Source organism: Coptis chinensis, chromosome 5 (genome assembly GCF_015680905.1).
Source record: "Coptis chinensis isolate HL-2020 chromosome 5, ASM1568090v1, whole genome shotgun sequence".
Taxonomy (NCBI): Eukaryota; Viridiplantae; Streptophyta; class Magnoliopsida; order Ranunculales; family Ranunculaceae; genus Coptis; species Coptis chinensis.
Genome location: NC_141460.1, coordinates 55,049,990 through 55,110,970, shown reverse-complemented (window position 1 = coordinate 55,110,970; position 60,981 = coordinate 55,049,990). Strand labels below are relative to the sequence as shown.

Here is a 60,981-nt window from a genome sequence, read left to right as displayed (position 1 = left end):
AACCAAGGAAACAAAATAGGAGATGGACGCCAAAAAAGAATACTCTCACAGGCCAGACAAGCTGCTTAAGGGATAAAAATGGAACATCTGTCACTAATGCTGGTCAGACTGAGGATACTCCAGTTATTATAACAGAAGAAGTTGGCCAAACACGAGAGAACTTACAGAGAAGTGACAAAGCCCTTGAAGCTACAGTTAGAGGTTCACAAGTCGTAGTTCATTTTGAGGTACAAGCTTCAAACAGATTTGCAGTACTCATGCCAGCAGAGGATGAAGGTGTGAAGGAATCTGAAACTGAGATTGAAAAGCAAAATAACATGGAAATAGTTCCATATGTAGCAGCCATTTCCAGAAATGAACAAGAACTGTTACAGGAGGACAAATTTGAGGAGGTCAGAACTGAATTTGAGCCATCAGAAGTGGTTCCTCTGAATACAGAAGGAGAAGAAGGAAATTCGGAAGATTCTGAAGAAAAGAAAGTTTACTCAATCAAGAGAGGAGAAATTCGGCAGGAGGATAGCTACTCGGTAAGTGAAGAGGAAATCGAGAAAGAATATTTTTCAGACCATCTTGATTATGAAGAAGATTCAGAGGTAGCTGGAATGTTAGAATCTCCACCAATAAATGGTATTAGTGTCAAAACTAAACAGCTATTAAAAACCACTGGCCTCTCTAGTCAGACAGGATGGCATAAGGCCAAGAGGAAGTCTAGAAACAAGGCCAAAGGGGCAGCCAAAGTCAGAAAAGATAATAATGAAGAAAAGGAAGAGAATGCAATAGGAGAGAGTATCAACGCCATTGCAAGTACACAACACATGAGTAAGAGCAACAGAGCTGGTGCAGAAAAAGGGACCAACCACAACTATTTTAATGGTTAATTTAGCATGTTGGAATATGAGAGGGTTTAACCAATCCTTCAGACACATTGAGGTAAGGGATTTGATATGCAAGTATGATATAAGTCTGATGGGGTTGATCGAAACAAGAGTGAAGAACAGCAAGATGGATGAAATAGTGAATAAATGTTGCTATCAGTGGCAGAGTGTGCATAACTATAATTTTAGTGAGCTGGGTAAGATATGGGTTTGCTGGGACCCCGAGAGGGCATCTGTGTCCAATGTGCAAGTAGATTGCCAGTGCATCACAATGGAGGTCATAACTACTACTGGAAAGGAGTTTTGCGTGACTATTATCTATGCGAGTACATAAAACATATCGAGAAGAACCTTATGGAGTAGAATCATTGATCTTTCTTGTACTATAACAAAGTCATGGATTCTTCTAGGTGACTATAATTCTATCTTGAACCCTCAGCAGAAAGTGGGAGGGGCAGATGTAAGGCCTATTCATTTTGTAGACCTACTAAACTGTGTTACTAGTGCAAGCCTGGTGGATATTAAGTATAGAGGAAATTTCATGACATGGTCTAACAGACAAGGGAATAGAATTTGCAGTAATTGGATCGAGTTATGGGGAACGATGAATGGATTAGGGAATTTAGTAACTATGAAGCTGAGTTTCTCAACCCAGGAGCAACCTCAGACCACTCTACCGTGATTGTATACTCAGTACAGCAGCGAAATCATAAGAGGAAGGGGTTCAAATTTTTTAACTACTGGGTAAAAGAAGTAGGGTTTATGGAAGTGGTGGAGAAAGCATGGGCAGATGATGTAGTAGGGAATCCAATGTACATTTTTATGAAGAAACTAAAGCATGTGAAAGCAGCACTGATAGAATGGAATAGAGAAAAGGTAGGCAATGTCACTACAAGGGTTGTGGAAACGAAGAGAGCACTAGATACATTGCAGACGAATCTACAAGCAGATCCTTTGAATGCTAGCCTTATTAGAACTGAATGAGTGGCACTTGCACAATATGTTAAAGCTTCGAAGTCTGAAGAGGAGTTTCAAAGGCAGAAGTCAAGGGACCAGACAATTGTGCTTGGGGATAATAACACGAGCTATTTCTTTAAAACAGTGCAAGCAAGAAGAGTTATGAACATGATAACTTGTGTAAAAGACATGAATGGGAGGTTGCCGGATGATGTAACTGAAATTGGTAGTGCATGTGAAGACTATTATAAAGAACTATATGGGCCAAACCAATTGCCAACTCTGGATTTCTCTGCCTTCAATGACTTACCACCAAAGCCACACATTTCTGAAGCCATGAAGATGAGTCTTGTTGCTGATATAACTAGGAATGAAATCACACAAGCTTTATCAGATATATGCAGCGACAAAGCCCCGGGTAGCGATGGATTTTCCTCATTCTTCTTCAAGGCCACATGGAGAATTATTAGTGAGGATTTCATTAAAGCAATTAAAAATTTCTTTGTATCTAGTCGAATGCTTCAAGAAGTTAACGCTACACGTATCACCCTAGTTCCAAAGAATGTGAGTCCTACATCCTTAAGCAACTATAGGCCCATTGCTTGCTGTGGAGTTATTTATAAATGCATTACAAAGATACTAATGAGCAGGATGAAAGACTTCATTTCTATGGTAGTAGCAGATGATCAATCTGCGTTTATTCTGTGAAGAAGCATCCAGGACAATATTTTGCTATCACATGAGCTTCTACATAATTATCATCGAAGGGGAGGACCCCGAAGATGTGCGGCAAAAATTGATCTCAGGAAGGCTTACGATTCTATTAGATGGGAAGCTGTTAGTTTCTCTCTGCAAATAATTGGAGTTCCAGCTAAATTTATTGATTGGATCAAGGTATGCATTGCCACTCCAGTGTTCTCTATAATGCTTAATGGTGCACCTTATGGCTATTTTAAGAGCAAAAGAGGTATCAGGCAGGGGGACCCCATGTCACCATACTTGTTTGTACTAGTTATGGATTTATTTCATGAACTTATGCTGCAAACAGTTCGAGTGGGAGAGTTTAAACTTCATTACAGATGCAAAGACCCTATTATCACTCATTTATCCTTTGTGGATGATCTTATAGCCTTCATGCAATGGAGATATTGGAACTGCAAATTCTTTGAGAAGTACACTGGCCATCTTTAAGAAGTGTACGGGGCTGGAAGTCAATATAGAAAAGAGTGCACTCTTCTTTGCAGGGCTGGAAGATAACCTATGTGATGATATACAAAACGTCATACAGTTTCAGAAAGGAAGTCTGCCTGTGAAGTATCTGGGGTTGCTACCACTAATCACAACAAGACTCACTGTGACTGATTGTGCTCCCTTGATATCTAGGGTGGCAAACAGAATTCAATCATGGAAAGGAAGGTCCTTATCTTATGTGGGAAGGTTACAACTAGTGAAGGCTGTATTGAATAACATTAGTATGTATTGGGCGTCATGTTTTATGCTCCCAAAGAGTACTATTAAGGACATCAATAGACTATGCAGAAATTTCCTCTGGACTGGACCGGATTGTGCAACATCTTATGCATTGGTGTTATGGGCAAATGTGTGTTACCCTTATGAGGAAGGGGGATTGGGAGTGCGAGATATTGCAGCAGTGAACATGGCGGCTAATCTGAAACATCTCTGGAATCTGGTGAGTAATAAGAAAACATTATGGGTGCAATGGATGAAGCTGAAACTTGTAAAGCAAAAGGACTTCTGGCATATGGCAATCCATAATGATTGCTCCTGGAGTTGGAGAGGTATACTGAAGAATAGAAAGGAAGGAAATGATATTGTGCTGCATCAAATAGTGAATGGGGTGAATACAAGGTTCTGGCTTGATCCTTGGCACCCAGCTGGGATTCTTAAAGCATTCTTTCCTCAAGCCTTATTGCATAGATCTACATGCAATATGAACTCTCCTGTTTCACAAGTCATAGAGAATGGTGAGTGGCAGCTGCCACATTACGTCAAAGTGCAACTTTCTAACATTATTCTACAAATGGAGACAGTCGTGGCTATCACAGGGGGGGAAGACAACATATTATGGTCGGTCTCAGCACGAGGGGACTATAATATGAAGGACACATATCAGCATGTCCAGAATGCAAAATCGAGGACCCAGTGGAGTCAACTTGTATGGTATGCTAATCGAATACCCAGGCATTCTTTTATCAGTTGGATGGCGTTACAAGGTGCACTTAAAACACTTAGCAAGCTTTGGGAGTGGAAGAAGGTAACATCAAATATTTGTATTCTTTGTTGGCATGATGTGGAGGATGAGGAGCACCTGTTTTTTGGATGCAGTTACGGTCAATTTGTTTGGGCTTCACTGTTTCAGAGAGCTGGGTATAACAAAGGTAGAGAAGCTACGTGGGAAGCTGAATTGGAATGGGTCAATCATAAAACAAAAGGGAAGGGGATAAAGCAAGATGCACTAAAGCTTGTATGGAATGGAATGATCTATTGGGTTTGGCGAGAACGAAATCAGAGGATTTTTGAAAACAGGCAAATAATAGCGCCAAAGTTAACTGATCTGATTTTCAATGATGCGAGAACCAAATTGATTTCATTGCGAGCCAAGATGGATCCAGGAAGTGAGTTACAAGCAATGAACAGTATTTGGAGAGTCAATATAGAAGAAAGAGTGTCGATTCCACAGAAATGTAGATGGGAACAAGCTGATACAGAGTGGTGGGTTTTGAATACGGATGGCACCTTACAAGGGGATTTTGGAGGATGGGCTGCGGTAATTCGAACTGATAAGGGGGAGGTTTTGGCGGCAAGGAAAGGTAAGACTGAGTATGGAGAGATCGCGATGATAGAGTTACAAGGGCTGGAAAAAGGGCTGGAAATTACTTTAGAGCAGGGCATCAGACGAATTGAAGCAAGAACAGACTCAACAACTATGGTGTCCTATTTGAAGGGTAAGGGGCAGTACCCGTGGCAGGCAAGAAAACTTGTTAGAAATATTGAAAGTCTGGTAGGGCAGCTCGAAAAATTTAAACTTCTTCATGTGTACCGAGAACCAAACAAATTGGCGGATGCTTTAGCTAAAAATGTACCAAATGTAAGGAAGGCTGATATAATTCCTAGTTCTTTTTCAGAGGATATTAGGAAAATTGTATATGAGGATGTTATAGGCATGGAATATGTGAGATTGTAACAAGCTATCATTACTTTTATTTTAATGGAATGGGGTAGGGGACCTCGTTAAAAACCCCGCTTACCTACCAAAAAAAAAAAACTCGTTAACCTATATTTTTTTTGTAAGGATCGGATATGTTAAAGAAGTCATGTATCTCTTTGGACTCCCAATATTTTTCAGATGGAAATACAAACCAAGGTTCTGATCCAAGAACAGGTGGAAGAAAACGTCTTTGTGTTCAACCAAGTATTTTTTCAAAGATTCAGTTGCACACCACCAAATATGCTCTAAAATTGTTTAAGAACAGCAGAAGGCTGTTGAAAAAAAGGTTGCAGTCTTTAATAGTGGATCGCACCCCAGGGGGACAACACCAAAGAGCAGCTAATTCTTACAATGGGGTTTGTTTAAATATGGATTTGTGAGGAATTGTGTCATTTTACTTTATATTGAACCTATTTAATGGATCATAGGTTGGTTTGAAACTGGATGTTTAAGGAAAGTTGTTTTAAATTGAACCTCTTTAATAGGTCATGGGATTTTTTTTTTCCTAAGTCATCAATGGTCATTGGATTTTAATTTTTTTTTCAAGTTTAGAATTGTGAGCAAATGGCACAACATGGTTTGTTTTTTCCTAAGTCATCAATGGTCATTGGATTTTAATTTTTTTTTCCAAGTTCAGAATTGTTAGCAAATGGCACAACATGGTTCCAAAACAAAACCCTGATTCTTCAATGGCCCCAAAAGTTTCAATCTTCAGTTGTTTAGGAAAGAAGTTTTGAAAGTTTAATGGGGAAAATATTATTAGAAAACCCCCACATTCTAAATGAAATACTTGTCCTTCACATCTGAGTCTCGACTATATAAGCGAATCAATTTGATTACATGTAACCTTAGAGCATCTTTAAGAGAGAAACCAATAAAACACCAAATATTTGAACCAAACCAAATACCAAACCAAAAAAACACCAACCAACTTCAAGATCGATATCAAATAGTTGACATCAAATGATGCAGTTTTGGATAAACCGCGCCGTATAGCCCACGCAGCTTTCGCAAAACTGCACCACAGAAGCCCAAGCCCACGCGGTTTTCCAGAAACCGTGTGCTATAATCTTTTAACCTGTGTTTTCTGCGTAGCTCTATTCATTTTTCATGTTCCCTCTAATCCTAAACTCATCTCCTTAGCAAAACAAAAAAAAACCTACCGAAACTCTTGATGATTTTTCTATTGATCATTCATCTTTTCTGATTCATTTTCTTCTTATTCATCGAGCTCGAGCTCTTCAAATGATAACACTGCAATTAAAACTCGTAAAAAATTAGTGACTATTGCTCTACCTTTGGTTCAACATTGTCTGGGTTTATTGCGTCAACAAGAAGTGGAGTCTTCTTATAAACCACATGGTGGTTCGAAGAAAGGAAGAAAATGCAAGAATCGTCAGTACAAGGCAACACTTGCTCATATAAATGCTAACTACTTCAGCGCAAATTCTATATTCATTGACCACGATTTTCAACGCCGATTTCGTATGGGTGAGTTGTTGTTTACTCGTATTTTCAATCATCTTAACCATAATGTACCATATTTTTAACAAAAAATTAATAATGCTGGTAAGTTTGTGATTCACCCAAAAATCAAAGTAATTGATACTATACGAATGCTTGCTTATGGGTTTCCAACTGATCTAGTAGATGACATGTTACATGTTACTGAGCCAACTGTTCGTGAATGCATGCGCTATTTCTATGATGGAATTATTATAATTTTTGGAAGTAAATACTTGCGCAAACCAAATAAATGCTGCAGATATTCAGCGTTTACTTGAAGAATCTGAGGAACGCAGATGGCCTGGAATGCTAGGAAGCATTGATTACATGCACTGGCAATAGAAGAATTGCCCATCCGCGTGGCAATGGTCTCACATTGGCCATGTGCATAAACTAACAGTGATTTTGGAGGCAGTTGCCTCTCGTGACACATGGATTTGGCATGCTTTTTTTAGAATGGTGAGTTCTCACAATAATCTTAATGTGCTTAACCGCTCACCAATGTTTGATGATATAGTCAATAATGAAGTTATTCATTGTAACTACACTGTGAATGGACAGATGTAAAACCCTTGTTTTTTTTTCTACATTATTATTTTTACAATATTTAATATTTTTGGATTTGATATTTAATGCATGGTCAATAGGCTAGAAAATTTGGTTTGACTTTTTGATAGAAAGAGAAAGGAGGGGAAAAAAAAGGGAAAATAGTTTGTTTGGTTTGAAAATGGTTTAATAGAAAAGTTTTTAAGTTTTAAAATAATGTGTAGAGATTTTATTAATAAGGAAATATGGAGAGAATAAGTTCATAATTTATGGAAGAAAATATGGAAAGACTTTGATGAGAAAAAAAAAAAATGTCTATAATTTGTGGAGAGAGTAAGGTTTTTATTTTAAAAGAAAATGTGTAGAGAATTTGTAAATATGAAAATGTTTTGAGTTTGTTTTAGATCTAAAAGAAAGAAGAAGAAGGGGAAAAAAAAAAAAAAAAAAAAAAAAAAAAAAAAAAAAAAAAAAAAAAAAAAAAAAAAAAAAAAAAAATTGAATACTTCTATGCTTGGTATTTTCTTGGAGTTTTTCGTTGTTTAGTATTTCTTGGGGTTTTCTTGGATCTACGTGGAGTGATGTTCTTTTTCTTATTGTTCTTTCACTAGAAGAAAAGGTGAGTTGACCTCACTAATTTGTTATTTTCAATTATTTAGTTGTTGATTCTAAATTGCGATTAATTAATTAAAAAAAAATATTGTGAGTATTTTATATTGGTACTTGGAACGTTAAAAATTAGTGTTTGCATCATAGTCATGAAACGGTTGCTTTATATATAGATTTGCATTTAATTACATGAATCTATTAAATATTGCATATTAGATATTAACGTTGAATAATGTAAAAGGGAGAAAATAATATGAATGAAATTGTATTAGTGAGTATCTATTATTTTTGTGTGGTAACATATATTAAATTGGTATTATAGAAAAAATGTTTTGTTTGTTGTTGTGCGTGAATGAGAACATGATTATATGATTGATTTTTTTTTAGTTAACGCATGCTATTATGTTTGCGAAACTTTTTAAATTAATCATATTGTTTTTATGAAATACTATATATGAATTTGCACTATAGTCTAACTTTTCTATGAATATGTACTATAGCTCGTACTGTAGCAATGAAAAAAAGTTAGGATATTGTTACTGTAACGCGTACTGTAGCATGGTGATAAATAATTAAAATACTATTACTGTAGCGTGTATTGTAGCAATAGTACATATACTGGTGTATTGTAGCACATATTGTATCAATAGTAAATATACTGTAGCATTTTTTATGATGTGTATTGTTACTGTAGCATTGTGATCATTAATGAGGTTACTATAGTTCTTCTAAGCCTTGATGGCATTGTTGTAAATATTAAAGTTTTGGTAATAAATGTTATATAGTGATATGCAATACTTTTTATGATTGTTCAATATATTTAAAATATGATATATTAATCAATTACCAATGTCATGATGTGTTATATTGCATTATGATATAATATCATTGTGATCTTAAGGTGTGCGTCCTCTATGTAACATTTTTGAGGAATGATTACGTAAATAAGGTTGGCGTTATATTTACGATTGAGTTGCTATGCAATAGCATGAAAATGTCTTTGGATAAATTTGAGATATGTTTAAATGGAAATATTTCGTTGGACTTTACATTGACAAGTTAAAGGATTCTTCTGGTCATGAGATGCATTGTGATAATTCTAAATCTTGTGGTTTGGTGTAATTATTTATTTGGCACGTGAAAGAATGAAATTTGTTATAAGATGCATGGAGATATTTCTAAATATTGTGGTTTAGTGAAATGATTTATTGACACGTGACGAGGTTGAAATTTTAAGAGATAGACATAAATTTGAATAAATTACGTAACGAAAATCCTAGAACCTAACTACCACAACTCATGTGATTAGCCCCTTGTATAGCGCGTACGTAATATGATTGGCCCTTGTATAGGGCGTATAAAATGTTGATTGACCCATGTGTAGGGCAATCGTAGCCGAATATTGGCTTGATTATCTCGTTCACAAAATTAGAAAGAGACGCGTGATATTTTGTGCCGAATAGTGGCAGTACCCACGTAATGACGTTCGTGTGGGAGTTACCTGGTATGCGATATCCCGTTTAGGGTAATTACGCACGGAGTGGTTCATTATGTGAGCAGAGGCATGTGGATGTACATGTTCGGTTGGGAAGCGATTGTGATAGCCAGAGAAACTAGGTAAAACATAGAGACGACGTGATTCTAGGAACACTTGAAAAAACTCTAAACAATAATGGTGATGATATATCAAAGTGTACATTAAATCTATAATAAATAATTTATTGTAATTTATGTTGCGTTCATAATGGTTTGCAGAAGGGTGGGTTGAATTGATTATTGATGCAGGTGTGACCCACTCTGTGATTAGGCTTACACCCGTGTAAGTATAGAGTAAGTTTTAGTTTTGTTCTTTTATTATTAGATGTAGTTGATCTAGTACGGTTTGAAGTTAAGGCACATCAGTGGAGGAACTATCTACCTTAATTATTGTAGCTAGGAACGTTGTATTAGTCGTTGTAAGTTCAGGCACCTCGGTGGAGGAACTAACTGCCTTATTGAGTGGGTATGTATATGTATAAGTATGATTTGTATTTTACGGCTACTCATACCAGTATTGTTTATAATGCTGACCCGATTTGCATGTTTGCTTATCGGGTGTGTTCATAAAATGAACCCAATTGATAAGTCTTAACAGGATTAGTGTTCAAGAAGGTGGATTGCCCTTGTGGTTCGCGTTAGCGTCTTATTACAGGATATGTTTTGTTTTCCCTTGAGGTGCAATAGATTTTAATTGAGACAATGTTGTTTTGTATTTTCCGTTGTAATTATAATTAAAGAGTTGTTGAAAGGAGATTTGTAACTTAATTAGATTTGTGAATTTTTGTAATGAAGAGGTCTTTTGTTTATTTAGAATTTTATTGGTTTCAAATTATTAGAATAATTAAATAGATGTGGGTTTTTGGAAGTGGAGAGTGCATCACACCTCGAAAATTGAAGAGTCGGGAACAAATATTGTTTTTCTGATTTTGTCGAAATTCGGAGTGTGACAACATAATTATGATATGGGCTATTACTTGGCTAACGGTATATATCATAATTATGCCACCTTGATTCAAACGATTTCTAAGCCGACTGTTGCACAAGACAAATATTTTGCAAAGAAGCAAGAAGCTGCTAGAAAAGACATAGAGCGGGCGTTTGGTATATTGTAGTCGCGTTGGGCTATTTTAGTGAATCCGTGCAGGTTATGGTATTTGGAGACCATGGCTACTGTTATGAGGGCTTGCATCATTTTACACAATATGATTGTGGAAGATGAAACGTGAAACGGATATCCCGCAGTATATTCCTGATTATGAAATGCCAAGTAGAGAAGGTGCATCTGAAGATGAACGCTACTTTGTTCTATCTCGTTGGGCATCTGGCGTCGAGAGGGTTCGTTCAAAAGTTGTTCATGATAGATTGAAGAATGACTTGGTCAAGCATTTGTGGAGTAGGCGTGGGCGGTGTGGTCAGCGTTGATTTCTATTTCTATTTGGACTTAATTTGGACTTTGTGTTTATTTATCGTTTCAATTTATATGTATTTGTATTCCAAGTTTATTTCAATGTATTTGTGGTTTTATGAACGGATGTGTGTATATGAGAATTTTGAAAATACAAAGTAGACTCTGCCGAATATTTTTTAGAATGATAAAAAGTATCAATTTTAAATTAAGGTAACTCAAATTAAAAGAAAATATTCAATTAAAGTACATTATAATTAAAATTAAAATACAAACTCAAATTAAAGTACGTCATAAATTAAAAGACATAAGCAGAAAGTAAATCATTTAGACTATGCACTACTTTGACTACTACCAGTGATATTGGCAACTCGATTATTCATTTTTTGTAAAATTTATGTCTTTTTGAGTTGCCAAATTTCGCGCTCATCTTTGGGTAATCCTTCTAATTTCATTCCTAGTATTTTAGCATCATTTTCATCTTCTCGAACTCGGAGCGCATCTTTCTTCAATTGAAGTTTTTCTTTTTGGATTTGGATCTTCCAATCCATCGCATTTTTTTTCAATTGAAGTTTTTCGGATTCCATCTCATCTTTCTTCAATTGTCTTTGAGCTTCCAATTAATTGCCTTCTTTGGTGGTTTTAGAAAGTTCTACAAGAAAATTATCAAGTTTCTTAGCGGATTCCTCCAGTTTAGAATCACCTTCTTCTTTATCTTTTTGTCTTCTTCTATTTTCTTATTTCTTTCCAATAGGCATATCCTCAAGCCCATCAACTTGGTGTGGATCATAATCCATTGGTTGAGTTGTCGCAGTTGATATTGGAACTGATGAACCTCCTTCCCTATTGTTTGACTTCGACTTTTTTGTGGGTCGCAATTCATTTCTCAATTGTAGCCTCTTCCATTTGGGTGAGTCTTTCACCATATTATAGCATTGCATCCACTTCCAAACCCCATTATGCATCCCATATGCATTTATTGCTTCCTCAACCTACCAATTAAGAAAAAACTAAATTAGAATTGAAAAATGTATTTGTGAATCAAAATAACAAATAAAAAGTAAATACTTACAATATTCATATTGTCATTATAGCCACTTGGAGGAGATGCTTGAATCTTAGAAAGAATAGCATGGAACTTGTTGATGTTAGCTTAAATGAGAGTCCAACGGTGTTTCATGCATGTGAAGTTGTGTTCGGTCACTATTCCTAGATTTGCATGAAATGTATTTAGAATCCTACTCCAAAATTCGTTTGACTTTTGCTCATTTCCTACTACACCATCTTGACTAACTTGTAGCCAACTATTGGTGAGAGCAACATCTTCTTCTTGTATCCATGAAGCCCCTCTAGATTTTGTTTTTGACTCTTCACTAGTCATTGTGGTTTAGAATAGAAAGTAGAGAGTGGAGAATAGAGGTGAGTGTAAAGCATATTATATGAGTGCTTTAATTTATAGTGAAAGAAAAATATAGACGTTTTTTGTCCATTTTTTTCATTTAGAGCACGCGGTGTTGTAAACAACGCGCGGTTTTCGCAAAACCGTGTCATTGAAGGCCACTGCTTAGCCCAAGCCCATGCGGTGTTCGAAAAACCGCGTTGGTTTTCCAAAACAGCGAGAGAGATTTGATACAATACCAAAGCAAACACCAAATTTTGGCCGATTTGGTGTTTGCTTTGGTGTTTTTTTGGTGTTTTCATCAACATGTGTCTCTCCTGAAGATGAAAAAATACCAAATTATTGAAAATTTGGTGTTTGATGTTAGGATAGTATCTCACCTAAAGATGCTCTTATTATGTAAAGAAGACAAAATACATAGATTGTGTAGGAAGAATATTTATCTTAAAGGTTTGTTCAAAATCATTGAAAGAGAATTTGGATTCAAAGTCTCTCAAAATTTTCTTCAATTGAGCCCTTAATTGTTCCTAAGTAAAGATTGTCATAATTCTTAAAGATAATGGACTATCAAACTGCTGAAATAGTAATTATACCATAGGTGTGTAGAAAGCTGTATGTTATTTTTCATGTATAAAGTGTGACTGGCGCTCAGATAAAGTAATGATGGAGCGCAACCTACGCCTCAGGCATGACCGAGGTTTAGTAGCTAGAGCACGACCTACGCTCTCCTCTAGCACAAACAGAGCGCGACCCGCGCCCCGTGTTTCTCAAGCCACCGACTGTTTTGTTTATTTGTTTTGTAACCTTTATATAAACACTTGTAACCCCTTTAGAATTCAATCAAGTAAATATACAACTAAATTGAATTGAATCCTCTAGTTTTACATGGTATCAGAGCCAAACCATTGAAATCTGCTGCGTATTACAACCTTGAATCCTTGAATCCCAAACCCAATTTTTTTCCAAAACCTAAATCTCAAACCCAAATTTTTTGTTTTTTTTTTCCTACAATGGCTGAATCTGATAACAATTCTTCAAACATCTGCATTCATCACCACTACACCCCACAAGACCACTCCGCGTTCCCAAAAACTCTTTCATTAGATGAGTCCAACTATACCATATGGGCTCCTCTCATGCGGATGCGTATTGGAGCAAGGGGAAAGATTGGTTTTTTGACTGGCGCAAATGTTGAACCGGATATGAATTCGTCCGAATATGAAGTTTGTGCAACAGATAATGAAGAGGTGAAAAGTTGGCTTATTGATTCTATGGAGATTTCTCTTATGAATCGATATATTCATCTTCCTACTGCAAGAGACATTTGGGAGCCTGTGGAGAAGACTTTCTATGATGACTCTGATGAAACTCGAATTTTTGAATTGAATACAAATTGCTTTGAAACGAAGCATAATGAGAGACTTATTCCTTCCTATTACAACGAATTGGTGGCCATGTTCTAGGAGATTGATCAAAAGGTGACATCCCAGAATAGCAATGTTGCAGTTGTAGTTCATGAGACGTCAACAATGTCCAGATTGCGGGTTCATATGTTTTTGCGTGGACTGGATTCAGAGTATGATCAGGTGCGTGGAGAGATTCTTCGCAAGGAGCGTAAATTTTCCTTGGAGCAAAGCTATGCTTACATTCGCAAGGTGCAATCGGAGAAACAAGCTATGGGGTGCTCTGTATCCACTGAATCTTCTGTCTTGGCTGTTCATAGCAAGATCAGTACTCCACCCAGTTTCTCTGGTCCTTCACGCCACCCTAAAGGTAAATCCAATCCTTATGCAAATAAAAAGTGTAGTGTTTGTGGAGAATTGGGTCATAGCAAGGAGAGATGTTATGAAGTGATTGACTACCCTGATTGGTGGGACTTCACAAAGAGGTCACGAAAGAATATAAGCAAGGCTGTCATTGCTAATGCTGTCCATGGACATCCATACCATGTTTCGGCTAATGTAACTCAATCAGGTATGAATGGTAAGGTTATTTCGAATAGTACATGGATAATTGATTCAGGTGCATCTGACCATATGACCCCCCTAGCCTTGTGGAAAGTCTTAGAGTTTCACCTCAAACCGCTGTTTCTACTGCAGATGGTACTCCAACTCTGATTAGCGGAGAAGGTTCAATTGTGTTATCTAAAACCCCCACTCTTGAATCTGTCTTAGTTGTTCCATCCCTTGCTTATAACCTATTATCTGTTTGTCAAATCATTCTAGCAATTGCATGTATTGTGACGTTCTATCCATCTTTTGTATTTTTCAGGACATTTTGACTCGACAAGTCCTTGGTTATGTTGTTAGAAGGGGGAAACTGTACTATCTGGATTTAACAGAAACTAGAGAAGAACAGAAGAATTCTCTGAGGCAAGCTAATAAGGTCAATAGGGTCGAGAATGCAAAAGAAGTTGTGTGGTTATGGCATCGTCGGTTAGGTCATCTTTCGTTTAGTTATCTTAAGAGGTTGCAACCTCAGTTATTTTCAGTTGTTAGTGATTCTGAGTTTCATTGTGACATTTGTGAACTGGCCAAGATCCACCGTATTTCTTATTCACCAAGTATTAATAGATGTCCTGTTCCTTTTATGAAAATTCACTCTGATGTTTGGGGTCCTGCCAAAGTTTCTTCATTTTCTGGAGTTCGTTATTATGTGACCTTTATTGATGATTGTACTCGCATGACTTGGGTGTCATTACTAAAACACAAAAGTGATGTTTATGGGATGTTTATTGTTTTTTACAAAATGGTAGCGACACAGCATCAACAATCTATCAGGGTCTTTCAGTCTGATAATGGTGGCGAATTTGTGAATGGCCTCATGTTTGAATTTTGCCGGTCAATTGGAATTCGTCATCAAACCTCCAATTCTGGTAACCCCCAACAAAATGGTTTAGCATAACGGAAGAATAGGCAGTTGTTGGAAGTTGTTCGTGCTTATTTGTTTAGCATGAATGTACCTCGATCCTATTGGGGTGAAGCAGTGAAATCAGCAGCCTCTGTTATAAACCGTACTCCCTCATGGGTAATTGAGTTCCAGAATCCTTATCAGAAACTCTCATACACTTTTGTCAATCCTTATCAGAATCCTAACTTGGAGCCTCGGGTGTTTGGATGTACAGCTTATGTCCATATCCCACAACCAGAACGAAGTAAACTTGATCCTCGTGCGAAGAAGTGTATTTTTGTGGGTTATGCAGAGTTTCAGAAAGGGTATAGGTATGGTGTTATGATCCCATTACTGACAAGATGCATATATCTCTTGATGTCTCATTCCATGAATCCGACCCGTATTACTCAGGGGGAGTTTCCCAATCTTCCCTTCAGGGGGAGAGTGACGGTGAAGGGAATCCTGATGTCTTTGGGGAATTGGAACACTTGGAGGAACGATTTGAAGTTCCTAAAGCAGAAATTGATCCTGTAGCAGTAGAGACAAAAGCACATGATCTGGATGTATCTGAAACTGTAGCACACGAGCCGAAGGTATTTGAAACGGTAGTACACGACATTTCCCCTTCTACATCAATAACTGAAGATCTCGATCAGCATGATCCACCTCAAGTATCTCCTATAACCATTAATGAATCTGTTGGGTTAGAAAGTCTTGAACCTAGACAATCACAAAGAGCTAGTAAGGGAGTTCCTAAGAAACAATATGAACCAAACATCAAAGCCAATGCCAAATATCCTATAGCTAACTCTATATCTAACCATAGCCTTTCTGAGTCACATGCACTTGTCATAAATCAATTATCTACTGTATTTGTTCCTAGTAATGTGCAAGATACTTTGAAAGATCCAAAATGGAAGAAAGCAATGAATGAAGAATTAGAAGCCCTTCAAAAGAATGTAACATGGGAGGTAGTTGATATGCCTGTTAGAATGAAGACTGTTGGATGTCGTTGGGTGTTTACTGTGAAGCTTAATGTAGATGGAACTATTAATAGATATAAGGCGAGATTGGTTGCCAAGAGATACACACAGCGTTATGGAATTGATTATGAGGAGACTTTCGCACCTGTGGAAAAAATCAATACGGTCCAAATTTTAATTTCACTTGCAGCAAATAAAGATTGACCCTTGCACCAGCTTGATGTGGAGAATGCATTCCTAAATGGGAATTTGGAGGAAGAAGTATACATGGATATGCCTTAAGGTGTGGAAGAACCATTCCAAAGATGTTGGGAAGGTGTAAACTGAATAAGGCTTTGTATGGCCTGAAACAGTCTCCAAGAGCTTGATTTGGAAGACTTACACAGTCAATGAGAGTTTTTGGGTACAAACAGAGCAATTCTGACCATACCTTGTGTGTGATGATTTTTCCTAATCTAGAAACACAAATATTTTGTTGATGATCAAAGAACAATGAGAAGTATTGGATAAAGAAGAAGAAGAGATGTAGAAGATGATGAGTTGAACCACGTTCTTTAATGGTCACCTCATTATCCCCGTGTATATGAATCAAACTCAAAGCGTAGTTCAACTATTCTATTTATAAGAATAGATGAGGTTTCCCAATTAGTGTTTAACTAGGAGACCGCCTCTTGTTAAGTCTCATCTTGACTCTTCTAGAAGCCCCATGTTTCCTAAGTCAAATAGGTCTCTTTTACTGACTTAAACAACAGAAAAACATGTTTAGGTTTGGAGTAGTAGTTAGAGCTCCGAGCCTAGTAGTTGAGCTCCGGATTTGGAGTTCATAGTTAGGAGTTGGTTATACGAACCTACAACTCTAACTAGTTCCAAAGCCCACGAACCTGTTCTGGACCTTGTAGTTGAGTTCCAGATTTGGAGTTCATAGTTAGGAGTTGGTTATACGAACCTACTACTCCAACTAGTTCCAAACCCCACGAACCTCCTCTTCTTATCTCACTTCCGAACCTAGAAAGTAAGAGGATTTGGACTTGAAGTGTGTTCTGGTACTTTCTACCCACACCAAGACCATATCTGAGCCTTACGAAGATGCTACCACGTGTTACATATCTATTTGCTAAAATATGCACACACATATGCCCCCCTTTTTTATTCATGGGTTGTGAATCAAACCCTTAAGGAAAAAGGCCGGGTAAAAATGTACGCGACGTCTTATGCCTCGATTTTCTTTGTGGAATGTATCGGCAAAATTTCGCATTACTTCAAGATATGGAATTGTAAATTTAGACCTGCCCGACCATGCCCCAACCTTGTATATTAAGCGAACTTGCTGAAAACTGGTCCCGCCATGCATTGTGATGGTCCGGACTTGGTCATGAGGAACCCGGTGAAATCCGGACATGCAATATATTGTGATGATCCGGACGTGGTCGGATCAACCCGACCCATGTTTCACAAAGATCGGGACTTCTTGGTAGTACATTCGAACTAAATTCGTGAAAGCGGACTTGACATCACCATGCCCCGAACCTTGTATATTAGGCGAACCTAGTATATGAGGAGCTAAGCACAAGGAATCGAAATTTGTCAAGTCCGGACATCTCAGGTATTATAAAGATCCGGACTTAGATAGATTTCACCAAATCACCTTGACTCGGAAGTGCAACCTGGAACTGTAAGTGCAACCCGAATTGGGCCCGCCTTGAAAATTGAAATTCGTTGAACATAACCCAAAAAGATACCCTTCGCTACCTAATTGCTTGAAACCCTTTCTTCTTCCTTCTTCCAAAATTCAAGATTCAACATTGTTCCAATAGCTCCCACAACTCCAACAGCTCCCACAGATTCAAAATTCCTATTTTCTTTCGGGTTCATGGAATTGAACACATAATTCACATCTTCAAAACCAACAAAGCATTGATTAGTAATACCACCAACTACTGACAGTTCATGAAACAATCAACCGCAAGGTATCCGGCAGCCCAGAACCTCGAACAAACTTCACCAAAACGCGTGCTTCTAAAATCAAACAAATCTGTTTCTCAAACATTGATCGCCATTGACAAGATTAAAGAGTTGTAAGATATCAAAAGAAGGTAAGTAAACCGTCGGTTCTTTTATTTTCTTTGATAGAAACCCAAAATTTACTTTCAAACGCTTTTGCTTAGTTTAAATTCTCTTATCTTATTTTCAGCGATCAATTCCGAGCTCCATCAGTTAAAGTGTTGGTTGTTGGTTGGTATTGTTGTATCGGGTTTTCTAGCGAGGCTACACGTCCAGTTGATCAAGTCGATGATCGCGTGTTGCTCACTGCAGTATACTATGTCTCATCAATCACTGCTGAGTTCCATAAGTAGTGAGGCAGTGTCAAATACAATACCCACCACTATAGTTCCGGATGATTCAGTTGTTGAAGCAATAACAATGTCGGGTTACAGAGCAGTTATAGATGCTACACCTCCGGTTGTGTCCAAAGCTAAAATTCCCACAATAGATTGGAACGCTATTCCTTTTGGGGATATATCTGACTTAGAAAAGATCCGTAATGCATTTTCAATTCCGGAGGAAATCAACATCGTATATCCACAAACTACTGACCTTGGGACTGATGAACATCCCTTAATATATCTTGGATTATTGAAAGCTGGACTCCGTCTCCCGTTGCCTTCGTTTATGGCAGATGCCCTCGAGTATTTCCAAGTCTGATGTCTCGCCAATTAGTGTCGAGTTCTTTAATTTGCAAGGCAGTTCCGGATTCAGTACTGGGCAGTTCCGGATTCTTCAGTCCACAAAACAGTGTTGGGTTTGTTACTTGACAGAGTAGTACCGAACTTGGACTTTCTGTGTTACTTATTAGCTAGGAAGTGGAGTTCCGAACTTAGGCATGTTCCGAACGTGGAATTCTAAGCAAGCTAGGAAGTGGTGTTCTGAACTTGGACAAGTTCCGAACGTGGAGTTCCAGACTAGCTAGGAAGTGGAGTTCCGAATTTGGACAAGTTCCGAACGTGGAGTTCCAGACTAGCTAGGAAGTGGAGTTCCGAACTTGGACAAGTTCCGAACGTGGAGTTCCAGACTAGCTAGGAAGTGGAGTTCCGAACTTGGACAAGTTCCGAACGTGGAGTTCCAGACTAGCTAGGAAGTGGAGTTCCGAATTTGGACAAGTTCAGAACGTGGAGTTCCTGACTAGCTAGGAAGTGGAGTTCGAACTTGGACAAGTTCCGAAAGGAGTTCCTTACTAGCTAGGAAGTGGAGTTCCGAACTTGGACAAGTTCCGAGCGTGGAGTTCCTGACTAGCTAGGAAGTGGAGTTCCGAACTTGGACAAGTTTCGAACGTGGAGTTCCAGACTTGCTAGGAAGTAGAGTTTCGAACGTGGAGTTCCTAACTAGCTAGGAAGTGGAGTTTTGAACTTGGACAAGTTCTGAACGTGAAGTTCCAGACTAGTTAAGAAGTGGTACGGTGTTCTTTTCTCCTTATTTGCATAAATATGTATACACAGATGCCCCACTTTTCTCTTAGACGACGGTTGCACATTCGACCTTTGAGGAAAAATGACATAAGTGTGAATTATATTTTATACAAATTTGTATTTCGAATCATAGAAAAACAAGGTTTTGTAGGAAAATAGGGTTTGCCCCTGTGTCAATTCCTGTAAATACCTTTAGTTTTGTTAAGAAATAAGACTTTGTAGAAATATAGGGTGTGCCCCTGTATTATTTCCTGTAAAACCCCAATATAGTAGAAGCATATCCAAATTTGTGAAAATTTTGTCTCTTAGAAGCTGAGAGTAGTGTAACATTACTTGGAAACAATACATGTTAGCATCGAGATTCACCGCTGGAGGATCTTTCATGAACATCTTGTTCCTGGTTAACTTCAAAGACGTCCTCATAAGGATGAGTTAAAGTGGTAAAGTCCCTATCCTATGGAGGTAATTTATTACTTCCGAACGTGTCACCAGTCTTCTGTCTCTTGGACTTATCTTGATAGGAATTCATGTCGACTAACTTGTGCTCCGACTGTGGTTCCTCGGACTTCCTATCATCATAATGACTAGTAGAGCTCCTACCAACAGAGCGAGGTGACACCGGTTATCACTCTTTTATGAGAAGATTCCCTATCCAATTGGTCTTCTTCCGCTTATGCATACTTATTGATACGAACCTGCAACTCTGTCATGTTCGTAGGCTTCTTTTTCTTCAAAGATATGTATAGACCAAAAATGGGATCTAATCCCTCGATTGCTGACCGAACAACTGACTCGTCCATCTTGGTTGGTTTCGAACCTCGTAGTTCCTCCAGTATTTGTGCCTTGAGCTGTGCAAGAGTAGTTGGTTCATTAATTGGAGTTCTCTCGTTGTTGTACCTCGAACCTGGACTCTCATAGTTCTCATCTTGATGATAACGCGGTTCCGGTTCCCGAGATCGAGTGGAGGAGTTTGCAAAACTGGATCGGGGAACTGAGGGATTCCGAGGCAATGAAGGTTCCCTTGAAACTGAAAGTCTTCTTCGTGCCGAGGTTGACCTCAATAGTTGTGGATTCCGGGCAAACACATTCGGATGTCCATCCCTCGTACCTTGAGAACTTGAATACCAAGAGAAGTCAGTTCCGTGTGAGCTCGAGTGTTGGGTTGGATCCAATTCCGGATTATAATCCGAATCTGGTTGGTCGCTATGATACCCAGCAAAGTAAGGTATATAAGGTGTAGGGACGTAACCCTCACCGGAGGTCGAGACTTGGTGGCCGGAACTGCCCCCTCGTGTTTCCATCGAGGCAACACTCTTGGAGGTGAACGACCCTCCTGCGTGCGTAGTAGTCTTGTAAAAAACGCAAACGAGCCTCCTGTCGACCACGTTCGGCCATCACAACGCATCCATGATGGCTTGGTTGGTTATGGCAGATTGGGGAGTATCGTTGTTAGGCTCATTTTCTTCACGACCACTGTCCAAAACGGCGATCTCCTCTACGTTCAGTTGTCTTTGAGAAGTAACATGTGGGTTATTGATCTCGTTATTCCCCTCGTTACTTTGATTCGCATTGGCTCTTGTAGTAACCATGATTTTGAATAAAAGTGAAGAAAAAAAAAAAAAAAAAAAAAAAAAAATAATATATATATATATATATTATATATATATATATATATATATATAAATATAAGTTTTTAAAGAACAAAAACCCAAGAAAAATGGTAGGTAGGAGAACCTAGAACCGAAAAAAATTTCACCAAGAAATCAAATCAATTCTCAGATAGTTTCCCACAGACGGCGCCAATTGTGTGATGATTTTTCCTAATCTAGAAACACAAATATTTTGTTGATGATCAAAGAACAATGAGAAGTATTGGATAAAGAAGAAGAAGAGATATAGAAGATGATGAGTTGAACCACGTTCTTTAATGGCTGCCTACGTATCCTGTGTATATGAATCAAACTCAAAGCGTAGTTCAACTATTCTATTTATAAGAATAGATGAGGTTTCCCAATTAGTGTTTAACTAGGAGACCGCCTCTTGTTAAGTCTCATCTTGACTCTTCTAGAAGCCCCATGTTTCCCAAGTCAAATAGGTCTCTTTTACTGACTTAAACAACAGAAAAACATGTTTAGGTTCGAGTAGTAGTTAGAGCTCGAGCCTAGTAGTTGAGCTCGGTTTGGAGTTCATAGTTAGGAGTTGGTTATACGAACCTACAACTCTAACTAGTTCCAAAGCCCACGAACCTGTTCCGGACCTTGTAGTTGAGTTCCAGATTTGGAGTTCATAGTTAGGAGTTGGTTATACGAACTTACTACTCCAACTAGTTCCAAACCCCACGAACCTCCTCTTCTTATCTCACTTCCGAACCTAGGAAGTAAGAGGATTTGGACTTGAAGTGTGTTCTGGTACTTTCTACCCACACCAAGACCATATCTGAGCCTTACGAAGATGCTACCACGTGTTACATATCTATTTGCTAAAATATGCACACACACCTTGTTTATCAAACACAAGGATGGTAAGATTACAGCTCTAAATGTGTATGTTGATGACATGATCGTTACAAGGGATGATCCGAAGGAAATAAATGAATTGCAGAAGTATTTGTTGGAAGAATTTGAAATGAAAGATCTAGGACAACTGAAGTACTTTTTGGGTATTGAAGTTGCAAGGTCTAAAAAGGGGATTTCACTCTCACAGAGGAAGTATGTCCTAGATTTGCTTGCTGAAACAGGAATGTTGGATTGCAAACCAATGGAGACACCCATTGAGATGAATCATGGACTCACAATTCATCCTGATCAAGTTCCTACTGATAAAAGAAGGTATCAGCGTCTTGTAGGAATGTTAATTTATCTCTCTCATACTAAACCTGATATTGCTTATGCTGTGAGTGTGGTTAATCAGTTTATGCATTGTCCTAGTGAAGAACATATGGATGCAGTCTCTCGTATCTTGAAGTATTTGAAGAAGGCATCTGGCAATGGTTTACTGTTTGGAAAGTATGATGTATTGGACATTGTCGGATACACAGATGCAGATTGGGCTGGTGATAAAACGGATAAACGTTCTACATCAGGATATTTCACTTTTGTCAGTGGAAATCTTGTAACTTGGCGTAGTAAAAAGCATAAAGTTGTTGCCAGATCGAGTGCAGAAGTTGAATTTCGAGGTATGGCATAGGGAGTATGTTAATTGTTATGGATCCGTACTGTCTTGATGGAATTGGGCTTCAAGCTTCAAAAGCCTATGGATTTACATTGTGATAATCAAGTCGCCTTTCAAATTGCACATAACCCAGTTTAGCATGATCGAACAAAGCATGTGGAGGTTGATCGTCATTTTATTAAAGAAAATCTTGATAGGAAGGTTATTCGTTTTCCGTTCGTAACCTCAGGGAGCAATTAGTTGATGTTCTTACCAAATGTGTATCCCACAAGGTGTTTGACAGCTCAGTTGACAAGTTGGGCATGATTGACATCTATGCACCAACTTGAGGGGAGGTAATAAAAAGTCAGATGTTATTTTTCATGTATAGCGCGACCAGCCGATAAAATAATGATGGAGCGACCTACGCCGGGCATGACCGAGTCCTGTAGCTAGAGCGCGACTTGCGCTCTCCTCCAAGCCTGAAAACAGATGACCAGCTCGATAAAGTAATGATGGAGCGACCTGCGCCTCGGGCATGACCGAGGTCCAATAGCTAGAGCGACACACACTTCTCTTCCAAAAACAAACAGACCCACCCTTCTAGTGTTTCTCGCCACCACCGATTGTTTTGTTTCTTTGTTTTGTAACCTCTATATAAACACTTGTAATCCCTTTAGAATTCAATCAAGTAAATATACAACTAAATTGAATTGAATCCTCTAGTTCTACAAGGTGCACTATCAGCTAGCTCTTTAAGCCGGTATGGCTCTCCCTTAGGGAGGTCACAGGTGCAATCATAGACAACTATCTTAGTTTAAGCTTCAATCAGTCGATTTCTTGCTTCTTCCTCACTTTCAAGTACTGAAGCTAGAGTTTTGACATAATAGTCAATTATTTCATCATCTGTATGATCCCTTCCTTCCAGTGGTTACATAATAAAACTCCAACATCGCATACTATTTGGACTTGGTTGACACTTCCATTTTGGTTGTGGCAATACTGTTTCTTTTGGACTAGTAGGATGTGTCAAAAAACATTCGCTACCCGCATCAACAACCGAGATGCAATGGAATTTGCTGAATATTCAAGTGAGCGGAGTGAACGTTCTGGGCCGGGAGGGGGGGGGGGGGGATGTGGCCCAAATTGTGAATTGGTTGGTTTCTGTCTTTTTGTCCTCATTCCTCATCTTTTCTCTTCTCTTCGTCCCTCTCCACGCCCTCCCAATCTCTCCCTCTCCACTTTTCCTCTCCGCTCACGCCCCCACTGCATAGTAGTATATTAGCATTAGGCGGGTTCAGGATACATCAACCTACGTGTTGTGTTGTTGCCTTGTTGGTTGTTTAGCGAGTACTAGCCTGGCCCATCATATTAAGCCCACAAAACCAACAGCTAGGATCAAACGATCATATATTGCACGAATCTCGAAGAGTAGGAGATGGTTGTTTATCCGTGAGCGGAGCGAACATTTTGAGAGAAGGGGGGGTTATGCGGACAAAAACCAACTTAGTTGGTTTCTGTCTGTCTGTCCTCATCTCTTCCTTTATGTTTTTTCTCTTCGTCGTTCTCACTCTCCCTTTTCCTCTCCCTCTCCAGACACTCTAAATCTCCACTCCTACTCCATCTTCCTCTCCCACTCTGCTCAGCAGTATACTAGTTTTAACCCAGCGGGTATTGGCCCGGCCCATCTTATTAAGCCCACAGAACCAACGGATCAAACGATCAATATACCACACGAATCTCGAGAACACCCTAATCCATTCACTCACTCTCACAAAACCGTTTCTTTCTTCTTTTCACTTTTCAAAACCCACCTGCTCTTCTCATTTCTACATTCCTTAAACCCTAACAAAACATATATATATATATATATAAAATGCTAATCCTTAACCAGCCATCAATAAGACTAATGGTAATTCGTAACTCTTCATTTCTTCATTACTGCAAACTTTCTACTACTACTACTACTACTTCTTCTTTACAGAAAAACCCTTTGTTTTATCTTAAACCCTATAAACCTTCTAGAAGTATTAGAAGAAACTATGCAGCAAATGTTTTATCTGTTAAAGAAATAACAAGTAGTAGTAGTAGTAGTGATAATGGGGAAAGTTTTTATGCTGATGAATCTGTTACTTGGAATTCTATTGGCGTTTCGGAGAAACTTTCGCGGTCTCTGTCTAATATTGGACTACATAAACCTTCTTTGATTCAGGTAACTTTTTAAATTCTATTTTAGTGAAGCTATGATGGTTGTACAGGTAGGTGATTCCATTGTTACAATTCTGGTTAGTGTACATTTTTTGTGTTTTTGAAATGACGGCGAGGTTTCAATCATTGTAATTGAGACTTTGGTGGTGGCACCTAACAAGACGATCATAGCCATGGGAACACAGGGGACACAAAATTTAGTTAGATTTAGGTGTCTTTTTGTAGGGATACACTTTAAGAAGTTTTACGTATATAGGTGCTTTGATCACTTTGTGAAGGGCCGTCTTTTCAGGCCCAATACGTTGTCTGGATTGAATTAAGAAATTGATGTCAAGTTGTTTGTCTTGTATAGAGGGGGACTGTGAGCTAAGTCAGAAACTGAGATCAATGGGTTTGCTTTCCGTACACATGCTTAAATGAGATTCTTGTTCTAAGAGCTCAATGGTTTTGTTGTTAGAATAGAAATTGACTGCTATACATTTTACTGTGTGTAAGCATAAAATAACAAGAGTCTCTATGTTGTTGACAAATTAGGATTGAGCCTGTTTGTTGGTTTTGTGTAGGCTACTTGTATACCATCTATACTTTCAGAGAAAGATGTGGTAGTTGCAGCAGAGACTGGTAGTGGTAAGACACATGGCTACCTGGTTCCACTGTTTGACAAAATGTTAAATTTCCGCGGTCATTCTGCGGGTACTGACGATGGTCGTGAGCACTCTCAGCCTCTCCATTTCTCACTTGTCCTGTGCCCTAATGTGATGCTCTGCGAACAAGTGGTTCGCATGGCTAATTGTATTAACAATGATTCTGGTCAACCACTCCTTCAAGTTTCAGCTGTTTGTGGAAGACAGGTACACCTTTGTTATTAAACAGAACATCATGTTAGCTTTTGGTAGGAAATATGAATCAAGACTGAATAGAATGCTTGTTATGCTTCATGCTGCGAATGCATTATTCATTATTGGGATCAGGCGTAATTTTAATGAGGATGTCATAGTATCTTTGAGCAGATCTTAAGATAGTTTTTGTAACTGCAGGGATGGCCGGTTTCTCAACCTGACATTCTTGTTTCAACACCAGCTGCTCTTTTAAATTATCTGTATGCCCTCGACCCAGAAAGACGTCGTCGTTCTGATTTTTTGCGTGGTTTAAAATATGTGGTAAACAAATTATTTCCTTCTGTGTGTTTCTTGGTTTTGGCTATCATTGGTTTCAAATACATCATTTGTTTGTGCTCATCGAGTGGCCAATGACAGGTGTTTGATGAAGCAGATATGTTGCTTTGTGGAAGTTTTCAGAATCAAGTTATTCGTCTTATAAACATGTTCCGGTTTGAAGAGAAGGTATTGTCTAGGTTGAAAAATTCTGTGGTTAAGAGTTCAATTGAATCAAATGCTCCAACTCTGGAGCAACTTGAGGCAGAATTTGATGATGAGCTGCAATCTGACTTGCCATCTGATGAAGATGATAACCATGATGAAGATGAGAGTGACAATGAAGATGTTGAGGGCGTTGTTCGTCTTGAGGATCCAAAAGGGAATGAGCCGAAGCCCAACAGGCACAAGGATTGGATAAGGGCTAGAAAAATTTATGAGCGTAGCAAGCAATACATTTTTGTTGCAGCCACTCTTCCATTAAATGGCAAGAAGACTGCTGGTGGAGTTTTGAAACGGATGTTCCCAGATGCAAATTGGGCTAGTGGGAGTTACCTACATTGCCATAATCCCAGGTAAGGTGCGGAGTCATTTGTTGACCATTCATTGTCTGTCCCTTCATTTTAGTTTGTGCTTAATTACTTAATTGTAGGAGGTAAGTAGATCAATTTTTTTGCTGTTAGAACCGTCTCCCGAAGTTATTGAAAAGGCAATGATTGATAGAGTAAAGTATTTGATTGGTGTTTCATGTTTATTTCACTGTGTACCCTTTTTCAATCCTAGTCTGTATATAGTCCTGTTATGTTATGAGTTCTAGAGGTAAGGAACTGCTCTATTAGAATGCATAGTTTGATTAGCTTTATCATTACAAGAACCCCCCCCCAATCAAATAAAATCTTGTTCTGCAAGAATTAGGAGGAGGAAATATATTAGTTTCAATGTATATGAATGAGCAATCTCTATGCACATTTAGCATGTTTACCAACTAATAGAAGAGTTCGATTGATAAGATGTCAGTTCAAAAGGAAAAAAAGGTCAAAAGCTTCAAAATAGAGAATTGTATAGCCCATCTAGCGAGAAAGTTTGTGCTGTTTTCCAGTTCAGCCATTGATTTTGATGATGAAAAGTCCTTGTGGCTTTGCCACAGTTCATTTAACATTTTAGCTTAGTATACCTCTTATGCAGCAAATTTTCCGCCTGCAGTCCCTGTTTCTTTTTTTGGGGTGGGGAATTAAGAATTGAACTTCATAAACCAAAATCAGTCTAAACAATAGAGCCTCAAACACGTATTGGAAATTTGTACTTTCTACTGACTCTTCTTTTGGGCCACTACTTTCTACTGCACCACTAAAATACAGGAAGCTTTAACAATCTTGTCAACTTCTTGAATAGATTTTTCTTTGTGGTAACTAGCTCTCAGTGTTGTGCATATTTTGATTTGATGCATAAATCATATGATCTAGTCTATTGTAACCATTTTGTTATTATTTTATACTGGATGGCAATGTATCTGGGTCTGTTTTTCTTCAGATTAGAGCAGAGGTGGATTGAAGTTACAATAGACACACAGGTGGATGTACTCATAGATGCTGTGGAGCAAGGTCTTAGGTCTAAAGAGTTAAATCCTGAAATAGGTGTTTGTCGGACTTTGGTGTTTGCAAACACTGTGGATGCTGTTGAAGCTGTTGCTAAGATATTGCGGAATGTTGGTGTTGAATGCAGCTGTTACCATAGTGACAGCTCTCTAGAGGAACGTTCAAAAAACTTGGTTGATTTTAGGGAGAGAGGTGGTGTTCTTGTCTGCACTGATGCTGCTGCGCGTGGTCTTGACGTTCTAAATGTTCAACATGTTATCCAGGTACTATTTGCTGAACTTCATTAATGATGATTTGTGGATAATGTGTGGAAGCTGCTATAAAGCTGCTTACCGTACTTCAAGTAGTCGTTACGTTACGTGACTGTCTTTGCAAGGTTCTGTGATTGAGCGAAGCCAGCTATAAATATTTTTGACTTTTGTTAACCAGTTTAACATAGTGGTTGTTGATTAAACGTACATTGCTTAGCCTGCTCATGATTTGCATCTTGGATGTAAAGATGATGATGTGAGTATGTCACATTAGTTTGGCCTGAGCAAATGTTAACATAAATATTTACTATCCAAGATTATCCTAGATGCTCCAAATGTGACATTAATTTTGGTTTTGAGGGGGTTAACTAGCCTGTGCATGTAGGACCATGGGTCTGAGTTATATATTGACTATCCGAGAGAAACACACTTTGTTGCCTAGATCCTAAAGAAGAAATGGTAGTGTGATAATGTTTCTAAGTTCTATTTACGTTTCCTTCAATTTTAATTTTAATTTATTTGTTTTCATTTATTTTTTTAAATATCGTATATGATACTTGAAATAGCTTTTCTTGGTTTTTATTTTTTTTAAAAATTCTATTTCTTATTTAATTATTTTTGGTCTCCTAACTGTGAACTGTGGCTATCTGAAATACCTAAAACTGCTGAGCTGGATTTTCCTTTTTAGTGGCAAAAAGGACGTATGCTGTAATACTTGAAGTGCTCTTTGGGTAGAATATAATTGTCTTTACTTTTAGCTGTCCACGGTTTTGTTAAATAAAGCTGCAACCTTCAACAGTTCTTGAGATGCGTCCATAGTTAGAAACATTAAAAGAGGAAGAAGAATGAAGCAGTGAGATTTATAAAGAAACATAGGAGAACAAATCCCTATGGATCAGTAATGTTACACTGTTGAACAAAAGGTTTTGGGGATTAATGATGCCTATGCAAAAAGGTTCGGGTCACTAAAAGGGGTAGGGGCTTCACAGCTAGGTTGTCAACCCCTTCATCCATGGGGTCTGGATTGCTGATAGGTTTTTCCTCTTTACTGAAAGGTTAAGGTAGATCTTCTTTTGTAAGAAAAAGAGAATAGGTGACATTGACGCTCTTTTGCAACCTATGGAGAACGATTATTGGAAATATGTGTCAATGCAGTTTATTTCAAAGAAGTTTAGGAAAGGTTCCATACTTTGTGCTGTCCTGCTGGTGTCTACTGGTGACAATTATCAACGGTGGCTTTCATGGAAATGATGTTTTCCTTTTGCGTGAGTTCCACTGGCAGCCGTGATAGACAAATTAATGATTCTACATATGTTCCGAGTGTTTCAAACAGAGATGTGGTGACGCATGTGGAAAGCTTGGAGAGCAGAAGGATGTTGACAATGACTTAGATCGTGAGTCAGAAAGGTTGGGTCGGTCCTCAAAACTTATGCTGATGTGGCAAGAGTAAGGAGAGATGATGTGGACGGCACCAATAAGTACAACCGTTTGAGGCCGTTTGGTGAGGAGGTTTGATAACAGGTTAAGTCATGACTATAGGAGGATGGACACCAATTCTCTTATTTCAACGAGGTGAAATGGAACTAATTATCAAATTTCAACTCGAAATACAGAGGTGCAAAGCAGTGAAACTAATTTTCAAATTTCAATGGGCGTGGGTAATAGAAGGATAGTGAAGGATGCATGGCAGACTTAGATCAGTTGTTGTTCAAGAAGACCAGCTAAATAGGAGGGATAATGTTTACGATAACGAAAAGGAAGTGGTGGGCCTGGTTTGTGCTTTGCATCAACTCAACAGGGTAATCCATTTATAACTAATAGGCCATTATCGCAACATAACAGGCTTAGACAAACTGCAGATTACACGTATGGAGAAAATGGTATTTTGGAGGAGGATAATGAAAGGAGGTGTGGAGATAATGAATTGGTGCTTGAAGAACAAGAAATTATAACCCTGAAGATGACTGGAGTAATGTCCTGCGGTCCTGCCTACTTCAGAGGAGAACGAAGAGGCAGTGGATTCACTTTAGGATGATGAAGACCGCTTGATACTCGCTTGTGATTATGATGAAATCGGAAGGGCAAGTAGAGGTGAATGGAGGACAGCCAATGTAATGCCGATGGGCCGAGCTCTTGGTATTGTTAACGAAAAACAGGAAGATGCTGCTTTTCAATTGTTACAAGGCATTAATCAAAGGGTGGAGAATGAACTAGGCACATGGGATAAGGATTGAACTAGGCACATGGGATAGCTTTGTTTCTGATGAACTCTCAAATTATAAGTTAGAATGTGAGGGGGGTCAGGTAGCAAGGATAAAGTAACGAAATTGAGACGCATGGTTAGGAACCATAGAACAATTTTGGTTGCTCTGCAGGAGACAAAGAGGGTGGTATGCATTGAGAGATCGACTGGAATTTCTGGGGTCAAAGATCTTGTGGTTGGGCTTTTGTTTCATCCTGCGGGAGGTCTGAAGGGTTGACTGTTATTATGTGACAGATAAATTGGAGGTGGTGGAGAGTCTTAAGGGTGCATATACCTTCTCATTGTTATAGCACAAATAAGGGGCGGGGAGAGAGATGATAGGAGCCGAGTATTCTCCAATGTATATGGACCTACGGATGGTGCCAACAGAGATCAATTTTTCTCCGAATTGGAAGCTGTTGCTACCTATTTGGGATCATGCCTTGTGTTTGGGGGTGATTTCAGAGTTGTCATGTATGAAGATGAAAGAAGAGGGTGTTGTAGGATCAATCACAGTATGAGGCATTTCAATCAGTTTATTGATGATTTTGAGTTGGTAGATTTTCGTCTTAGGGGTGCACAATTCACATTCTCAAATCATCAAAATCAGCCATTGATGTGCAGAATCGATAGTTTCTTGACGTTGTCTAATTGGCTTGATTTGTTTGGGCAACATCACAAATCGGCTTTGGGTATTTCGAAAATTACTTTGACATGGATATGTGTGCTTGTATCCGACATGGATACAAAGTGTCTAGCACGGTGAAATGTAAAAGATGGAGGTATATCACATACAGTTTGTGTCCGATATGTGTCCGACACGGAGATGTGGATACGTATACAACACAGTTTATTTTTAAAATATGGTGTATCCATGTGACGTATGGTTTTTCCTATTCTGTTTACAGCATTATTACGTCAGAGAGGAGTATGGCAATGGGTGGTCCTAGGCCGTTTAAATCTGACCTTATGTGGTTTGAGTGACAGGAATTCACTTATCTCATGGAACAGTGGCGGAATCAATTTTCTTGTGTTTGGGAATCCTGGTTATGTCCTGTGGAAAAAAGCTAAAAGAGTGGAACTGGTTGTCCTTTTGTTGTTTTGGTCTGAATATTAAAGAGTGTGAGTCTTTTGCTGACTTGGAACAAATTGAAGAGGATAGAAACTTGGTGGTGGATGAAATGAATAAGAAAACTAAAACAAAGAAAATGCAAGATTTTTTAAGTGTGGAAGAAGCATATTGGTTCCAAAGACAGAGACACAGTGGGAAACAAAGGGGGACTGCTGCAGTGGATATTTTCATTGCATTGCAAATGCAACATTCCAGGGCAATGGTATTTCCAAAATGATTGTAGGATAGATGACAGAGGATCAAGAAATTATGAAGAAACGTATTGTTTACTATTATGAGAAACTGTATAGAGAATAACCTTGCTGGAGACCGACCATGGATGGTTTAGACTTCCAATCTGTAACAAATGAACACGCAAAGTGGTTGGAGATGAGGAGATTAATTAGCTATTGATTCCATGAAAGATGAGAAGTCTCCTTGTCCAGATGGATTCCCTATGCTGGTTTTTAAGAGGTGTTGGTATTTTAAGGAGGAAGACAACGCTTTCCTTAACTGGAGGCATAATACCACTTTTATAACCTTGGTTTGGAAAGTGGGTACTGCCCTATCACTGAGCGATTAACGTCAGATTAGCTTACTTAGTCGGTATAAAAATCATTGCAAAGACCCTCACCCTTCACCTTAAAAGTGTTGTGGGATTTTTGGGGTTCAGTTTATCTAGGTGCATCTGTCGAAGGAAGACAGAGTGATGGTGTCCTTGTTGCAAATGAGATCGTCGACTATTGACGCAGACACAGGTTGCCAGGCCGATCGTGTAAGATGGATTTTGCTAAGGCCTTTAATAACATTTAATTAAGTGTTTCTTGATTATGTTCTCGGCAGATTTGGCTTTGGGAACAAGTGAAGAAGGTGGATGAAGACTTGTATATCGACTGCTCATGTTAAGTTATGGTAAATGGCTTTCCGTCTGGTTTTTTTTAAAATATGAAGGGAGTGAGGCAGGGGATCCACTGCCCCCTCTCCTCTTTGTTCTTGCTGCTGATACTCTGACTAAAGTTTGTCATAAAAAAGAAAGTGCTTTTTTGACTGGTTCTTAGGTGGGTAATGGAAGCAGGTCCGTTCGTATCTTGTAATTTGCTGACGACATATTACTGTTGATGCTGAGGAAGAAGAAGTCGGCAATGTGAAATCTAAATTCATGTGGTTTGAGGCGTTATCGGGTGCGCATGTGAACTTCAGTAAAAGCGTAGTTGTTGGCGTTAGTGAAATTCCAAATACTGGTGTTTGCCGAGATTCTAGGCTGCAAGATTGGAACATTTCCAGTGACTTATCTTGAATTATCGCGTGGTGCATCATACAGAGGTCTGTGATCCTGTCATTGAGAAAGTCTTGAAGAGACTTGCTTTATGGAATTGGAAGTATCTTTCAAAGGGGAAAGCACTGTTTTCATAAAAAGTACTCTTGCAAGTATACCAGTCTACTATCTTTCTATGCTCACCGTTCCTTTAAGTATTGCTAATACTTTAGAGAAGCAAATGAGAGATTTTCTATGGGGTGCAACCGTACTACAGGGAACGCTCGCAAGCTTCACTTGATTTTGTTGGACAAGGTTTGCACTCCAAAGGAATTTGGTGGACGTGGAATTAGGTGCATTATAGAAGTTAATAAAGCTTTACTTAGCAAATGAATTTGGAGATTTGGGAGTAATGAGGTTGGTTTATGGAAGGAGGTGATCAAGGACAAGTATAGGATGGAGACAACAGGTAGGTATACTGGTAATGTGTCTAATCCACATGGATGTTCCTTGTGGAAGGGGATGATAGAGTGTAAAGAATTAATCTCGAAGGATAGTAGTTTTAAAATTGGAAATGGAAGGAGGATTTTATTTTGGCAAGGGAAGTTGTGTAGATGAAGACCTCTTAAGACGGAGTTTGGTAATTTGTATAACGTTTCCACCAATAAATTTGTGAGCAATAACTTGGCTGGCAAAATTTTCCTCACAAAAAGAATGAAACAGATTGGCATCTACTAAGGTTAGTTTCTTTGTAGGGCTGCTTATTTAGGGTGTGATATTAACAGTGAATAACTTGCGAAAAAGGGGCAAAATCATGTCCAATCATTGTGTCATGTGTGTTAGGGAAAGAATCAGTTCAAGTGTTCAACTTCTATTTTTTGAATGCGTGTTCCTAAGGATGGCTGGACATATTTTTTTTATCTTGTTCAGGTCTCAAACAACTTTGGTGGGAGACATTAAAGACAGATTGAGCTGTTGGTCATGTTCCAATCTCTCGTTGTTAGGAAATCTGACGTGGGAAGTTCTTTTTCATGCATTTTCTCTGGTGTTTATGGTTGGAACTTGGAAAGAAATCAGCTCATTTTTTAGGCTAAGGCTTCTAGTTCTGAGCAATTTGTCTGTAGATGTGGAAGTCTTAGTTTGGGGATGAATTTCACATTTAACAATTGTTAGGAATAATTGTCTTCGTGTGATATACTGCATTGGAACCTTGGCTCTGTAAAGCGACTTCCTTTGTCACTTTATTTCTCATATTACTAACAAACGTTTTTGTCTTGCTGAGCAAGAAAGAAGAAATGTGTCCAAGGTAGTTATTTGAGTGTAAAAATAAAAGGGAAAATGGGCGATTTGGCAAAAGATTCGAGATTATTAGGTCTCTCAATTTTGTGATTCTTCCACAACCTATTGATTTTACCTACCAACTATTAGTGTTGCGATATTCTGACGCCATTCCCATCTTGTTTGTTTGTTATTGTTTTAAATTTTATTTTAATTTTTGTAAGTGCTAATACTGATATATATTTAGAAATAAAGTAGCCCAAATTGGAAATGCCCACGTCTATAAATGTTGAAAATGTTTTCTTCAAACATCAAACATTTTCACTTTAAAAAAAGAACATCAACGATTCAGGGGTTAGACTGTTGATGGTATACACCGATATTGTGGGTATTGAGTTTTTGGAAGATGTTCCTCGTTTGTTTTCACTGCAAAGACATATCCTACCAAAAAACGACTAAATTTTACTTTGGTTATAGCTCTTCTATTACCAAATATATGTCTCCGTCTCTTCCTAAAGTTCTGACTCAATACCTATAGATCTGTCAATGGGCCGGACTTAAACAGGACACACCTAGGTCCAGGCCCGCCCCAGAACATATATGAATTATTTTGTGCTTTAAGCTTGATGTTGGACATATCATGCTTTCTCCGTTTTATTATTAGAGGGATTAACAATCCAACACATATGTTATGTTTTGTATTCAAGGCGGAGTTTGCAAGTTCTGCTGTAGATTTTATACACAGAATTGGGCGGACAGCAAGAGCCGGTCAATCTGGACTTGTCACGAGCTTGTACACAAAGTCTAACCGTGATCTTGTTGCGGCAGTACATCAAGCAGGGAATCTGGGTCAACCTGTGGTAAGTCTTGAAACTTCAATAAAAGATGATTCATACTGCTACCAAAGTTTTTGATGGATTTCATAAAGGAAAATTTTACTAATTTGCAGAACTACCAGCTTTAGCTGGCCATTAGTGCCTTACCTGCCATCCAACTCCTAATTCGACCTTATGAATTAGTAATTATCGTGGGGGACCTGCCAAGGCATAGTGGCATACAATATTGGAATATATAGGAATTCCTACCAAGTTAATGTACTTCCTTTTTGGTCTTGACCTACTTATTCCTTCTTTATTTATCATGAACTGCCTTTTCGCTGATCTGAAAGCGGATAGAGCTGTCGGCCTGGGTAGAGTCCCTTTTACACCACTAATGGCCAACATTTCACTAATCCAGAAAAAGAGGAACTATATTGTTGTTGTGGAGTTGTGGACCTTGTTATTTGACCACTAACACATTCTTTATGATTGCAGGAGAAGGCATTCAGTCGGAAGAGGGGATTCAGGAACAAGCTCAAGAAGAGAGGTAAAAGTCGTCATCTTGTCGTTTTCAAAAATGAGAAAATGATCAATTGAAATTTGTTTTTCTGCTTTCATCATTAGCCGCAATAGGGTCCAGGTATTCACATACCCTTCCTACTTCACACTACTACTGCCACCCCACCACACTAACACTGTTTTCTCCGTCATTACTGCCAGTGCCACCACTACCACTGCCATTCTCTCTCTCTCTCTCTCTCTCTCTCTCTCTCTCTCTCTTTTCTTCATCTTCTTTTGATTCTCAAATTTTCTTCAAGAATCATGACGGTACCGTCATTCATTTTATTTTTTTCCATCATGATTTTATTTTTACCTTTTTTGATTCATTCGATGATAAAACTTAAAACACAACCCCACTTCCAAAGAATTAACTTTAATGTTAATGATAGGAGGAAGAAGAAGATGATGAAAAAAAAATACGAAAGATACTGGTATTACGGTGCTTCGGAGTTTTGTGTGTGTGTGTGCGCACGTGCTTAGAGTTTTTAAATTCTGTAGGGATGGTAGTTGAGGTCCTGATACCATTTTGTGTGGTATGAATACCTTAATGCCTCAAGATCTTCTAGACAGTGAAATAACCATGATTAAGTTGTTAGGAGCTCCATAGGTAATAAAATGCCCTCCCCCACCCCCTAAAAATACCAGAATTTCCTTCTTAAAAACCTAAGTTCATCACATCTAAAATCCTATGTTACATTGACACTGTATTTCAAAAATAATCGGTGTCGGATACGTGTATGCGTGTCCGCGTCAGACACACAGACACATATTGGGTGTGATATGCCTTAGTTTTTGATATTTTGCCGGGTTAGACGCTCCGTATCAGTGTCGGATTGGGACACACGTGTCCGTGTCAATGTAACTTAGCTAAAATCCAAAAGGTTGAAGTAAAAGACTGCGCCAGCTTGGTGTTTAGGATGACATCTCTTGATCAGATCATCATGTAAATCAAGTTCTGCTTCAAGCACTATCATTTCTTTCTTCAACTAAAGACATCTTTTTACTTGTTACTAATTGTCCATGTTCAAAGTGAAGAACGGCAAAAACAAAAGTATGTTCCTTTATACAGGATTTAAGTGAATCTTCATGTAGTGGGAATATTCCCATAACTAATAAAAAGGTTTGACATCTCTCATACTGGTCTGGGTATCGGTTCTTCCATATATGCCTTGCAATATATCCAGTTCAGCATGTGTAGAACTTATGACAGACCTGAGAATATACATGGCGATGAAAGTGGCGCCCTCTCAGGTCACGCAGAATGCATTTCCAATATTTTTCGCATAAGTTTCTTTATTAAGTGGGGAATAGGAACTGGATAGTTTACCCGTGAAGGTGTCTGTCTACTGCTCAGCCTGTCTGCGCGGGTGGGTGAGTGGAAAATTTTAAGGTTAAAATTAATCTACCTTCTAACATTAAAATGAAAAGGTTTACTAGTGTGCTTTACAGAACACCAGAAATTCCCAGAAAGCAATTTTGTTAAGTTTCTGAGTTGGAACTGTTTATTTTTGTTCGTTTTCTAGGTTCCAAGGGAGTTACAGTGGAAGCTAACAGCTGAAGATAGAGTTCTAGCTTAAAGAAGATGAAGACATTAAGAGAATCTGATGAAACATGTTTCTGTCCAACTTATTATCCCTGCTAAATTGTATATAACTTTTGTTGTATTCTCATTGTCACGGATTTTTCTTATTGAAAACAGTCATTTATGGTACCAAAATAATAAAACTGCATTCACTTGTTTAGAACGTATCGAACGGCCTTAGACACCAGCAGCAGACCAGCTCAGCTTTCCGTCATAAACATCCATATTAACAACATTTAAGAATCAATGGACACTTGATGGCATCTCTTTTGTGGCTAGTTTAGTTGGGGTCTCCATGTTTATGGATGACGAAACTGCACAAAAAAAGAGGCTTTCTTATATTTGTGTGTAGAAATCCGGTCGACTTTTAAGTACCCAGTAATGTGAAACTGAAAGTTGGTGGGAGAGAGGTGGTGGTGGGTGTGGAAACATGGAAACTTTCTTCATGTTAAAATTGTAACAAATTTGGTCATGCCACTGCCAAGCGCAGGGACAAGTTAGTGTTCCAACCTATGTGAGTCCTATTCAAGTAAATGAAGCAATATTCGTATCAAGTAAATGAAGCAATATTCGTAGTTCAAGAAAGAGGTAATGGTGTTACAAGGAGGAACCTGTTGCGGTTATTCCTCAATTTGCTCTACCAAATACTAATCTTATGAGAAATGTTACAACTCCTATAAGAGGATCAGCACCTCAATTGCAAAGACAAAAAAATAGAGGAAAGGAAACAGAAGGATCTATAGCGGCTACTTCTTTAACCGAGATAAGGTTGTTTCTGCACGTAGGATAATGCAAAATGTGAATGTGCCTACTGGTCATAGTAATATTCAATTGGTGTCGCCTAGAATAGTGGTATGTACTCACTTTGAAGTGCCAGCACCTCAGTCGGATGAGAAAGACCACGGGGACTGGATGAATGTGGCCAACAATCACGCAACTACTTGTATAACCCAACCAGTAGTTTTTAATCCTAGTGAGCAGTTACCATACAATAGAAGGCTTAATATGTATCAAGGCTTGATTGCTAAGGAAGAGGACTTGGACGATGACCTCTTAGGTTCTGAAGATGAGTTGGTAGCAGATGACCCTCTTATGGCTCCTCCACTAGTGGTGACACATCCAAAAACCAGAAGAAACAAAAGGCTGGTAAGAACAAAGTGGAAGAAGGTAAAGTTCAAGTGCGTTCTTCAGGTGAAGTAGAGTTTACTCTTGCTATGATGAAGAAGGTGAAGTTGCAAATTGAAAACAAAAGGATGAAGAATCTTGAGGACTACACCAAAAAGTTTTTGGGTGATACTTACCTGTATTGTGCTTGTTGGTATTTCTTTTGGGACTATGAGAAAGTGCAGTCTCATCTTTAGAAGAATCGTCCTAAGATAGTGAAGCAATTTATGGCCAAAAAGTAGGAGATGAGAAAACTTTCCTAGCACTACTTTAGCGAGGACCCTTTGTGATATGTGTAGTGAGTATTCTCGTGTATGTCATCTAACTCTTACGGAGGCTGTAAGTTTCAACTTTTAATAAACTAAAATAGGTGGGGTCTGCCTTAACCCCACAACTATTTAAAAAAAAAAAACAAAAGAATCAAATGAGATATTATGTTGTTAGTCGGGAAATGGCACTACGAATTCAGTGGTGCTGGTTCTCCATAAGTTGGATCAAATGACTGAAATCAACATTCCTAGTCTATACATATCTCTACTCTGTACACATCTCAAATCGAGACATTTTACTTGTATCCTCACATGGCAAAGATGACCACTTTCAAGAGATCTACTGAGCTGAATATCGACATAGTATTCGGTTATTCACTGCGATTGAAGTTTATCCAAACATATTTGAAAAACATTTGATTCTTAATTGACATTTCCACTTGAAGTCTTAATAAGATATTCTCCATAATTTAACGTGGCAAGAAGACTTCCATCGCGTCTTTCTTCCTTGCAACACAATGCAAACCAATAGCAATAGGCAATAGTAATGAAAAAGAAAAAGAAAACTGCCCTTTCCAATAGCATGCTGCGATCTCTTTGTTTATACAATTAACCGTAATTTCTTCCTTTTAAATCCCAGTTTGCCTCACAAAGTCGGGTCTTAAATCCTCAATAATTTCTTGTAATAATGCCAAAGTAATACAGAAACCCAACTTCGCACATATATCCTAAGTTCCTAACTGTATATTTAAATGAACTGTTTTTTCAGATTAAAGCAATAATTGGACACCCGCTTGTATTGTGAAACAAGTTACAACTTACAACTTACATTGCATACATCACAGCAAAAAATATATAAAAGGTTTTTCAATCTTTATCTATATAGAATCTAAACTTTGATTCAAACACACAAAATCAAATAATACGCGTAGAAAACAAATTTGAACTAAATAAACTTTATTATATCAATTCAACCACTTATATTAAACTTGATAAGCAAAAGAATTTACCCTTTCATACCGGTGCATCTCTTTTCAACAATTCATCTCTCTTATTATTTTCTAACTTCTTCTTAAGCTAATGTCTAGGCACTCACACATATATATAATTTCTCCAACTACTAATTCCTACTAAACTACTAATTATGAGCTTTAATACCAATCCAAGTCTAATCTTATTTGTATTGCCAATATCATTAACTTGGTAGCAACTCATACTTGCTAATCACACTATTTTCTAATTAATTAACCTGCAACTCTAATTTAACCAAAATAGCTAGATCTAAAATTACTAATTCCAACAATCCACATACTTTGATATACCTTCATTTTTCAATATAGTGGTGTCCATCTCGAAGTAGCATCTATGGAAGACCAAGGCGACGTGATGTCAAAGCTAAGTATCATGTGTCATCAGATGTACAAAATTCCATGCTAGCCCAGATCAAGTTGCACAATTAGCAGCACGATTTCCTCTTCCAATTGAGACTAGGCTCTCCTTATAAGAGGAGGCACCTTGGAAAACATAAGGAAGACATTTGACTAGAAAGTTTTGTATTTCTTGGGTAACAAGCAAGGTCGTAGGTAGTGGCGGAGTCAGGAAATTATTCCAGGGTGAGCCAATTAGCGCTATATGTTTTCAGCACAACTCAATTAGAGTGTACACGTATTTTTCGATCTTGCTTTTCTCTTTAGTATAATATTTGTAAGTTTATCGTTTTTTTTTTAAATGCGAATCAAACAATTGTTAGTTTATTTGTCAAGCTTTCAAAATCAAAATTATATTATAGTTTAGGTAACAAAATTTTCTAATTTGAAAGAATGATTATAACTCACACCCACTGGACTTCATAGGAGTAAACAAGATCATTAATTGTAGGTTAGTTAATTAGATTATTTGTTTTTGTTAACTGATGGTTTCTATAAATAAGGTGTATCTAATTGTATATACTCTTTTTTTTGTCCTATTTTTGTTTTTCTTTTGTCAAACTATAATGTCATATGGCTTATGATGGCTAGAGGAGTATGCAAACATATCATATGACAAGCTTACAGTAGCACTACCATCTTTTCAGTTGAAGTACGTGTACGTGTGTAATTATACTCATCTAGACTTATGTCTCAACTGGCTGCTGTCACGTTCAAGTCACAAACTAATAAAGTCCAAATTACTTTTAGACCCTTAGCAAATAGCAGATCTAAGACACTCTACCTCTATTATGCTCCTTATAGGCAAAAGTGACCTTTCAAAGAATAACTAGCTAATTGGCCCGACCATTGCCGGGCTTGCTACATTAATAGTGGATGATCTTATGATTAAGTACATTGCATAATATATAGTCACTTTAAGCCTTAAAAACAACAAAAGGACCAAGTTTCACTTTATTTTTACAGGTCTTTGCAATAGAAAGTGAAGAGATTGAAAGAAGAAACTCTCCTGAAGGGTTTCTGAAAATAGCTTCTAGCCCAGCCATACTAGGAATTCCAAGGGTAGACCAATCACAACTTAGTACATCACCATGGCACACATATCAGTTTAAGTAATGTATCTAGAATACAGTCAAGCTGCAAATAATATTTCCAAGCTCTGCAAGCAAGTAGATAAGAGTCTACTTGCTAGAGGTCCTCTGCTCTCCCTTCCTCCTCATCTTCTTTCCTCACTCACTCTAGATGAGAGTCTGACAGTGTCAGCTATACTCCTCGATAATGAAATAGGAAGGAAAATATGTAGACTTTGTTTTTTATGCAGACCAAGCTGCAATTTTCTATGAGCTTACAGTATTTTGTTTGAATGGTTGGGAACTTTCGCACACGAAGTGGGGTCGATAGCTAGGGCGCTCACGCAGTGGGAGTGTCCGCTATCTTTCTGATCCAGAGCAGTCCCCCCTACCTTGTTGGTCATGGTTATCAGCTCATATTCTCATGTACTATCTTCAAAATATTTGAATAAGTTCACACTTCCCTAGTAACATTCCTGTTTTTTCTAGGCTTACTGTGTTAAAAAAACAGGGGCATGTCAACCAGCCGATTCGATGGGATCATTATATTACAGCAAACCCCCTTTAGACATCAACAGAATTTGTTATTTATATTGCTTCATCAAGAAGTCGCTTTAACCCGTGCTTGCAATAGTGGGGAACTTATCATGAAGCAACTTAAGCAATGCCGTATCTAAAGAAACACAATTACACATTCCCTCTCACAAAATGTTGATATAGTCCAAGAAAATAATTACAAAAAATATGGAGAAAAGGAAAACTGTCAGTATATTCAAATGAAGGCGGTATGAATGCATAACAAAAAACTTAAATGAAAAAGTCTCATGTGTATCTTTTCCTTGAGCATGTACACAGAAATAGGGATGATAAAATAATTCATAAACCAAATCCAACAATTATATATAATTAAAATAGCATCTTGATTACATGAACGTGAATGAGTGAGAGATTGGAATATTTGACATAGCATAATTTGAAATAATAATAGTTCAACAAAGCAAATTTAGTTCATACATACGTAAGGAAAATGTAAGCTGTCGCATAAAAAAGACCATCCTCACCCATACCTCCAAGTATAAGATTTGTTAAACCCATGATTATAGGAATCCATTGAAGCTTTGACAGCCTTTAGAGATACCCCACTGATAGAAAGTTCAAAACAACTTTTACCTAGAGCAAGGGCTCCTCTTCAACTGAAGAATGCATGCCTTTAAATTTCTGGAATCTGACAGAAATTTACTGATTTCATCCTCTTTTTCTATATTGATGTTGGGAAAAGAAGCACCTACTTCGAATAACCCTTTGTGCACTTTCACTCTTCTTCCTTGGCTCTGCATAAGAAATTCAGTAAATAAACCTAATTAAAAAACATACCTTAATACCAGTCAATTACAAGTAGATTTTTTTTTTTCATAATACCTGTAAATTCAAGTACTTCAGGAGAAGTCGATTACACATTTTGAGTCTCTGGGAAGCATTAACAATTGCTTTGTAACCTCAAATTGCTTCTTTGGGTTTGCGGATAGGGCTGAAGAACATTTGATAGTCACTTTCTATAAGGCTATTGCATTTTTCAATAAAAACTCAACCAAACCAAGGTTGTTCTCATTTCCATCAAAACTCCTAAGCTCAACTGACTTCAAGTGTGACAGAAAAGATTGAGGAATTGCTTTGAGTGTCCAACACCCATTACCTTCAAAGAAAATTATATCAACTTCCTACATGAAAATCCAAAATCAATACTTTAGCATTAGCACAGAAATTAATTACAACAATTTACTTTATCTTTATTTCCCATATTTACTTCACTATAGGGAACTTAGAACATTATGGGGAACTTACTTTGGTAAAGAGAAGAGATTCAACATTAGGCTAGTAACTAAATAATTATGTTAAAATTTCACCATATATAGGCATCCCCCTTTTATATGGACTCTCAAACTTTTCAAATTGGGAAATGCAAGAAGTTCCACTGTGAGATTCGCAACGGAGAGAGTCTTGAAATAACAAATCACAATTTATCAATAGACAGTAATAAGGTAAACAACAGACTAAGCCAAGGAGATATCATTGAATGATGGTACTAAGTATTGACAATACCAAGGGGGTGCTTCCTTTGCGGTGATTGCCTCAATTGCACATTTGTACTTTGGGAATAACAACACACTACTACTATATGTTGCAACCCCCATAAGCTGACATCTTTCAGTCATTTGCATAATAGCTCCAAGCCTTTTTATTAGAACAAACTTAGTTTTACTATATTTGAGTATTCCTCCATAGGCTAAGATAACAAAACCAATTAGAAAAAGATTCATATGTGCTTACCTGAAATAACCTCTTCATAGGGTACTAATATGGTGAGGGGTAAGGAGCCAAAGTTCTAGTCAAAGCTCCATTATTACTTACTAATTATATATATTGTTATATCAACTAGTCACAGTGCCATGTATCCCCTCCTAGCCACAAAAATTATTCTGACATCCAAGTTAATTAAGGAGATTCCTTGGTTACATATAACAACCTGGTCCGCAAATATATCTTCATCTCACTCAGCAATCTACCCTTACAACAATTGAAAAATGCGCACTACGCTTATAAAATAAAGTGTATATTATAGAATACAAACAATCACCAACCAAACTGAATTGACTTATACAATTATAGACCATACAAACAAATGAAACACTGACGAATCGAAAACAAAGTTGAAAAATTAAAAAAAGTGATCTTATTTCTTTGCATTTTTCTATTATGTATAAAAATGATATAAGCCCTTATATTGTATTAAAAAATGATAAGGGTCAAATAAGGATGATGTGAGGTGGTAAATATAAACGGATTATAGGCTCATCATCCGTTTTGTATATATGAACATTAGTCTTCACTGCAAGGATGATGTGGGGTGGTAAACATAGTGCTCTTTTTTAACTACATTTGAATGAAGACGTGATCCTTTGTCAAGGCATACCATCTTATCCCTTGCATACACTCCTAATTTCCTAAATCACAAAACTTCCTCTACGGGAAGCCTAGCCAAAATATTTGAAATAAGTTTAGGTTGAAGACTCGCCTTATTGCCATCACCATTACAAACACTTATCCCCTTAGATAAAAGGTTTTTGATGCGTACCATCATAAAAAGAAACATCAATATAATGTACTTTGAATTAGGGACTCAAGTCATGCCTATTAAGTAAGAATGTGTTACTTTTCACAACAATGTTAGTTGTACAGACAATTTGGTAGCTTCTCTCTACACCCTACGCTCCAATTCTAATATATATATATATATCTCATTTGGTGTTCCTTGGAGTGAGACAACTGACTAACGATTGGCTAATACCTTGAAACCTTACATCATCCAATATAATAGGCACACCAAGATCTGACAAACAACTACTCGAAGAAGATAGATGTTGATAAAATATATTCACCTTTCTAGTGCAATCCCAAGTAGCTTCTCATTTGCCATAATCATCTTCAAGTCTGCTCCATTAAATGAACCGTTCCCAAAATCTAAGCTGGAAAATAGAAGAACGAATTAAATATGACGAACAACTACTCGAAGAATGAAGATAGCAGTGGAAAAAATATAATCACCTTTTGACATGTTTATTTGGGTCAGCCAATGTGATCTTAGTTTGTTACATTTGAAGTAAATACCTTAGCATCTTAGTCAAAAATCCCATTGATACAACAAACAAATAAATATTCATGTCTTAAAGTACTGCAACGTTAGGATTTGACGACAATCAATTGTCTTACGACCTACAACACTGTTAGCTACCTTAGACGATTGAACAACATGTCAAACTATGGCTAGATCATGGCATAGTTGCTACACAGACTCAATTGAGTTGCATAATTATTGGCCATCTAATCACACTATACTGCATACCGAGGCTTCGTTATGCACTTTTGTTCATACAAATTGTGCCTTTGTAATACTACTAAAAGAGGCATATGTCACTATGGCCCATAGGCTTTATACCCAATTCAGAGTCTTTTGACACAAATGCATATAGTTGCATTACTTGAGGTGAATACAGATCTTAAACTTGGATCTTTCAACCAAATTCTAAATGATTTACCTAAATCTTGTTATCTCCCCACTCTCTATTGATGTTACTTTCGATCTCAAATACATTTAAAGCTTCCACAAAATGTATTTTTCACAATTAGCAACATATCAATATTCCAAACTTCCACAACAACTAACAATAGAATATTAACATAGAGTACGTAACACCAAATTGAATCAAACAAATATTCTATTTTGGGGATCACATGAACCAATGTGTTGTTAGAGAGAGATAACATACCAAGAGTTGCTTAATCAGTGTGCACCTTTGCTTCCATTTGCTTATCCACCTTTGATGTCTTACCCACGTCATTGATGGAGCATATTAATCTGAACATCACTATATTATAAAGATTTCAATTCATCATATCAATTTTAAATTCATTAATAGAACTATATATAAAGAAACCAATTGAAATCAAATTAATAGCATAACTTAACCTGATCATAAGATACTGAACTACCTTTTAGGCCGCTTATAGAAGAATACTGAAATTTTCTTAATTTTGAGTCATTTGATTTATTTCAATTGCATATTATTTATTAGAAACAAATGATTTTCAAGTAATGTGATTACCAAATTTACAATCATTACACTATGAGAGCGAGTCTAATGGAGAGCTGCCAAAATGAGCTGTTAAAGGGCGCAACGTCAGCTAAATAGTGGGAGAGTCAAATTTGAAAGCAGCTAAACAGAAAAACCATTATATATTTGGTGATGTAGCACCTATATAACTCGTGCACATACTTAAAGTGCATAACTCCAAGAGGGTAAGAGAATATATACACGCAAACTCATACCAAAATTGTTGGAATTCTAGCAATATTATCCGAAAAAAATATTAAGAACTAAATTGGTTTGTAAGTTTGTGAGGTTTAAAATCTAGTTTGGTGAAAGTGGGTGACTGGTGAAAGTGGGTGACTATCTGGAAGTTCTACAAATAATAGTAACCATCTTTTAGAGTATGATATGTAAAACAAATTACACGCCAATACAGATGTTGGTAAATTTTATGTGAAGTCACAGACAATAGATATAGAATATAGAGCAGATAATGCGTTCTGAAACAATATTCCAGCGAATCATAAAATTAATTAGACTTAGAACACATGATCACTCAAGTAAAAGGATTAAGTCATAACGTTGGTTTATATGAAATCAAACAATATATTTGGTGATGCAGCACCTATATAACTCATGCACATACTTAAAGAGCATAACTCCAAGAGGGTAAGAGAATATATGCACGCAAACTCTGTCAGTTTATTACATTAGCACGTGAATCGGTTTTCAGTTTATTATATATACCACCTGCACAAAATCTCATCCACATACTCACGCATATCTAGTACTTACGCATATACATGTCTCATGCACATACTTACACATATCTAGTACTTCAACGCGCGCACCTGCACAAACTTTTTTAAAAAGTGGCTTGAATGATCCTTACCTAAATTCTGCAACAAATGAACGGAGAACACGACAAACATTTGCAACTTTGTGAATTCTTGAGAATTCTGCTCTGGCACATAATCTCATTCCTCCACCGAAAGCAGTGAAACTCTTTTATGCGGTATTTGATTGTTGGCCCTACAGTATGGTAGGAGACAGTGATTAGAGAATTTAAAATTTTGTAGTATTAGCGTATTGCATGAAAATGGAAATTTCACAAATAAGAACTATGACATGTCGGTGACCTTCCATCGCCATGGGTTGAAGGCAAGATTATCCTCATACTTTTTGGTGTTCAGGTGAAGTGCTGGAGGGCATATCATAACTGTCCAGCCAACTGGAATTGTGTACCCTGTAATATGGATCACCCCAAGTTCATTTTATAAATCTTGATCGGATAAATAGATCAATATTATAAGCTAAGTTGTGGGGGTGATATAGGCTATGTACCACTATAGTATCCATCACCTCAATACAATGAGGTGCTTCATTGTAATACTATATGAACAATATTCTTCATATAAACTATATGTTGGACCACACACTTTTGCGTATATATATATATATATATATATATATATATATATATATATATAATATATATATATACAAATTTAAAAAAGTAAGCTTTAAAATAAAATAAGTACGTAAGTAAAACTTCACCTACAAAATAAATTCAAACCTAATTTTTTGTGTGGTTATGAAGCACTCAACATAATGATTATCTTCCCAAAATTTCAGTTCATTTGGAAATCTCTAACATAGATAAAAATTGTTGTCATCTTTAAAAAGAAATCTAACGGTCCATAAATGTTGAATTTTTGTAATTGTTTTTTGCCAATGTTAGATGTTTCCAAATGAGCTGAAATTTTGTAGAGATGATCTTAATATTGAGTATATCATATCCACAAAAAAAGAAAAGCCCAACAATAGAACGTACATGGCCAGGGCGACGTACGTGATCGTGAACCAAACAATGTGGAGCAGTGGAAGTAAGATAGTTACATATTTGCCCGCAACTATGTGTCTCTACACATGTCACATGTAGGCATGTAGTGTTTTACATGTCACATGTATGAATTTGGCCAATTTTTGACAGCCGTTACAATCCTAATTAATGTCTGTCCTACATTCAAATCCTTCCAAAGCATTCTGAGTCAACAACTACTCCAACAATGAATAGGATGAAAACTTGCAGTCTCATGAGATTTAAACAACTAACCTTTGTGTTCATGCTTGGAGGATTCAACCTTGCATGAATGACACATTGCATGCTACTTGTAACAAATTTGAAGGTGCATGCTAAACCGGCCAGCACCCTAAAGGTACTTACTAATTATAGGAATATATATATATATATAATACCACGCTCAGCTCCTTTGCTACTCCAAATAATACTGTTCATTTATCACCAAATTAATTAAGATTAGTTTTCCTCATCTGACTGTAATGGCAGTGGCTTCAAGGGTGCTTGTTTTTGTGGTGATTTTAATCTTCTGCTTAGCTGATGCTGAGGTACAGCAATGCATTTTTGCTAGTTGGCTTTTGTAATCAACCTTCTTTTAGCGCTTTAATTTTTTCTTTGACTCATTATATATATCTAATTTTTTGTCCCCCCCTAGATTTTAATTTGGATTATATTTATCTATTTCTAAATGCTTGTCATTTAGATTGAAAATTTTGAATAGTAATAATAAAAGCTATTGAAGCTGTCAAGCTGTGTCACACATTATTTGGTGTCCATGTAGTAGAATAATGGCTGGACAAATATTTTTGAGTGTGGCTTTTACATTTCCTTTACATGACAGGGTGTTGTTAGATGTGGCATTTGGAGGCGTACAGGGAAAACAGGTTTGTTATAAATTGCTTTGTTTTCCGGCCATTACAAAGCTAGGAAATCAATGTAAAACTGAATCCTTTAATTTGCAATAGCCATGCTAATTAACTTATTTGTGTACCTTTTCTGTCTCGGCACCTAGGTTGTGCATCTGTGTAAGCTATAGTACCACGTAAATCCTTTTTATGTATCTGTTGGCATCCTTCTTCATTTACTAGATTACTTGCGGTTATTGTCAATTTGTTCCAGATTGTAGACGATTATGTGCGGCGCGGTGTAGCCTCCATTCTAGGCCCAATATATGAACTAGAGCATGTGGAACATGTTGTATAAGGTGCCAATGTGTTCCCCCAGGGACTGCAGGAAATAGGGAATTATGTGGGAGCTGCTACACAAACATGAAAACCCATGGAAACAGGTTCAAATGTCCATGAGTCCATACGTACTATTAGGTATTTAGGGGGATGACTAGTACTGGGTTAGGGTTCACCGGAATCAGCAGTACCTAAATGTCTCCTACTCCCTTTTCTTGGCTAGAGTAGTATGTTGCGTCTCCAAGAGATTAGCTTATTTTTGTATGAACATATTTATTTCGTTGCCTGTATCATTATGTTTCTTGTACGTGGTGGGTGATTTAGGCAGAAATCAGGGCGATTAATATTTCAAAGAAGGCTAACCAGGGGCTGCATTAGGTAGTTGTTGTTGTTGCTGCTTTAACAAGAGGCTTTTGTGACATTGCGTTTGCATGCAACTAACAGAATCTCCAAATAAAATGCTGCTCTGTGGGCACGTTTGTTTCAACTAAGTGCTGAATGTTGACTGCTGATTTTTGCTTCTGGTTAATTAAAAGTGTTCTGGTTGAAATGCTGATTTGTGTTGTATCTAGTAATCTCTACAGCCCTCTCATTTAGTGCCAGATATATAAATGCTGATTGCAAGAAGAATGTTTGAGTCAACATCTACCATTTTTCAAGTCGTCTGCACTCTCATTCAGTATTCACAAATCACAACACTATAAAGAGAGACAGAGTGGCGATCTTCCAAAATTTGGGTAGTCTTTTCTATGATGATTCATAAGACCATAACCGTCTTTACCAAAAAAAAAAAAAAAACTGATGAATGATGATCCAGACATCCAGTAAGCCAGGTGTACGTCTTATGTTAGATATTATCTGGGTGTAAACAAATTGGCTCTCTCCAGCCCTCGGAAGTTCCAAGTCATGAAGTTATAAGTTTTCTAAGAACTGAAAGCCAGTAATACACCAGTGAATAGATACCAAGTCATGTCACCTCTCAAATGTGATTACGTAGTTTTGCAAACCTTTTCTGTTTATTTATAAGGGGTCTAATTTTCAAGTTGCACGAGCTTCCGAAGTCAAAAATATTTATTTCCATTTCTAGGATCCATTGCATTCTTGAACCTTTTTTCTTTTATAATAATTGGATCGATTAGTACAACAACCACAACTTGCCCGAAAATTTCGTACAATAGAACATCAGGATCATATACTAAGTAACTAACGAAAATTTTAAGGGCACTTAAGCCTCCCATGAGTTTTCATATTGGTGTAACACTTTCCACACATCATCTTGTTTCCGAAAGTGCCTGGCGGGACACATTTGCAACGCCGACAGCATTTCTCACACGCTCTTATGCAATGTTTCGGCCTAAAGTGCAATTTGCACCTACCCTTGCACAATAAAGGACACTCTGCAATTAAACCAAAAATGTGAATAAAACGACTTCCGTTACAGCAAACACTACTATCAATACTAGCTTATTAAAAAGTAGTATAGTAATATCGCCAATGGTGATAGGGAGCATTGATGTTACCTTGTAACTTCACTGGAGGCAACACTTTCGGGAATGGAGCCTTAACTGGAGCTGGGGACCTCGTTAGGGAAGTGGCCTAGTTAAATGTAAAAGATCAACATACACATCATTAGCATGCTGAACTAGTTTGCATTAAGGTCAGTCGTATTACTAAGACAATATATCCAAATTAAACTCATATTATGCATTAACCATTTCTTTTATTTTCCTTTTTATTTATTTATTTTTATTATTATTTTTTTTAATGAGCAAATGTTGTTCAGAGTATAACATTGAGCCAAGCAAGTCTCAAAGATTACCTCCATGAAGTTCTCTTCCTCATTTGATGATACCTGCAAGCAATATATCAAAATAGTTTCATTAGGCAGATTGAGAAACAAAACTTAAAAAAAGAGAGAGAATTAGGGGTTGAATGTCCTACCTTAGAAGAAGTAACTAAAAGAAAAGAGGCCAATAAGAAGACTAATGCTTTCAAAGCCATTACTGAAGTGTTTCTCTTAACAGTTGTATATGCTAGAAATGTGAAGTCTCTCAGATTAGAGCTTTGGCAAGATCTTGTGACTATTCATAATTCAGCTAACATACCGTGGTGTGTAGTAGGGGATTTTAACAATATAACAAAAGCTGTTGAGAGAGTGGGGGGAAGGCCTATGCATCCCAGTGAAGCAGAGGACTTTGTGGATTGCTTGCAAAAATCAGGATTATCAGATTTGAGTTATAGTGGATTCTTCCACACATGGAACAATAAAGTGGAAGGGAAAGGTAGAATCATGTCCAAGATTGACCGATGCTTAGTTAATAGTCACTGGAATGATGATCTCTCGAATGCTAAGGTTGAATTTTTACCTCAAGGAGTATTCGATCGTTCACCTATATTACTCCTATGGAATGATTTCAGTAGCAAGGCAACACCTTTTCGATTTAAGAACTACTGGGTAGAACAAGAGGAGTTCCAGAATATTTTGCATGATGTTTGGAAGGTTGAGATCCTCTCTAATCCTATGTATGTGCTGATGCAAAAACTGAAAATGCTCAAAGTGAGAGTTAAGCCATGGGCACGTAGTAACTTCTCTGATATTCATGGAAGGGTAACGCAAGCAAGAGAAAGATTGTATGACATCTGAGAGGCTAATCCATAATGCTCCGATGGATCCATACACGGACGAGAAAGAAAAGAGGCTTTGCGAGGTATAGTGAACTAGCCGCGAATAGAGTTTTCTGAGATCATGGGAAAGCAAGATAGTGATTGGATGCTTGAAGGTGATAAGTGTACAACCTTTTTCTTCAAATCTCTTGAAGAAAAGAAAGCGAGAAAAGGTATCTGGGCTCTGAAGGATACACAAGGTGGAAATATGACTGGACAGGCTGCCGTTATCAAGTCCATCTTGGATTAGTACACTGATTTGCTTGGAGCGCGCAGATGCGGGCGAGATCTATGATGAGTTTTTTAATAATTTGCAAGTCAGAGACAAAGTATTTGATTAGATGAAACTTATTCTTGATAAAGAGATCACAGCAGAGGAAATCAGAACAACTCTCTTCGAAATGAAGGACAACAAAACACCGGGACCAGATGGCTTCACTCCATTTTTCTTCAAGAGATGCTGGTCTATTGTTGGTCATGACTTCATAGCTGATATTTCAAATGCGTTTGCTTATTGTAGATTTCCTAGAGGTGTTAATGCTACTTTTCTATGTCTTATACCAAAAGTCAGCAATCCCTCAAAGGTTGAGGATTTTAGGCCTATAACACTGTGTAACACTACATACAAATGCCTTTCTAAAGTCATTTCAAATAGGCTAAAGCTTGTTATCAATGAACTAGTGCAGACTAATCAATCTGCTTTTATTCTTGGCAGATCAATCCAAGATAACATTCTCCTTTCACACTACTCAGGGGTTATGAAAGGAAGAATGGTACTCCGAGATGTACCATCAAGGTGGACATCAGGAAGGCATATAATATGGTTAGTTGGGAGGCTATCAAATCCATGTTAAAGATTTTCAGATTCCCTCCTAACATATGTAAATGGATTGAAATGTGTATATCAACTCCTTCCTACTCTGTATTGATAAATGGCTCACCAAAAGGCTTTTTTGCTGGAAGACAAGGAGTTCGTCAAGGAGATCCCTTATCTCCATATATCTTTGTGCTTGTCATGGAGATTCTCAGTTGTATACTCAAGCAAAAGTTCGAGGAAAAAGCCATACAATATCATTCAAAATGCAAGCAGGTAAAGCTGTCGCATTTGGCATTTGCTGATGATGTACTTATGTTCTGTAAAGGGGAGTCTTCCTCTGTCCAAGCAATCAAGGAATCTCTTGATATGTTTGGAAAAGCTACAGGCTTACAGATCAATAAGGACAAGACAACTCTCTTAGCTTTGGAGGTCTAAATGAGCAAGATTACGTATCCTTGGTCTCTATTATGGGGGTGGAGTTAGTTAAACCACCAGTGAGATATCTTGGTTTACCACTCATCTCGGCTCGGTTAGGTATAAGGGAATGTCAGCCTCTTGTGGAGAAGGTAACTAGTAAGATTACGAATTGGAAATCGAGATTGCTTTCTCATTCAGGAAGAGTACAACTAATCCAATCAGTGTTGTTATCTTTTCATACCTTTTGGGCTAGAACCTTCATTTTACCCAAGACTGTTCTGGAGCAAGTTGAAAGGATATGTGCCAAGTTCTTATGGTCTGGAAGCTCTACCCAGAAAGGCTATCATCAAGCAAGTTGGAGCACGGTGTGTCAGCTAAAAGAAACTGGTGGGTTAGGATTTATGAACTTACATAGATGGAATATTGGTGCGTATTGTGGTTTGATCTTTAAATTGGTGACTAAAGAAGACTCCATATGGGTTGATTGGACGTGGAAGCAACACATCAAGTCAAGTCACTTTTGGACTATGAAGATGCCACAAGATTGCTTTCGTGGACATGGCGTAGTATTCTAAAGACAAGAGCAAAGGGCCAAAAATTCATAAAATACACCATCGCAAATGGGAATGATATCCTATTGTGGCATGATATATGGTTTGACCAATCACCATTGATAGAAGATGAAGAAGCTAAAGCCGAGTGGGATTTCCCCGTGGATACAAAATTGAGTGCCATCATTGAAAATGGGAGGTGGAATGGAGAAGTTCATAGTTTACAGTCTCTGTCACTGAGAGAAACTATTAGGAAAGTGGAGATAAACCAACATCTGTCAGCTGATAAGATAGTATGGACGCCACATCAGAGTGGCCTTTTCACATCACACAGTGCCTACGATGCTCTAACTCCGAGGAGAGAAAAGAAAGGATGGCATAAACTGGTGTGGGGACGATGGGTACTGCCAAGACATTCATTCACTACCTGGCAACTGTTCTCAAATAGCATTCCTACTCAAGACAGGTTGGTACAAAGAAAAGTCATTTCCTCTTCAGTTTGCTGTCTTTGCAGTAACAGCAGAGAGTTCTCTGAGCACCTGTTCTTTGAGTGCTCTTACTTGAGGGAGATTATTACCAGAGTCAAGCAATTGCTGGGCATAGTCACGGATAATAGAACAGCAAACAGAGAATGGTCTTCAATCCAAAGACTCTGTAAGAATGCGGAGGTGGGGGAAATCTACAAAGTATTCTTTTGTGTAGCTGTTGATAGTATATGGAAGGAAAGAAACTCTCGCAGATTCAGGCAAAGATTTAAATAAGCTAGGATGCTATTTGACAAGATGGTATGTGAGTTACGAAATTACTTGCAAGTTCTGAAATCGGAAATTAAAGAATCCATCATTGCTAGGAATTTGTTCCACCAGTTGAATATAGATATTCAATTGAAGGCTTCAAGGTATACGGACTGTTTCTGGACTCCCCCATCTGGAAATCGTGTGAAGGCAAATGCTGATGGGGCATTGAGTTTTAATGGGCCAGGGTACGGTGGTATGATAAGGAATCAAGATGGCATCATTCTAGCTTGTTTTAGTGGAGGTGGAGGAATGCATTTAGTGCTCTTTCAAGAACTAAAAGCTATCGATGTTTGTCTACAGAGATGCCTGTCAGAGGGATATAAGGAAGTAGAGTTGGAAACTGATTCCTTGAGGGCAGTGAAGGCTATCAATAAGCTGGAGAAGCCACCTTGGTATTGTTGGGATATTCTAGAAGCCATTGAACAGAAAAAGGAAAAATTTCGATTTGTTTCCTGCTCGCATGTGTACAGAGAAGTAAACAGAGCGGCAGATTATCTAGCATCTCTAATACAGAGTCGTTGTAATCTTTCCATCCAATTTGTCCCTCCATTAGATTATGTATTGCTGAGTATTGTAAATGAAGATGTGAGTGGACAAAGGTATGTAAGAAAAGGTTAATCAATACAGGTGGAGGTTTGCCTAACCTCAGCTTAATTTCTGAAAAAAAAGAAAAAGAAAAGCCATTACTGAAGTGGACAAAAATAGAAGACAATAGAGAGGATTGGAAGAGATACAACTACAAGTTTTCAGAACCATTGGGATATATATATTTATAGAAAACCATATGGAGCCAGAAAACTAGGTTCAATTTTCTGATGGCTCACACATGGAGGTGACTTATTAGCTGGCATAGTTAAATCCGGCCAAATCTGAGTTGCATTTGACCTTTAATATCCCTACTCTCTATGTCTTTGTCTGCTAAACTAATATATCTACTATATCTAAACTTGTTTTGGAGTGTGTACATCTCTAGTATATTAACTGGGGCAGGTTATTTCAAAATTTATATTACCTCTATACAACCAAATATTGGACCTTCTGAGCAAAAAAACACAAAAACAAAAAAAAACAATATTGGACCTTCATTGTGATATAATAATGTTAAATGAATGTAATACAATTACAGATATGAAAATTAGAGTGTTGATATTGTCATCACATAAGAGCATTCCCAATGCAGGTGGATATGGGGGGTTTGTGAAAATAGTCACCTCTTTTGGTTCAAAACCTTTGCCCAATGCAGAGGTGAATATGTGGTGACTATTTTCCCAAATCAAAACCAGAGTGAAACCTGAGACCGAGATAGTGGTTGATTTGTAAACTTCGGACGGGATGCTGGATTCCGTCTCGTGTGTGTGTGTGTGTGTTTTTTTTTTGGACAGAATGTTTCATTCCGCTCGCTTGTTTTTTTGATTTTTTTTAAACTTCAGACAAAATAACAGACGGGATGTTAATCCCGTCCGAGATAAACCCCCAGACGGGATGTTAATAACAGACAAAATTCCGTCTCGATAAAAAAGTCTCCAGACAGAATCTAACATCCCGTCCGAGATTTTTTTTTTCACCTTTGCATTGGGCAGCTTCACCTTGTTTTTCACATTATTTTTCACCGAGAGGGGAAATACTGCCTACGTAGAAGTAATAAGAGGGAGAATATATTGACTTGCATTGGGAATAATGCTCTAACACCGCTGCGATTTAATGCAGTAGTTTTAGATAATATTTTGTTATGGGTAAAAACGCCTCACTAGCTTGTTTAGCTCACAGGATTTAGTAGAATAGAGATTATTAGAGTTTGTGCCAGTCGATAACATATCCCATGTGTACAAGTTACCACGTTGGTCAACAACTAATAATTTGAAGGAAGTGGAAAGCGCTTGTAGTACTTATCACAAGTCATCAAGTCATTCTCCATACATTAGAGGTGCAACTCTAGTCCACTAGCTTAATGTAACTCATTGCCAATGTTCTAAAAAACGCGTAGTCGGGCGGTGGGAGAGCGCCTAGACAGGTTAGGCGCTAGGCGGTTTCCCCCCATAATATATCTTATAATATATAGGGTTAACTAGTATTACCCCCCCACTAGATGAGCCAATTAGGATTTCCCCCCCACTAGATGGGAAATTAGGGTCTCCCCCCTAAATACACACAAAAAAAAAGTCAAAGTGGGTTGACCAATATATAGTAATACACATCTATACTATAAGAAATGAAAAAAAAAATCATTTACCATAACTCAAAAAATAAACACAAACAAATATACTTATTACAAAAATGCGTAATAATTGAAGAAGATAGACTTCATATAAAAATATACTCTTTTTTATAGTGGCATATAATTTACATTGGACTTTAGTCTTTTAAATTCATTCAAATCTTAAGCCTACACGGGTCTTTAATTTTCGACATTTAATCAATCAAAAAATAAAAATAAAAAACCTTGACTGGACCGCCTAGAGGCCGATTGGTTCGCCTAGCCCACCTAATCGGTCCGCCTAAACCCACCTAATCGGTGCACCAATTTTTTAAATGACTTGGGCCTAGCGCCTAGAGACCGCCTAGGCCGATTTTTAGCACACTGGTCATTACCATCGGCTAGAAGGTTTTTAAAGTTATAATTAAGTTCTCGAGCCCGCCCTAAATTTCAATTAACCTTATGCATACTCTCCAAAACTGGGCCTTTTTGTGTTTTGACTAGGCGGATTTATGTTGGTCCTTGGTCTTTTAAACTATAGTGGGCTTTTTAAAGTAGAACATGGACCTTGATTTTAGAGCTTGTATAACATCATAGAACAGGCCCATATGACAGTATTGTGTTTCAATTTGGGTTTTAGTTAGGGTCAGCATATAATTATGGCTCTAGGACAATTTTTGTTGAATGACAGTTCTGCCCTCCACTTGATGATTTTGGGCAAAAACAAGTCTCCACTTTGTTTAATTTTTTTTTTTTAATTTCTTTCTTTCTTTCTTTATGCTTTAATTACAGAGAATTGGTGATTCAACTTTTAACAGCAAATTTACATGCAAATTAAGAGGTGTTTGTATATTCTAATACACATATATAATGGTGCGTGCATGTACGTGTATAATTATATATATGCATAGTATGTGCATTTAATATACACATGCAGTGCATATTACACAAGCATGATGGTGTGCATGTGTGATATACACATGCATAGTGGTGTTTGCATGTGTGATAATATACACATGCATAGTGCTATATGCATGCGTATTAGACTTCTACTCCAAAACATAAAAATAACATCAACGACAACAACACCGAAATTGAGATAAACCACACGATTGATTAACATAATATTCGAGAATTTGAAAAGGAAATTCAATTGTTCAATTGTTTTTCGAACCGGTGTCAAAATTGACCCAACCATTCTCCAATTAACAATAACCTATATAATTGGAAGTGAAAAAGTAGAATGCACAGTGAGAAGGGTGCTTGTCATGAGAGAATAAGATGTTTTCTCATATTTTAAATCAATAATCACAACACACAAATCATCTAGCTCAAAGATGAAAATAACTATATCTCAAAAAATTTACAAGTTTCTAGTTGGAGTGTTTATTTTCTTTCCTTATTTTTTGCTAGTTGGAGAAGAAGATCATAATTGGTATTAAACAAAAATAACTTGATGATGTCAACCCGAGAATGTTCTAAAACCATAACTGAAGAAGTTGACTAATTGACTTTGTCCTAAAACCATAATTATAAGTGGTTCAGTATAGGAGTCGTAATTCTTCTCCAATTTTTGCCTATGGGCCTAATTTTGTGATATAACATAGGCATAGTAAAACATTTTGTGCCATACCAATATATTGGGCTGGCCTTATTCAAATATATATGATAGATATCATGCTTTCAGGGTCAGTAAAATGAGGTCTAGGATTAATGAAACAAGTATGCGAACCGTGCTACACATCAATTTTTTTTTCAAATATTTAAACCTGTCGCTCTAACATCTTTAAAAAACAATATAAAAATATTAGGAGGGGTTGATTATAATTTCAGTGACGTGAAAGATGTTTTCTAAATTATTTTAAATAATATGAAAGCTAATTCTAATTTTAGTGAGGTGAGGGAGTTTTTTGTAAATTACTTAAAATGGAGGGAGTTGATTAGAATAATTGAGAGAGGTGTTTCTAAATTGTAAAACATGAGAGATTAGAAATAGCCTATTCGGTTGAGAAGTGTGGTTCCAGATAACCTGGCTATCATATAGTGTAGAGATGAAATTAAATAATTAGTAAGCATATAACAAACACAACTACGCAAACGATACACGCAATCATATATACTAGTACTCTGGCACGTGCCAAGGTACGTTGTTCTTGAAACTAAACCAAAAAGCTTGAAAAGAAGTGTGGTGTGATTGTGCCAAGGGTGTTTGACTTTCACAAAACATAAAGATGTGTGGAGCCCACAATAGATAAAAATCTTTTTTTAAAAAAGTTTTGTTGGTTTGTGCGAACGGTGGTTGCCACGGCTAACTGACTCAAACCCCTACGACGCATTATAAAGTAGAATAGATTAATTGAAGAAATAATAAAACATAAATACCTGAAATAGTTTAGCACCCATAGCGATTTTTCTAGTTGTTAGATGTGTGTTTACAACACATACCAAACGTCTTGTGCTTTGTGATCGAAGAACTAAAACAAAAGCGTGGTTGTCTTAACAATCAATGAAAAAAACATTTTAATTGTAAACATGGGTCTATCTCATATTAACCCAAAATTTCAAATTAACCCTAATTGTAATTTTATATTACTTACCCTAATAATTTGATTATCAAAAATGGCTTGCACATCTTGTGGTAAGGTTAATTTATATATGAGTGCACGGTCCCTATATAAAATCTACAATAACAAAAGAGGATTAGAAAATGATTAATATAATAAATTTAACTTATTTTAACATTTATTACTTGGTATGATTTTATGGGTATTATTTTTCAGCCTTATATAAAGTTGAACACCCTTCATCTTCAAGATTCTAAAAACAGCATGAAATTGGCACCATTTTAGCACCCCAAGAACACATCATAACTTGATTAAACATGCACTAAAACGCCAATTTAACAAACCCATTAAACAAAAGAAGAAACCATGACACTTACCCCATCTACCTTGTGTAGGAAAGATCCGATGTAACCAATACATTCAAGCTTGTCGTTGAGTTCCTTGAAATACTCAACTTGGACCTTAAGTAATCAAGTTTTGAAAGTTTTAAAATTAAAATTAGAAAATTTTAAATTAACACAATTTGAACAAATAATATTTGTTTCAACCAAATATGATCAAAACACTAAATGGTGACGAAAGAGATGAATAACGTAGAGAAGTAGTGAGAAAAGTGATAGTGATCGAGATAATGATGAGATTGTACCTTTCGGTTGCCTACGTACCCAAATTATCAATGGGATCAAGTCTCAAGAACGTAGTTCTGTATGAAAAATAGGTTGGTATTTATATAGGTATAGTAGAGACTCCTTGTAGCTCAAGTATTCTTGTAGCTTAAGTAATTGTAATTGAATATAACCCTCAACTGATAATTATCTCTTTGATAAGAAACGAATTTGGACATAAATTAATATACGTTAGTGGTAAGCCATGTGGCTAAGGTTCAGCCTTAGACACATGAGTTAATGGTATCCATGGTAATGCAAATTGGGCATTAATATCCATGGTACTGCAAATTGGGCTTTAGCCTTGTCGATTAAACGAATAAAAATGGAGACCCATACTAATGGACGTTCGCCACATAGGTGGGGGTCGAAACACCGCCCCCTCTTTGGCATGCGAACAAAGTTCATATGGTAAAGAAGAGAAGAAAAATCAAGGAAAAAATGGAAAAAAAAAAGAGTGAGCGGAATGTATAACAAATTGTCGTGTGAAAAAAAAATCCATGAATTATTGTGAACGAAATAATGTCAAACTAATTTATCTGGGATGCAATGTAGTTAAATGAAAGATGGCTGAAGTGAGAATTGAAATGGGTGGCACAGAAAAAATTTCAAAAGAAATTGATGGTAAAAACTGTATCGAAATAATTACATAATAATACTAAAATTGATTTTGACTATTCATGCCAGTGGAAGAGTTATATTAGGATTAGACATTTAAAATTAAATGTAGGGGCAGTTTAGTAATAGTAGGAAGAAAAGGAAGTTAAATACGAATTGGATTCGAAGGTGAAGACTTGAGTGACTAAAACTAGATGCCAACTTCGGATTAGATAAGAATTCGGATTAGATAAGAATCCAACCAGCAATGTAAAACTAGATCTAAGAAATATTATATAAGTGCTGGCTAACTTCCATATGCAAAACAGTAGACAGAAAAAACTAAGTAGAGAAAGATATACAAGAGTGAGTGATATGGCGTGGCAAGGCAGCATGCCATGAGGAATTGGAAATCAAGTTTTGAATTGGTGGAGACGTTTATGCACAGACAACGAAAAGGAAAAGGTCGTACAACTGGTGAAGCCGATGCATGCATGGTATTCTCTTCTTCTCTCGTTCGTATTTGCCTCTTCTCAAAACTATAGGCATTCCTGCCTCTTCTCAAAACTATAGGCATGCCATTCAACCATATTAACCTCATCGATTAATTATCAAAGCAAAATCCACGCTGACCTTTAAAGATTGAATGGTGGGGTTATGAGATAACTTGCTGGAAATATAAGTGGGATAAGTGGACGCAAAAATTTGTGGCAAGTGGGGTATATATTGCTACTGTTGAAGAGAGTCATATCAGACAAAATGAAATCTATTAACTAAGGAACCAAAGAGATAAAGACAAAGTAAAGTGGGAAGGCATACAAATATCGAACACAAACTTAACTAAATAGCAATGAACTTTATGTATGAGGGAAACTAATCTAGGAATTGTATGTGTGTTTGTAAAACACTTGGTGGGTCTGATCATTAGAAATTTACAAGTCTGTCATTGGAATTGTACTTGCAGGAAAAGAGAATTTGGGAAGGTATACTCAGCAAAATTTAAGTGGAGTGGAAAATTGGCCAGATAAACAAATTTAAGTAGAAAATTGAAAGAAACACGGTGACCAAAAAATCAAAAAGGTTGTGAGGGAGTAATATTCACATCCAATGAATATCAAGCACATGTCCAGCACAGACATGAATGCAGATCGACCCTCGATCCTCGTCCTTGTAGATCGCTTCATAGCGACTCAACTATGGCAATCAATCTGACTAAGCAATAGTCAACTAACCTGAATTCTTCGTCACACGAGCTCGCTCCATAGTGACTCACTACACACGAACGAACCCTATCGAACATCGATCTCCCGGACACTCGCTCGCACCAATGGACAATAACGTAAGTCTTAAATACCATCATCAAGACCGGAGCTACAAGCACGCTTCACCATAAATGTCCTTAACTCGTCATCATGGCGCAAGTGACACGAAGACTGGATTTGACGATCTTGCTGAGGCGGGGCGAATCCCTTGCATATATAAAGAGGA

The 60,981-nt window shown here is 37.4% G+C and overlaps 3 protein-coding genes and 2 long non-coding RNA genes across 7 annotated transcripts; 3 read left to right on the top strand and 2 right to left on the bottom strand.

Annotated features, from left to right (window-relative positions):
- Positions 1-13,072: 13,072 nt before the first annotated feature.
- LOC147498008 (uncharacterized) lies at positions 13,073-13,525 on the top strand. Its single transcript, XM_086563099.1, has one exon. The coding sequence runs from the start codon at positions 13,073-13,075 to the stop codon at positions 13,523-13,525; it is 453 nt and encodes a 150-aa protein (XP_086419225.1).
- A 10,797-nt stretch (positions 13,526-24,322) lies between these two features.
- EMB3108 (DEA(D/H)-box RNA helicase family protein) lies at positions 24,323-36,773 on the top strand. The gene is made up of 8 exons (XM_086560205.1): positions 24,323-24,763; positions 25,323-25,610; positions 25,797-25,919; positions 26,016-26,488; positions 27,444-27,771; positions 34,353-34,505; positions 34,959-35,010; positions 36,548-36,773. Exons 1-8 carry the CDS (start codon positions 24,428-24,430, stop codon positions 36,580-36,582), a joined length of 1,788 nt encoding a protein of 595 aa, XP_086416331.1. The 5' UTR covers positions 24,323-24,427; the 3' UTR covers positions 36,583-36,773.
- A 4,735-nt stretch (positions 36,774-41,508) lies between these two features.
- Positions 41,509-44,043, bottom strand: LOC147498006 (uncharacterized). 3 transcript variants are annotated; one of them, XR_015194184.1, is made up of 3 exons: positions 43,974-44,043; positions 41,956-42,254; positions 41,509-41,867 (listed from the first exon to the last, which is right to left on the bottom strand). It is a non-coding gene; the product is annotated as an uncharacterized LOC147498006 (long non-coding RNA). The 3 variants fall into 3 exon arrangements; XR_015194182.1 differs by lacking the exon at positions 43,974-44,043 and adding an exon at positions 42,637-42,865; XR_015194183.1 differs by lacking the exon at positions 43,974-44,043 and adding an exon at positions 42,379-42,625.
- A 3,409-nt stretch (positions 44,044-47,452) lies between these two features.
- On the top strand, positions 47,453-48,718 carry LOC147498005 (uncharacterized). Its single transcript, XR_015194181.1, has 3 exons — positions 47,453-47,591; positions 47,885-47,927; positions 48,163-48,718. It is a non-coding gene; the product is annotated as an uncharacterized LOC147498005 (long non-coding RNA).
- Positions 48,719-49,437: 719 nt separating this feature from the next.
- On the bottom strand, positions 49,438-50,232 carry LOC147498004 (cypmaclein-like). Its single transcript, XM_086559014.1, has 4 exons — positions 50,169-50,232; positions 50,047-50,079; positions 49,748-49,823; positions 49,438-49,624 (listed from the first exon to the last, which is right to left on the bottom strand). The coding sequence occupies exons 1-4, from the start codon at positions 50,226-50,228 to the stop codon at positions 49,443-49,445; spliced, it is 351 nt and encodes a 116-aa protein (XP_086415140.1). The 5' UTR covers positions 50,229-50,232; the 3' UTR covers positions 49,438-49,442.
- Between the last annotated feature and the right edge of the window lie 10,749 nt (positions 50,233-60,981).

Excerpts from the sequence above, each read along its gene's own strand:
- EMB3108 (XM_086560205.1), top strand. The coding sequence starts at position 24,428 with ATGCTAATCCTTAACCAGCCATCAATAAGACTAATGGTAATTCGTAAC. Across the intron at positions 27,772-34,352 it reads ATGTTCAACATGTTATCCAG|GCGGAGTTTGCAAGTTCTGC; the intron begins GTACTATTTGCT and ends TTTGTATTCAAG. Across the intron at positions 34,506-34,958 it reads GGAATCTGGGTCAACCTGTG|GAGAAGGCATTCAGTCGGAA; the intron begins GTAAGTCTTGAA and ends TTATGATTGCAG.
- LOC147498008 (XM_086563099.1), top strand. The coding sequence starts at position 13,073 with ATGGCTGAATCTGATAACAATTCTTCAAACATCTGCATTCATCACCAC.
- LOC147498004 (XM_086559014.1), bottom strand. The coding sequence starts at position 50,228 with ATGGCTTTGAAAGCATTAGTCTTCTTATTGGCCTCTTTTCTTTTAGTT. Across the intron at positions 49,824-50,046 it reads AGGAAGAGAACTTCATGGAG|GCCACTTCCCTAACGAGGTC; the intron begins GTAATCTTTGAG and ends ACATTTAACTAG. Across the intron at positions 49,625-49,747 it reads GCCTCCAGTGAAGTTACAAG|AGTGTCCTTTATTGTGCAAG; the intron begins GTAACATCAATG and ends GTTTAATTGCAG.